This window comes from Maniola jurtina, chromosome 14 (assembly GCF_905333055.1).
Source record: "Maniola jurtina chromosome 14, ilManJurt1.1, whole genome shotgun sequence".
In the NCBI taxonomy this organism is placed as follows: domain Eukaryota; kingdom Metazoa; phylum Arthropoda; class Insecta; order Lepidoptera; family Nymphalidae; genus Maniola; species Maniola jurtina.
Window position 1 is genome coordinate 13,181,213 of NC_060042.1, and position 72,089 is coordinate 13,253,301.

Here is a 72,089-nt window from a genome sequence, read left to right on the forward strand (position 1 = left end):
TATCTGATACCATAGTAGCTGTACGAGTCTCCACAACTCGAAAACTTTGCTGGTTTTTAGGGTACCTATTACTAAGCCGTAATCCGTCCGTCTGTCCGTCTGCCTGTCTACCTGACTGTCTCTCAGCGGCCTGTATACCATGAAGCAGAATATCTAGTGAGTTGAAATTTTCAAAGAGTACTTCTTTTACCGCTATAACAACAAAAAAAAAATCAAAATAGCCACCATGGAAATTAACAAAAAAAAATCAAAAGAAAAATAAAACCGACGTCAAAACCACAAACACTAAAAAGTAAAAAATTATTTTTGTTTCTACACGTGTAATGTATGTATGAATCGAGCGAGCATAATAAAAGAAACTAGAAATCCAAGTATGAAGCTCGCCCGACTTCATTATATATATTCATATTAGCATAGATTTATACAATTTCTTGTATTAGAACTTATTTAAGTTTGTAGGTTGTAAGCAGCGCACAGAAGTGGTACGAAGGCTTCAAAGAGAAATAAACAGAAAGGCTAAATAAACAGACCCTAGTTAAATCCCGCAAACATAATACACAAGGACGAATATTACATGCGAACTTTATTAATATCAGCCTTATGTAAACTCTAGCTTACTCTGTGCATGTGCAGTCCCATGTCATTACGAAGATGGCGGACCAGGGGATAAATTTCAATGCAAATGGCGAATTTAGTTAGCAACCAAGTGCCTCAGGCAGCGTGTTGATAACGCTGCAATGCTTGGACGCATAGCGACTAGACAAGTTTGTGTTACAGTTAGTAATCCGAACTGGGAGGTTTCTTAAATGTTCTGTTTTTATTCGATAAAAAGATAGGCCTTGACTTTGATTGAAGTCAAGGCCTATCTTTTACCATTAGACCATAGATATGGTTAGGTGAATATGTAGGCTAAGTGGAATGGAGTTACTTAAAAAAGGTCTGTTATTGCTCAAACCTATACCTAAACAGTTTCTACGCGACATTGTAACGGAACCTATTTTCACTGAGTACGACTGTGTAGGGCGTTCCGTGTTTACCATAAACATGGCCAAAACATCACAGATCAGAAACAGGTTGGATGATCTTGCCGAGAATCAAATCCAAACCCTTACAACGGATGGACAACAAAGAGATCCGGGTAAAAAATATGTTCAATTTGTTCTATTATACAGTACGGAATCCTGAAAATGTAGAAAAGTCTTGGTGCTATCCTGATTTCTGAAAACAAAAACGTAACATACTGTGTAAGTTAATAAGAACTCTGTAGTCAGAATTCGTAGTCAGAGTTTGACAATCAAAATCCAATTTGCGAAGTTGTCTATTTCAAGTAAATATTATAATAGATGGTATTGCAACCAAAAGCTATTTGTCAGTGAATATATCAGATTCAGATGATATAGAACTACACCACTAACTATAATACCACCACTAACTATAAAATAAAGCAATAAAATTTTCTAGAATAAAAAAAAACTGAATGCGTAAAATGAAACAAAATACGCACTAATCTATCATGGTGCATCGTTATATTTCCACCTGATGTATAAATCTGCTCACGTCACTACGATATAGGACTATTAATATTCACAGGATGGCTTTCATCGCGGGTAAAATATATTATCGAATCGTGTAACCAATAATGATGATGTATGTGCATTTTTATGCCGAAATTACAAAGTAATATAAGATTATATCCATATTTATACGCTCCGCTGGGTTTTTATGATGTTACTGATCGTCGGTGGTCTAGTGGAAATATCTACCAATTATATTTTATTATCTATAGAACATTATGTTGAAAAATAAATGTTTCCTGCTTATAAAATAAAACTCTTACTTTACACCATCTTCAGTTTACGCTACAGATAATTTAATAAATTTAAAATATTAAAATTTTGCAAATCGGACCAGAAATCTCGGATAAATCTGAGTACATCATAGAAAAAAAATCGGGCTGAATTCAAACTTCCTCCTTTTTGGAAGTCAGTTAAATATACACAAAATCAAAGTAATGCTATGCAACAAGTTTCTATAGTTGTGCTGTTTCAGTTTTGAATCTTTAAAAGTTTCTGAATAAAATTATTGCAACTGACGGTTAGAGAAACACACCAAAGCGAAACGTTCTGTTTTTTTTTGTGCATGGAAAATAGAAAATTACTGACACTTTCCTTTACCTCCAACTAAGCTTAAAGCTTGTATTAGGAGCATAGTCTTTATATAAATAGTACTGTTTTGAAGTTTAGCTGCTACATGATATTGGAGTCAACTATGCTAGAACGCGTATGAAACGAGCAACTTTCGAGACTTGCGTGAAGTCCCCTCAAGCATTAGTGATACTTAAAAATTTTCTAGCATAACTTTTTAAAGTTGTTTAATAATAGTAAATATTATTCATAACTTGATGAATGTTATAATTTATAATAATATCAGAAGATATTAACTGGACAAATTATTTTTAACCCCCGATCCAACAAGTGTAAGTTAAAAATTTATAACACCCTCGACAAGCGAAGGTTACAGTAACTAGAAAAGAGCTGATAACTTTCAAACGGCTGAACCGATTTTCTTGGATTATACCTAAGAACACTCTCGATCAAGCCACCTTTCAAACAAAAAAACTAAATTAAAATCGGTTCATCAGTTTAGGAGCTACGATGCCACAGACAGATACACAGATAGATACACACGTCAAACTTATAACACCCCTCTTTTTGGGTCGGGAGTTATAAATATGTGACCCATGTCGTAGATTTAGTCTTCACTTTAGATACGTATGTAATTTATCTACTTCTTCTTTACATAAAATATAACATTGCATCTAATCTTATGTTTATTTTTAAAATATTCTACAAACAAAAACTACTGTGATATCTAAATAATGGCTCATGTTTGAAGTCGGTACTCCAATTAGACGATGCTTTGTTTACCAAGAAGATACCAGCCATGGTGTAATTTCTGTCGTTTACTGACGACATGAGATGCTATTATAGAGAGGGTCTCGTATGACAAAGAGTAATAAAATCTATCAGATACTGCACGTTGATAGCGGCTTTAGAAAGAATCATATTAAGTAATGGCGTTGTTTCTGATGTTTTTCTCTGAACTAAATTTAGTGTATCTATCTGCATCTTTTTAATATTGCTAAAAAAGGACGGAAAATCAATCTATATTTAAGGACACTAAATTTTAGTGCACTCTACAAAACAATAGACTCGTGACTGGCGTCAAAAGTTACAAGGTTGGACAGTTCTAATTTAAATTAGGTTTGTCTGTCGTTTTCTTAAAACATTGGTAAGAAAAAGATGCGAATGCTCTAAAATTGAGTTGCGCTCAGATCCAGTGTCAAAAAACTGATAAAACTTCTTTGCTGTAGCATTTCCTTGAACACGCATACCAAGGAACAGTCGGCTGCAATTGCATGCCGCTGCGTACCAATTGCATGCCGCCGCACGCGGTCGCATGCTTTTGGCTCAAGTTGGCTACTATCATAAGTAATTGTCGTAGGTTAGTTGTCGACGGCATTCCGGTTGTATAGACAAAGGTAGAAAAGTGAAATCTTAAACTTCCCATTCCAGCATTTTAACACGTTTTTATTCTTTAAATTGAAGTCGGTATGTTCATAGAGTAGGAATGGAGACTGACTGAGACATGGTATCGTCTGTTCGCTCAAAAAATGTGGAAGCATGGTATAGCATCTGACGCCATGCGGTCGGCTACTGCGGCATACGAATCCACTCATTTTTATCCGCGTTGGATCTGAATCGTAGGAACTTCAACATACTTTCTTAAAGAAATCCAAGCGATGACATATCTGCGTGTTCAGTTAAATATCAATAATCTTTGACCACCATTCCTCGCAGAAAACAAATAACTCCAGTAATGGGACGCCAAATCGAGGGAATGACAAGCGAATTACGTCAAATGCAACTTGAGCTATCACAGCGAGCACACACAGCTCAATGGGGGTCACACGTAATTGGATGACGACTAAATTTATGTCCCGCTGAGTGCCTGATAAGAATATTGCGGATGTCTCGATGAAAGCACTCGTCTGTCTGTGTCGTTTGATCTATGATAAAATCTTATATAATTGCTCTCACTAGAAATACATTTTGAAATGTAGTTGTTCAGACAGAACTGTGCAAGTTTTTGTCTTTCGAGGGAGGGACTGACGATACAAAAAACCCTGACAAAAACGGGACGATTAGATGATATAAACCCAAAATTAAAAGAACATAATGACATTACAACTTCATTACGAACTTCATCCCTCTAATCGTCATAAAATTCTTTATTTCAACCAATCCAATCCAGCAGCCCGTATGCGGTCACTACTTAGATTGAGATCTATAGATCTATAAATGCAGCCAGTATTCTTGGCACCATTCTACGCGGGCATGATTTGTATAGTAATTAGATAAGGCTAGCTTTAAGTTTTACTATAATATTTTCTTAATAAAATAAAGTCACACTTCACACTAATATTATAAAGGCGAAAGTTTGTATGTGCGTGTGTGTGTGTGTGTGTATGTTTGTTACTCCTTCACGCAAAAACTACTGGACGGATTTGACTGAAATTCGGAATAGAGATAGATAATATCCTGGATTAGCACATAGGCTACTTTTTATCCCGGAAAACCAAAGAGTTCCCACGGGATTTCGAAAAACCTAAATCCACGCGGACGAAGTCGCGGGCGTCAGCTAGTAAAATAATAAAACTTAAGGATGAAGTCAACTGTACACATTCCGTGTATAGTTATAATCTGAGCGCACAGAAAATCTGGATCCAGAAAAGCACGCAGTGATAAAAAGATAAGAGAAGCACGCGCCAAAATTACTGTCCACTTTGTGACCGCACATAGTGCCGCGGTATGGCGACACCTCATTCACACGGACCGACCTCTCGTCTCTACTGTACTTACTTTTACTGCTTACTCCATTTACTTAGACGTCATACATTGCTACTCTTGAAAATGTTATACTTAACTAGCCGATGCCCGCGACTTCGCTCGCGTGGATTTAGGTTTTTCAAAATCTAGTGGGAACTCTTTGATTTTCCGCGATCAAAAGTAGCCTATGTGCTAATCCAGGATATTATCTCTCTCCATTCCAAATAGCCAAATCCGTCCAGTAGTTTTTGCGTGAGGGAGTAACAAACACAATATTAGTGTGATAGTGTGATAGAAATATATCTAACTGAAGAACTATTCAAGACATCATCATGATCAACCCATTGCCGGCCCACTACTGAGAACGGGTCTCATCTCAGAGTGAGAAAGGCTTAGGCCATAGTCTGCCACGCTGCCCCAATGCGGATTAGCAGACTTCACACACCTTTGAGAACATGGAGAACTCTCAAGCATGCTGGTTTCACCGTTAAAGCAAGTGAATAACTGAAAAGTTAGGGTGCGTGCCCGGGATCGAACCCCCGGCTTCTGATTAGGAGGCGGACGTTCTAACCACTAGACTATTACAGCTTTCTTTAACTTCATTCATACAAGACCACAAGACATACCTCTGTGAAATTGTTTTAAAAATAATGTTTCTAACTCTCCTTAATTTATTTAATGTGTGCAATAATTGTTGGTTAGACAAAAATAATACATGAAAAACAAGCAATGTATCTTGTGCCCGCATAAATCCCATTTATAAAATGTTCACCGAAAAATGGCCAGCGTGTGAAATTTCTTTATCAGGGTCTTTTTGTTTCACACATATCACGCTAATCCGGGGTGATAGGGTCCGGGGCCGAAATTGGGATCAGATTGTGGGGGCTACTGTCCCAGGCATTCGCTATGGCATTTATGAATATGCTTCTACAGATTGGGTTCTAGAAATATGTTTATGAAGGCCGGTCTACATCCATACGTAGTCGAAATTCCTCGAACACGTACGAAGCGATTTGCTTCCTCTTTTCTTTTCCGAACCGCTAGGATATGGAACGCCCTTCCGGAATCAGTTTTCCCTTCCACCCATAATATGGGTATCTTCAAGTCAAGAGTGAATAGGCAACTTCTAGGCAAGCGCGCTCCATATCTTAGGCTGCATCATCACTTGCTAGCAGGTCTGATTGCAGCCAATTAAAAAAAAAACACCCGGAAGTGCTTCAGTACAGTAAAGCGATCCAATGCTTTATTGATACTTTGTTGTGAGGAGCGATTTTAGAACAATCTAGTGTACTGAATTAAGTAAACAACTAAATGTTGTCCAGCAACTGAATCCTGAAATAAATTTTAATGCATAGCGAAACTTATTTTTAGCAATATAAGCAGCTGATAGCTGATAGCAGCTGACGGTAAAAATACATATCGAAAATTTCGTCATCGGCAGTGAAGGAACCGTGGGCTAAAAGACCCTCCAAGGTTGCAATAGCCAGAGGTACTTATGCAAGTTTAATCCCTGCCAGTACCACAATTTTTGATATTGTGTACTAAAAAATGATTTCAGAAATAAATCATTTTTGATTTAAGAAATCATTAGTGGGCCGGCGATAGGTTGAGATGATGATGATAATGATGACTGTACGGAACACATTAAGATTCAGCACTTGGAGCTATGTGACTCGGGAACCAAAATATGGTAAACGCTGAAAGGAACGCTAAAAATCTATTTTTATTGTACGGAATGCAATATCTATCCTACGTAGTTACGTATTTTTATGGTTTCATCTCACATAACGATTGGTATGGTATCAAATAAAATATTACGGTATCCTAAATGTGTTTTGTATCATGATCATCATCAACCCATCGCCCGCTCACTATTAAGCACGGATCTCTTCTCAGAAAGGCTTGGCCGAAGTCTTCCACGCTGGCCAAGTGTCGATTGGCAGACTTCACATTCCTACCTTTTGGAATAGTATAGAGAACTCTCAGGCATGCAGGTTTCCTCACAATGTTTTCCTTTATCAATAAAGCAACGCACAAATTATGAATAGTAGATGCGTTTGGTGTGACACCTTATAAAACATACTTACTGTAAATATACTACAAGCTATGGCTTCGAAACGTTGAAGTGAGCGTAAAGTCTAAAAGTATTAATCAACTAACCACGCACTAAATATTTTGTAAAACAAGCTTTTACAAAAAATTGCAAACGTACGAGACATGGAAAGTTGATTGGAAAATATTTACCAACCTACGAAAGTTTAAAAAAAATCTAATCCATGACAATAATTGTAAATGTTCTACTTTGTAATAATTTACGTCTACATTTGCTACACTATATAGTTGTCCGAATAATGACTGAAATGCAATAGAAATGGCAAATACATACTTTACTTGTCTACGTCATAAAATAGTTTTTTTCTTCCCGCGATAAAAGCTTATCCAGGGGTAGAATGTTCTGGAACGCTTCCATACTCCCCTGGGCTGCACTGAACTACGTAAAAGCTTTGTCTTTTATACACTCTCACTCCGCCCATAATATTCTGAAAGCTAACATGCCATGATTAAAAAGTTTTCAGCTTGAATTCCCTCCCGGCCACTAACCGAAAAAAAGTTAGCAAAATTTATGTAAAACCAACTTTTTAGATAAAAAAGAATTTCATTTTCATTTTTTCCTATTTTCAAGAACCTAACAACAACGTAAAGGCAACTTTTGTTTTCCTATACTAAACAAGTTACAGTCAAAATTCTTGCCTGGCTAAAACTTCTATTGACTAAAAAACCAAGCTACCATACATTTAAATAAAAACAATTTAAGTAAAAGATTCAAAAACGTATTCAGGTTATGTGAAATGCTTTTATTACTATTTATTTTATTTTATTTATAGACCGCTTGGCTGCAATCACATCTGCTAGCAAGTGATGATGCAGCCTAAGATGGATTACGTTTGCCTTGAAAATACCTATTCACTCTTCACTTGAAGGTATCTATATTAAATGTGGAGGGGAAACGGATGCCGGAAGGGTGTTCCATATTCTAGCGGTTCGGATTAGAAACGAGGAAGCAACTCTCTTCTTGCGTCTCCGAGGAGTTTCAACTACGTACAGATCCAGACCTTGATCTAATTAACTAATAATAAACATCATATCTAAGAATCGATAAACATTGGAGTTCCAAGGTACTCTAATGATGACCTCGTATCAAAAAGCGTAGCGTTGGTGGGTACCCCAATAGGTGGACAAGTGACATCAAATGAGTCACAGGCAGTCACTGAATCCAAACGCAAAACTATGGTGGCGCATTGAAGTGCCTGAAAGAGACCTACGTCCAGCAGTGGACAACTATCGGTTGTCTAAATCTATTTTACCAGAAATCGAATCTGGGGCCTCCTGTGTCTGAGAGATAATATCAAAATCTTTAAATAACGGTCTTTATAACCTTTGCCCTTAAAACATTGAGTAATCAAATGGATGCCATAGCGGTAACGTCATACTACCATAGTAGTAATAATAAAAGCGTACATTCAGTAACAGAAAGTTCTATAACTCCGTAAGGTGACGTGCGCTGAACTGGGAAAAGCTTTGCCTTCTATACTTTCTCTCCACTCGTAATTTTCTTAAAGCTAAAATATCACGAATAAACAGTTCTTAACTGGATTTCCCTCACAGGCACATTAACCAAAAAAGTTAATGTAAAAGCAAATTTTATTTTGAAAAAGAATATCTAAATGAACTTGTTCCTCTAAATATACTTATGTTACAGTCAAAATTCTTGCCTGGCTTTAACTCTTTAGTAGGTATTTATACCTAAACTCTATTGCTACATCAAAAATTGATTTTCACCGGAGTAGCATCATAAAAACCATAGTAGTAGTAAAAGCGTATCCAGTGGCATAAAGTTCTGGAACCCTGCTCCCTAGGGTGACGTGCCATGAACTCAGTAAAAGCTTTGTCTTTCATACTCTCACTCCGAACATAATATTCTGAAAGCTAATAACATGATTAAAAAGTTTCCGGCTTTCGCAACAATATGTAATACAAAAGTAACTTCGTTATGTTACATACAATATTCTTTCCTTGTCAAAAGTAGTTTTGTCTGTCGAAATTACAAGGTACCTTACCTACCTTACCTTACCTTACTCTACCTTATTACCTTGCTCTATTAGGTAGTATTGACTTAGAAAAATGCCAATACTTTAAATAGAATTAGGTATCTGTGTGGATTTAGGTTTTATTTTTAAAATCCAGTAGCAATCCTTTATTTTCCTGTATTATAAAGTATTTTACGTTTTTTTTTTTTTGGGCTCCGTAATCAAAGGGTAAAAATGGAACCCTATTAACAGGGCTCTCTCCGTCACTCGTTTCCACTCGTTTCATACAATCGTAGTTCCAATTTCATTTGAACTTTGAAACCGAAAATTTTAACAGAAATCTGGAAAACCACAGACATAGATATTAGTTTCTAGAATATGTCTGCAAAATTTCATGGACTTAGGTTGCTCAATATTCAAATGAAATTGGAACTACGATTGTATGAAACGAGTGGAAACGAGTGACGGAGAGAGCCCTCTTAATGTCAGTCTGCTGTCTGTCTTTTCGTCTGTTCGTCCGTCTGTCTGTTCGTCTGTCTGTCCACCTGTCTGGTTGTCCGTGTGTCACAGGCCTCTAGTTTGTAGAGGAAATGATGATTACAAACCTAAAATTTTGGTATTTGGTCTAGAACGTTGACCCAAAACCAAATATTGAATTCAATTAAATTATTTTTCAGGTATTGCTGATAGGTAGAGAGATAGATATAAGCGGTGGTAGTTTAGGGTTACGACTTCATCCAACTATTAAGACGGTGGTTTGATCCCCCAATCTCCCAAGTACGACTAACTTTTGCAGTTATGTGCGTTTTATGCAATTAAATACTTGCTTCAAATGCTTGAAGGAAAACATCGTGAGGAAATCCGCATTCTGGAGAGTTCTCCATATTGTTCTCAAAAGTGTGTGACGTCTACGAATCCGCACTCTGCGTTTGGCCAACGTGGTTGACTACGGCCTAAGCTCTACTTATTCCGAAAGGACACCCGTGCATACTAGTGGTCCGAAGATGTGTTGAGATGAAAATATAAGGTGTGAAGTGATTAATTTGACGGACAGAATAAGACTATTGATTAGAAGAATAAATAATTGCTACGTTCAATTTAAACTTTATCCAAATAACTTTATACCTAGGTTTGTCAAAGAGATTAATAATAACTAACGGAATATAATATTCATAGTTTGAGTAACTAATTTTAATTATTATGCTCTTTGTATAACAAATTGGTTGTGATTGAGTTACGTCTGTGACTTTTCAACAATGTTATTCAGTTAAGCAGTTTAGACTGACCCTTTGTGTTGACTTTGTTTTACTCGGTACTGTTGCGTCCTTATTACGGAATTTCTAAACACGTAAGTACTTAGTTTACATAATATCATGATAAATAATAATTATTATTATTAGAGGTATTGCTTGTGCTAGCAATTATACATTATCACTATTCTATTCATATACAAGTCAAGCCTTGACTGCAATCTCATCTGGAGGTAAGTGCCGATGCAGTCTAAGATGGGAGCGAGTTAACCTTTTTTTATGCAAGCCGAAACGCTCAACCGCTTGGTGGCACGGCTTTGCCGATAGGGTGGTAACTAGCCACGGCCGAAACCTTCCACCTGACCAAACCAGAGATTTAAAAATTATAAAATTCCACACCCCTGCCGGAAATCCAACCCGGGACTCCCCACTAATAAGACCATAGCGCTGACCACTGCGCCAGGGAGCCCGTTAAAATTAACTGCTCCAAAATACTCCAACGTCAAGGTTACCCACAGTAAGGCCGCGCCAACTTAGAGAAGTAATTCGATTCACAGTAGACTGGCTTGTGTTTAATATCTTGGTTTAACTAGGACACGAAAGTTGTAACTTAGTTGATTTAGTATTTTAACTTAATTTACTGGGTTAAAGTAAATTATTGTACGCTAAAGATGGACTTGATGATTTGAAAAGGTCAACTGCGTATTTAAACACGCATAAGGTTGGGTTCCATAACCATTCCAAGACCATCTAACGCTTTTAACTCCTTGCCTAAGAACAGCATAGGAACGGCCTGACTAAAAGCTGTGTTATGTAAACCTTTTACAGAATTAATTCTTTCACCCTAAAAAACTTTTAAGAACGCTTTATTATAATAATTATTACTATAGGTATATCGCTGATCGGGTTTCGATGTTTAAAGTAAAGTTACTATAAAGTTACGGTCTAAGTATATCAAAGCTATTTACAACAACGTTATTGTTTGCTTAGATGCTGCTCGTTATTTTGTCACACTCATATTATATAGGAGAAAGTTTATGTTAGTGTTTGTATGTTTGTTACTCTTTCACGGCGAAACTATTGAACGGATTTGGCTGACATTTGGAATGAAGATAGATTATATCCTAGATTTAACAGGGCCCTCTCCGTCACTCGTTTCATACAATCGTAGTTCCAATTTCATTTGAATACTAAGCAACCAAAGTCCATGAAATTTTGCAGACATATTCTAGAAACTAATATCTGTGTCTGTGGTGTTTTAGATTTTTCTAAAAATATGTAGTTTTAAAATTACAGGGGCTCAAAGATTTGTATGTAAATTTTTAAGACCGCGTAACTTTGAAATTGAATATTTTAACAGAAATCTGGAAAATAACAAACATAGATAGATAGTTTCTAGAATATGTCTGCAAAATTTCATGGAATTTGGTTGCTTAATATTCAAATGAAATTGGAACTACGTTTGTATGAAGCGAGTGACGGAGAGACCTCTCTTAAAACATATGCTATTTTTATTCTAGAAAATCAAAGAGTTCCCACGGGATTTCCCACGGGGAAAAACCTAAATCCACGCGGTTGAAGTCGTGGGCATCTATCTGTTGATAATGATGATGACGATGATGAAATCTGTTTTAAAGTACAAAAAAATATGCACTGTTAAAATCACCATTTTTATTTTTGAAACTGAAGAAATAGACATTTGCTCACAAACAGGTACCAGGTAGATATAAGTCAACTGAAGGTAATAAATAAATCGTTTGACGTTCGCAAAGAAAGAATACGAATAAGAACTATGGCAATAACAATACGATCAGAACAGATCGTTCATAATTTCCAATTTCCAAAAGGTTAAAAAAAGCCAAGGAAACACAGCTCTGAATGACGAACATTTTCCACTTAACTCTACAAAATTATGCTAATAAAGATTCAAGTTCCGACCCACGTTTGAATGTAATCAATTTCAAACTCGATATTATAAGAGTGAATGAAAAATTCTGAAAAATTCCTCCATTACGGTGATTAAAAACTTTTCACCGCATTTTTCGGATTTGAATTTATGTGACTCAAAGTCGGAAATGTAGGGCTATATTATTTTTTCCTTATTTCTTCGTTTCTCTAAGAGAGATGAATAACCTAAATATTTTTTGTCGTACCTAGCTGTAATTTGAGACTCGATCTTTGCCTTTGATCAGACTGTTTTTCTATTAATTATTAAGCAGAAATATTAAAACATTGGCCATATTTTATTTTCTCATTGTTCCCTTTTATTTGACACTGATATCTTAATGGATCATTTGAGTAGGTAGCATGATAAATAAATTTTATTATGAACTGCCTGCCTTATTAATTTCATGCATCATTTTAGAATTTAATTAAATGTAGGTGGAATAATGCACTTTATTTAAGGAGCTGGCGAGCAATACACTTCTGATCATTACAGAACATTCATCTGATCAGAACATTTTTGGCCTACTAAATAGTAAATGGTAAATATGAACTCATTTTTAAGCAAAACGGTAAAAAACGAAACGAAACGATTAGGTATCTTTGATTTCACGATTTCACGTCCTAATATTGGGCAGATCCTCAATCGATCGATTGAGGATCGAAACCGAGAGTTTCCTTACTCCAGTTCACTCTGGCAATACGGATGAGAGGTTTCCCAGGCTACATTCAAAACCTGCTTAGTAGCTACCTGGAGAACCGATACATTGAAGTGAAGGATAGTAAGGGTTTGGAGGAGAGGATCCAAGTTAGTAGCGGAGTCCCACAAGGATCCATACTTGGCCCAACACTGTGGAACATTCTATATGATGGCGTTTTCCAAATAACGCAGGAAGAAGGCACAGAACTGGTGGGGTTCGCGGATGATTTGGCTCTGTTAGTCGTGGCCAAAACTGAAGCTACCCTCATGACACGGGCAAACACAGCACTTGACCGAATAAACACCTGGATGAAAGGAAGGCAGCTCTCCCTAGCGCCGGAAAAAACTGAAGCGATAGTGTTTAGTGGAAGGCGAAGGCTAAATCCCATTAATTTTTTGATCCAAGGTGCTAGAGTGACACCAAAAGAGCACATTAAATATTTGGGAATATGGCTGGATAAGAGTCTTAACTACAAAAAACATATAGAAGAGGTAGCTAATAAAGCCCAGAAGCTGACAGAGGCACTATATAGACTTATGCCTACAAAAGGAGGGCCAAGAGCGAGCAAGAGGAGGGTGTTGGCATCTGTGGCCCACTCCATAATTCTTTACGGGGCACCAATATTCAGGGAAGCTATGAAGGTGGAACTGTACAAGAAGAAATTGGAAGGAGTCCAAAGACGACTGGCTATAGGTATTTGTGGAGCATATCGAACAGTCTCCACTGAAGCCGTGCTGGTGATAGCTGGGCTTATCCCTATAGCGAAACTGGTAAGCGAACGCGCTAAGCTGTTCGATAGCAAGGAGCAAACACTTATAGAAGTGCGAGAGGACACCTTGAAGGAGTGGGCAAACGAATGGTCGGGAGCAGGAAAAGGGAGCTGGACCAGAGAACTCATCACCGACTTGGAAAAATGGCACACTAGGAAGCATGGGGAAGTAGACCGCTGGCTGACACAAGCGCTCAGCGGTCACGGGGTGTTTAACACCTACCTCTTCGCAATTGGGAAAGCACCGAGCGAAGGCTGCTACTTTTGCGGAGAGGAAGACACCCCGAGACACGCAATATTCGAATGCCCAGGTAGTGCCGACCTAAGGGCAAAAGCGCTTCGATCGACCGACGCGGAGGACTTGAATGCCGGAAATCTTATGGCGCGCATGCTGTCGAGCGAAGACGCCTGGCTTAGATATAGCCAAATGCTGAGGGCTACCATGATGCGAAGGGAGGAGAAAGAAAAAGAAGAAAAGAAGAAGATAGAGATTTGGGAGGTCAGCATGATGTAATGCCACGCAGTTCCGTGCTCACCTTGGCAGACATGGGGAGGTTATTTTAGTCCGTGCAAGTCGGACACACCCTGCCAGCAGGCAGATGTCCGTAGGGATTTTTTCCTCCCCCGAAGAAAAAAAAAAAAAAAAAAAAAAAAAAGTTCACTCTGGCATTGTCGCATGTTGGTGCTATGGCGTAGGTACTCATAAAGGTCGTAGCCCATTTACACGACACCGTTCCTACATGCATGGCTCCGCCTCAAATCGGAAGGACCGCTTTTTGGCCACGCGCTGACAGCAGAAAGCTCGCTGTCAACGCTATGACAGCTACCAGCACGGCGGCGGCGTCTCCCTTATAACTTGCTAGAGTACTGCACGCTGTAGACGCATGGGCCGCTCGCTTGAATCGCGTTGTAAACGAGACGTCAACCATCGAGTGGCTAGATTACAGCAAGCTAGCAAGCGAGCTTGTAATCTAGCTACTCCAGTCACTGTAAAATATACACAAAGTACTACTTTAAGAGGGGTCCCTCCGACACTCGCTCCATACAAACGTAGTTCGTCTCTCATTTGAGAATATGTCTGCAAAACATGGACTTTGGTTGCTTAATACTTAGGTAAATGCAATTGGGACTACGATTGTATGGAGTAAGTGACGGAGAGAGCCCTGTTGAGCCCATATTTGAATGTTTCTTTTACCGTGCGGGAGCGGTGTCGTGTAATTGAGCAACAACCTTAAATCAGCTTTAATGCTGCCCGATCCAGTTGCTACTACATCTCGGTGACTACACACATTACGGAGTAAAATGTAACATTTTAAGTAACTCAGGGCCCGCAACTTCGCAATCATTTTATTAGCTTTTAAGGCGGATGAATATTAATCCCTTGGAAAGCATAAAGGACAAAGCTTTTACCGAGTTCGGCGGACGTGGCCCCTGGGAGGAGGGAAATATTCCTCTTGAAGCTTTATATGTCAGAACTCACAACGCGTAAATTGTATGAAGTCACTAGAGGTAAACATATATTTTTTACACACGTTTGTGGAGCCACCAGTTACTCTTTTTAACCCCCGACCCAAAAAACGGGGTGTTATAAGTTTGACATGTGTGTCTGTGTATCTGTCTGTGGCATCGTAGCTCCTAAATGAATGAACCGATTTTAATTTAGTTTTTTTTGGTTGAAAGGTGGCTTGATCGAGAGTGTTCTTAGCCATAATCCAAGAAAATCGGTTCAGCCGTTTGAAAGTTATCAGCTCTTTTCTAGTTACTGTAACCTTCACTTGTCGGGGGTGTTATTTTTTAATTTACACTTGTCAAAATCAATGGTACAGTAGATCCCTCCTACTTCAATGGTTAGGTACAGTTTCAATATTATCTATGTAACACTTATTACACTACTAGAGGATGCCCGTGACTTTCTAAGCTAATCGTTACATTAAAAAAATCATTGAAAAGCTCATTAAATTATTACTGCCATATCATCTGATAGTAATAATTTAATAATTTAATCTTTGAAAAGAGCAACCGCCGAGTTTCTTGCTGGTTCTTCTCGGTAGGAAAGGCATTCCGAACCAGTGGTAGATGCTTTTGACGATTCGAAAGAACTTGTAAAAGTCTAATTGAATAAAAACATTTTGAATTTGAATTTGAATTTGAATCATGAGTGGCAAATAAGCAATCAGCAAACCTTCTTATTTTTGGCTCCAATTTCAGCGCCATTAATAAATTGTGACACGAAATTGTTTGTTCTTACGGCCGAGTTTAAATCAAGTCGTAATTAAATCCACTGATACACCCCGCCTCGGAGTTGCTTTGATGTCGGTTTCCGCGGTCGCTGCCTCCGCATTTATATTGCGAAACAACTGCGTAAACCGTAAAGGATTAGGGACTTTTAGATTCATTGACATTACAAATACTTTAAATGTATATTCAAGCCAAAGATAGACGCATATCCGCAATTCTTTTACTTTTCAGAAGATCATCATAATGATCAACCCATCACTACTGAGCACAGATCTCCTCCCAGAATAAAAAAAGTTTAGGCCACAGTCCACCGCTGGCCAAGTGCAGATTGGCGGCCAAGTAAATAAATTTGAACTGTCTCTTGCAAATACTAGAATCAAATAGCATTCACATTCTTGTTCACCTCATACCTCTATAGTTTGAAGCCTGCGATGTACCCCTTAGGTGAAACTGTTACGGATATATCTCAAACCTCTGGGTCCAGTAACTTTCACACAGATCGCTAAAAAAGGAAGTTTAAATAATTTAAGCGAATTTTTTAAAACTCAAATCAACGTGGTTGTAGTCGCAGGAATAAATTAATCGTTACATTAAAAAAGACCATTGAAAAGACTAACACAATAATAATTATGACCTGACACGAAGATTACCTGTGAAATCAGAAAAAAAAATTCAACAAATAAAATTATTTAAAAGTAGCAATAATACCCATTTCTAGTCCACAATGCTAAGTGAACAAAGTTACGCCGCTGTAAATTTTGATTTCACGCAATAAGGAAACCAACATGTCCATTTAAGTGATTTAAACACCACCTTATACAAAACAAAATGGCCGAGAGCGCTCCGGTTGGAATTTAATGCCAATTTTGTTGCTATAGAACCTAACGGGTGAATGTTTTGAAAGATTTCCAGTTGGTGCCAAGAGGAAATTGGCGAGAGGAGAAACTGTATCTTATTCCTATTAATTTAATGTATATATTATTTATGGAAGCACTATACCCTAAATTGATTAATGGACGGAATGATGCGCAACAATAGTAAACCTTAGATGTTTTTTTTTTTGTTGTTTTGCAAGCAGATTGTAAAACATTCAATATTTGATAATTAATTAAAAAAAAAAATGGGTGAATGAATGATACAACTGCCATTATTGATTTAACATAACTAACTTGCTTATTGAAGATATCTTCTCGCCCAAAATTCCTAAGTGCTTGACGACCAAAGTCTTGGAACAGTGCGTGTTGCCACTGATGACATATGGATCTGAGTAATGGTTGCTAACTATGGAGTATGGACCTCAAAAGAAAGTTCAGAGTCACTCATCGGGAGACGTAGATAGGCTACGATCTACGCTTGGAGTTTCTCTACGTGATCAAATCGAAAATGAGGAGATCCGTAAAAGAACCAGAGTAACCACCACAGCTCAACGGGTTGCTAAGCTGAAATGGCAATGCATCAGAACAGCTCCAGCGCATGATTAATGATAAGATGGATGGTCCCCTGATGGGTAAACTCATGCAGAGGACTAAATCTCTTTTAGTTATTAAGTACTATCATAGTGATTAAGTATTGTTACTAACTACTTAGTGTTTAAGTACTAACATAGTAATTAAGTTTTTATTGTTACTAACACTAAAATGGATCTTGTTGTCCGATAACTAAATGAATTGAAATGATTTGAATGCGCAGGGCATGGCAACTTTGCACTGGAAAGCGCAGCGTTGTAAGAACTAACAATAATTAATTTTTAACGGAAGTGGCAAATATGCTTTCGTTAGCCGGAGTAAACACCCAGAAAGACATCTAATCACCCTTAGTCCAGCAGTCTTCTGCCCTGATTTTCAAAATTAAACGACCGTTTTTGGCTGTCTTGACTTTTCCTAAAAGACATTGGAAATCAGACCCGGGGTTTCGATAAACATAAGATAACATTTTCATAGTCGACATAATACAATAAAAATATCCCTTTCCCTCCGAGAAATTATAACATTTAAATTGTCTCTGCGTAAAAAAATAATATGTTCCGATATGGAAGAAGACGTCATAAAATACACAAACCCCTTTCATATTGCTATTTCGTAGACGAAGGTACTTATTGTACCAATTACATGTAGATATGTATTTCAAAGCACATAATGCAGCGTTCTCATACGATTTTTGAAAAGTACATACTTAGGTAGATATATTAATTTTTTCCTGTACAAATAAGCGTACCTTAAAATCAGTTCAGCGGTTGAGCCGTGAAAACGTAGCAGACAGTCAAACAGACAGGCACACTTTCGCATTTATAATATTCTAGCTGACGCCCGCGACTTCGTCCGCGTGGATTTAGGTTTATCGAAATCCCGTGGGAACTCTTTGGTTTTCCGGGATAAAAAGTAGGCTATGTGCTAGGATATTATCTATCTCCATTCCAAATTTCAGCCAAATCCGTCCAGTAGTTTTTGCGTGAAGGAGTAACAAACATACACACACACACACACACACACACACATACAAACTTTCGCCTTTATAATATTAGTATGGATGCATCTACTTACCTACTCAAATACTCAGAAGTAGGAAGTGGTTATCAATCAAATAAATTCAATATCAAGTTGGAATTTTACTAACGTTAACCTGGATTTCTTATTAAGTTTGAAAACTTATAAGTCACAAGAATCCTAGGAAAAGTATCTTGGAGTGAGTATTAGATTGAGTTTCTTTGAAACAAACTAAAAAAATGCTTCTGCAGACGAAGCCCTATTTAAATCTCATTATAGCTTTCGTTCAAATAAGCTATTTGAGTCAAACGCAATGCATCTTGCTTATTTTTTATTCTGATACGAGTTAGCCTAAAGTTGCCTTCAAACTACGGAAATATAATATAATATATAAATATCACTATTATATAGTGAACGATATTTATATATTATATTATATTTCCAAGTTTGAAGGCAACTTTAGACTGCGATCTCTAAGTAATAATGAATTCTATGATGAAAAGGTATGAAAATATTTTTAAACACACGCAATCAGTTTCTACGTATAATAAAATAAGTAGAGCCAGCTTTATTATTAACGGTAATAAATAATTTTACTGTGCCAGTCTCTGTCAGACCACTCTGAAATAAGTTTCCGCAGCCATGGCTGTGATAGCCTATTGATTAGGAGTATCCGACTCCTAATCAGAAGTCGGGGGTTCGATTCCGGGCACGCACCTCTAACTTTTCAGTTGCGTTTTATAAGCAATCAAATATCCGGAGTGAGGAAACCTGCACGCCTGAGAGTACTCCTTGTTCTCGAAGGTGTGTGAAGTCTATCAATCCGCATTGGGCCAGGCAGCGAGCAGACTATGGCCTATGGCCTAATCTTTCTAACTCTGAGAAGAGACCCGTGCTCAGTAGTGGGGCGGAAATGGGTTGATCGTGTTGATGTTGAGCCATAGCCATGCTAGTAGTTAAATTATTGATGAGTGATTAAATTATAATTATCGGAAACATAGTAGGACGGAGTAAAACAAAATGGTTTACATGAAGTTTCTTGACATCGTTTCCCCTCCAACTAAGCGTAAAGCTTGTACCAGGAGTGGGTACGACAATAGTGCAACGAGTGGGATTTGAACCGCCGACCTTCCGGAATTCAGTCCGCTCCTCAACCGTTGAGCTATCGAGGCTCTCTTGTTATCTCGCACTTGTATAGTTTTTGTGCACATTTCACCCAAAACTTGGTGGAAAATGAAAAGAAAACACAAGTTTATTTATAAAAGAATCTTCTGCGACACATTGTCGAGGGGCGAGTAGAAAAAACATTCTGTTTCATGTCAATTACAGATCCATGTCGATACAATAATAGTCTACATTATAATAGTATTATTTTTTAACCCCCGACCCAAAAAGAGGGGTGTTATAAGTTTGACGTGTGTATCTGTGTATCTGTGTATCTGTGTATCTGTCTGTGGCATCGTAGCGCCTAAACGAATAAACCGATTTTAATTTACTTTTTTTTGTTTGAAAGGTGGCTTGATCGAGAGTGTTCTTAGCTATAATCCAAAAAAATTGGTTCAGCCGTTTAAGAGTTATCAGCTCTTTTCTAGTTTTCTTGTAGAAAAGAAGGTTAGATAACCGTTAGGTTCTTAATATTATGTCAATTGACAAATGTCAAGCTGTCAAGATGGACGTTGCCTAAATACATAATTATTTATTTGAAAATGATGTTTTGGAAAACTCAGATACTTAGGATCGTCGGGGGTGTTATAAATTTTTAATTTACACTTGTAGATAAAGATCTCTATTTCCAACCGAGATAATGTACTGTCTTATTCAATAACTAGCTGATGCCCGCGACTTCACCCGCTTGGACTACCCAAATTTTAAGCCCATATTAACAGGGCTCTCTCCGTCACTCGTTTCATACAACCGTAGTTCCAATTTCATTTGAATATTAAGCAACCAAAGTCCATGAAATTTTGCAGACATATTCTAGAAACTAATATCTGTGTCTGTGGTGTTTTAGATTTTTCTAAAAATATGTAGTTTTAAAATTACAGGGGCTCAAAGATTTGTATGAAAACTTTTAAGACCGCGTAACTTTGAAACCGAATATTTTAACAGAAATCTGGAAAACCACAGACATAGATATTAGTTTCTAGAATATGTCTGCAAAATTTCATGGACTTTGGTTGCTTAATATTCAAATGAAATTGAAACTACGATTGTATGAAACGAGTGACAGAGAGAGCCCTCTTAAAACCCTTTTTAAGGCCGTCTGTGTATTAGTATTCGATTCGTATTCGTTTTCGTAAAAATATGATTTGTAGTGGCCGTAATAGAACATGTAGGTACGCTTGTGCACTAATTTGGTTTGTATTTACTTATCTGTCGAAATACGAATCAAATCAATAAGAAATAAGGTAAGTGCGTAAATTAACAAGTGTAAATTAAAAATTTATAACACCCCCGGCAAGTGAAGGTTACATAACTAGAAAAGAGCTGATAACTTTCAAACGGCTGAACCGATTTTGGATTGGATTATTATAGCTAAGAACACTCCACCACGGTCAAGCCACCTTTCAAACAAAAAAAAGCCAAATTAAAATCGGTTCATTAGTTTAGGAGCTACGATGCCACAGACAGATACACAAATACACACGTCAAACTTATAACACCCCTCTTGACTCGGGGGTTAAAAAATCACAATCCATGAAAAGTCGCCTGTGAAATCACTGTGAAAAAATATATCACGTAAAGCAAATGATTTAAAAATAGCAATAATTCCTATCTCCAACTCAGAGCTTTACAAGGCCTTTTCCCACTGACGGAGCTTGCGAAGGTCGATCGCATATCGAGGCAACATCAAAGCTAGCCCATGAGTTAATTGCTCCGGATAAGTTGGAGTGTGGCAGTGGAATTAATTACGTAGTTTAACACAGGCTGCGAATTAAGAAATTCGTAGTAGTCAATGAGTCAATGGACCACTTTGATCAAGGCTTAAAAATCATCATGTGCATTATGATCCACCCGGGTATTACAATCCAGGTATCTGTAAAACGAGAGTGAGTAGGCATCTTCTAGGTAAACGCGTCCCATCTTAGGCCACATCATCACTTTCCATCAGGTGTGATTGTGGTCAAGCGCTTGCCTATAATGAATAAAAAACCCATAATATGCCAACTTCTATTAAGTAACCTGTACGGGTAGAGTGAACTAGAGTGAGGAAACTCAGTTTTTGTCGTGAATCGACTTCTGTCAAATATTAGGCTAGGTGTGACGTGAAATCCTACGAAGTACTTCCTAATTCCACGTGAAATCAAAGATACCTATATAGTCGTTTTATAGCCTACCTAGCGTCAAATGTGGGTAACATTTGACGCCTGCCCGTGTGGGTGAAGCCTCGACTTTTTAAATAACACGTTTACATAACAAGTTTCATAACATAGTAACAAGTTTCATAACAGGTGTCGTGAACTGTGTGTATTCTAAGTCCATGGTCTAAATAACATTACAGTACTCCTTTGTTCACTTGTTTGTTCAATATGAAAGGAATTACGATTTAGTCTACTTTCTAAGGAATATCAAATTGTACCGATATTTCGTGTTAGAATATATATGTTTAAATTGAAATAGAAATAGAAATTAAGTTATATTGTTATAAAATCCATTCGCAGAGTAAACAAGCTGTATATTAATATTTATTGTTGTAACAAATTCTATCGCCACAATTCACGTTTAATCGATTTCCAGTATTCGATTCGTGATGCGTGTTCCTATATCAATCAATTCCCTATTGGACGAAAGATTTGTTTTATTGCCTGGACGTTGATTCCATGCGATTTATTGTCAACTCTTGATTCGAATGATAAATAACTAGGGAGAGATGTTCCCATTATATGCGTTAAAAAAATTGCGTTCTCCTTTTTCTTTTATATATTTAAACTAACATATTATATGGACCACTTTTTATCCCGGATTTTTTATTTAATTTATAGACTAGCGCTTGGCTACAATCACACCTGCTAGCAAGTGATGATGCAGCCTAAGATGGAGCACGCTTGCCTAGAAGTTGCCTATTCACTCTTGACTTCTTCGACTTCTACGAGGTTTAAAAAAAACTATATCCACGTGGACGAAGTCGCAGTCACCATTAAAGTATTATTTTCACCACACTACAAAAAGTAACGTGATGTTCTGAAACCAAACTTTTTGTTAACAAAAAGGAATATTGCCAGCCGCAAATAGGAAAAAGATAAAAAAGGGAAAAGGGAAGAGCCAAAGGAAAGGAAGGATAAACTTATGTGGCACCCTCATTATCGAGACCATGTTGAAGGGTACGGAACACGGCGCAATTATAACGATGCCATTATACCTACTACGAGGGTAGGAAAAAGTTTATAGATGACTTTTTAAAGATATTTAAAAAAAATCATCAGTTCAGCCTGAAATAATTGAAGCAACGTTGAATTTTTTAAAGTACGCGTTAATTTTTGAGTTGTTAGTAGATAGGTTAGTTATAGACAGAACAGATAGGTACAAATTATGAGGAATTCGTGGCGCCACCCGAATCAGGGTTCCGACTGAAAACCAGAACTGTATGTTTGTGTGTATTTGCAAGACATAGGCATCTTCAATAGTTACAAGTTCACAGCTGGACATAATATTATGTCTCTTGTTGAAATTTCCACACGCCACGGTATTGACTCTTGCGCCGCCTGAATTCAGCAGCTAATCACTATCCATATTATAAATGCGAAATTGTTCGTTTGTCCTTCAGCCACACTTAAATGGATATACAGATTAACGTTTGGCATAGTTATAGTTGAAAACCTGGAGAGTGACATAGGCTACTTTTTATCCCGGAAAGAGTTTTCACGCCATTTTCTAAAACTTAAATTCATGTGAAGTCGCGGGAATCAGCTAGTTATTTTGTACATATAGAACAAGAAACAAGAAAACATAAATACATATAAATCAAGAAATTGTACCTATACATGTGTGCGTAAAATGGAGTCAGGTTTGCTCAAGAGAAATCCCCAATTTAATCGCATAAGACATTTCGGGGAAGCGCCTGAGTCATTCCGATAATAGTGTCACGTGGTTCCTGCGAGCCCTTCAACATTGTGCTGATAATGAGGGTCGGGTCGAATAAAGTAGTTTCTGTACTTTGTGTGACCTTTAACCTCAAGGTCAGTGATCTTTAGGATAGACTTTCGTAGGTCGAAACGATTGACGCCGTGCTACGGACGCGACACTACTTAACATGAGAAGTGAGAACGTATTTTTTTTTAATTTATAGATCAGAGCTCGGCAGCGATCAGACCTACTGGCAAGATCTGGAGAGTGACATAGGCATAGACGTCGGAAAATCATTAAAGAGATCCCTCAATATTTAAAAAAACCAGCCAAGTGCGACTCAGACTCGCGCAAGGAGTATTCCGTACTCGGGTATTTTTTCGACGTTTTGCACGATAAATCAAAAACTATTTATGCATAAAAATAAATAAAAAAATCTGTTTTAGAACGTATAGGTAAAGCCTTTTCTTATGATAGGTCAATGGGTAATTTATGGGTAAGTATGGGTAGTTTTGGTAATTTTAGGTCAAGTACCTAAAGGTTTTTTTTGATAGACACGACAGACGGACAGATGGATAAACGGAAAGACGGCCAGACGGACAGACAGACAGACAACAAAGTGATCCTAAACGGGTTCCGTTTTTCCTTCTGAGCTACGGAACCCAAAAAAGGTCATCAATGCAGAACAGAGGCGAATATAATTTAACAAGAAAATAAATTTTTAATATTTTGCTAAATTCTACGAACCAGCTTCATCTTTTCAAAAAAGATAAAATGTTATAAATAGCCGTGCCATATTTAACCAGCGTTCCCTACAATAGATACGGGGAAAAGAATCGGTATGTGAGATCGGCCCCTCGTCCAGAAACGGTTCTCACATAAAAGATTGTCAAAGAGACCGGATCGTTTCAGTGGAGCGAGATTTTCTACTGGATTGGCATATGTTCCTATGAATATTACGAGGACGGTAATATAAAGGAAGGAAGGTCTCTATTCTTGTCTGCCACATCTCTATTTGAGAGATTATTTCATTTTATCCGATATATTTTTCGTTTGACGGCAAGTTAGCACTTGGAAACCAAAGAGAAATTCAAATACTGCGTTTCAAAAGGAACAATACGCTTTAGTCTTAGACGAGAGTTATGCTAGTTGTTTTACTTACTTATTTTAGTTTTGCTTAGTTTACTTTTAAAAGATAGGTAAGGCGCTCTATATACCTGACTTTTTTTTTGAAATACAAATAGCGAGCAAACGAGCAGGCGAGTCACATGATGTTAAGCGATTATCGCCGCCCGCCCATAAGCTTTTGCAGTACTACAGGAACCACCAATGCGTTGCCGGCCTTTTGGGAATTTGCTGGTCGGGCCCTTGACCTATGTTGTAATCTAATGGGAACACCGCCGATGGGAGTTGATTCCACAGTTTACATGTGGTACTCACACACTTTGACAACATTAATATGGAGAACTCTCAGGCATGCAGGTTGCCTTTACCGCAAAGTAAGTGATATTTAATTGCTTAAAACTTCTATTGCATACTTGATATTGGCTACAATATTTCATACTGAAGTTTATTTTTGATATATTCTAACTTCACATTCGCCACAACCGCAAGGCAACCAATACATAAAGTTCGAAAGTTCTCGAAACTAAACCGCGCTGGAGGGAAGCGTACATCGTCGGTTTATGCAACTCTAATGCAGTTAGCTGAATTTCAAATTTAATATACCTATGCCACTAAAACAAGGCAGTTAAAAAGGCAGAAAATTAATAAGACCAATGACTATTACTTAGTCTATCCACGGAGAAAAGTTAGTAAGTAGTAGAGAAATACTCTCTCTCTGTTACGTAATCCCATACAAATTAACAGAATAAGGTTAAAAAAAATGCCGAGTTAAGCTATACAAAGTCTCCGATAACCATGTCGGAGGGTTGCCAGCAAAACATACATAAAAAAACTTTTTTTTTTCTCTCTCGTCTGGCTTTACAAAGATAAGCCAATGTCAAGTTTGTAGTTATTTGTAACAAGTTAGTTAAACTATACCAAGTGTGGACCCCGTCTGTGCCGACGCTCGTCGACATACGCACAACACCCCCGAGCGCTTTCCAGTCAGTTTTAACAAAAAAAAAAACACTCCAAAAAGGCAGAGCACGCCCGCCAGCTAACACCAACACAGACGAAGTCCCAAAAAAAAAACTAATACAAATGACAAAGTCAAAAATTCAGTGGGCGTTAACCATTTTGAGTCACCAACCAATCACAAACGAAACAATGTGTGTTCGAATTAAAGGAATAGTTTATCTTAAGCTCCGGCTACACACTGCGTCTTACCTGAGAGCTTACCAGCACAAGCCAGTTTGCGCAGTTAAGTGCGTGCGTGTGGACGACAAGGCGGTATCCCGCGCAGTTCTGCTGCTAAACTGCGCAGTTCTCTGAAGGCAAGACGGAGCGTGTAGCCGGCGCGTTATAGAGTAGTATAGCAAACATAGCTTGACTTCATCTGTGTTGGTGTTAGCTGGCGGGCGTGCTCTGCCTTTTTGGAGTGTTACTTTGTTAAAACTGACTGGAAAGCGCTCTAAGGGGTTGCCGTGCGTATGTCGGCGAGCGCCGGCACAGACGGGGTCCATACTTGTATAGTTTAACTAACTTGTAACAAGTATCTTTACAGCCATTTTAACTCCCATTTTAGTTCATAGTAACCTACTAGAGTACAAAAATTACCTATGTAAAGTATTTGCTAAGAGAGGTCAAGTGGATTCGATTTATACAGATTTTAGCAAAGCTTTTGATAAAGTTAGTCATATGATATTATTGAGGAAGTTACGATGTTATGGAGTGCACGGAAATCTTCTGAGATGGTTAGAATCATATCTATTAAATAGGAGTCAACTAGTAAGACTTAAAGGACAAACGTCAGAGCCTATTACAATAACATCCGGTGTGCCTCAAGGCTCCCACTTAGGTCCCCTTCTCTTTGCTGTGTTTATTAATGACCTAATCGAAAGATTGTCTTCACCCTGTCTTCTGTACGCTGATGATCTTAAAATATTTAATCAAATAAATGAACTTAGTGATTGCTTGTATCTCCAGAAGGATTTATTTACATTAGTGGACTGGTGTACACAAAATCAAATGTATCTTAATATAAAAAAATGCTTTGTGATTTCATTTACTAAAAAACGTTCTAAAGTTACCTTTGATTATAAAATTAATGATCAACTTCTTGAGAGAAAATTTGTTATCAAGGATCTCGGTGTACTGTTTGATGACCAGCTGAGTTTTCGGGATCATTACAACAGTATAACAAATAAGGCATACAAAAATCTGGGCTTCATAGCAAGAACCACGAAAATGTTTAAAAATCCACATAGCTTCATCCTACTGTATAGCACTTTTGTACGGACGGTGCTGGAATACTGCTCAATAATTTGGTCCCCTTGCTATGCTGTTCATTCTAATAACATTGAAGGCGTTCAGAAGAAATGCCTGAAAATACTCTCCTACCGGTGTGGAATCTCCAGGCAAATACCATCCTATGCTGGTCGTCTTACTAAATTTAACATGACTCCCCTCCATATTCGCCGTAAACGACAAGATTTGCTAACCCTACATAAAATACTACATTCCAATATAGACTCCCCCACTTTACTTTCTCAGATAAACCTTAATGTTAGGTATGTAAATCGTAAACCAAAAACTTTTATACTGGAAACTTATAAAAATAACACCTCATTTTATAATCCTGTTATAAGAATGTGCCGCTACTATAATAATATAACAGATATAGACTTAGATATTTTTGATCACAGATTTAATATCTTTGCTAGGAAAGTAGTAAAAATAATTAAGTAAAATAATAGTATAACATTGTTATTTCGTCAAATTCTTAGGGTATTATTTATTGTAGTATAAGTGTACTTATTAAGTTATATATAAAATAATAACTAAGCGTGCCTAAAAAACCATAGTCATGTTGTGCGACCATATAGGATTACAATAAGGTCAAGATGTTGCAATTTAAGAATTAAGTTAAAGTAATTATTGTAATCTGTTTTGGTTGACAATAAATAAATAAATAAATAAATAAACTTGTTCCAAATAACTACAAACTTGACATTGGCTAATCTTTGTAAAGCCAGACGAGAGAGAAAAAAAAAACAGTTCTACTTGTATTGTAGCGGTAGAGAATATGGTATTTTTGTAAAAAGAATTTCCCCAAATTTTACACCCCCTTTTGATCAAGTTTTAATGAGCGGAATCTCCCCAACCCGTTTGATTACTGTTTTGTTATAAAATGAGGGATTATAGTCTATTATTATTTGTTTACAAAGACGTTTATTTTGAAACATTGTAACTTAACTAGATGAAAAGATTTCGGGGAACTTTTTAGACTAACTTTTGACCGCAGCGTTTTTGGTCGGGTTAGGGATGATTTATGCTAGACCGTGCCACGTCGATACACACAGATCAGAAAATGTATGAGGGCACATCAGGCCGTGCCATGCCCGAGTCTTCCGAGACTCGTCCGTGTGTCGTGTCGAAAATTGTAATAAGCTACCCGTGCGAAGTTGGGGTGGGTTGCTAGTTGTAGATAAGTAGTGATTGAATCAAACTAACACCAGTCGACATCCAATCTACTCGATGAAATCTTTCTCTATTTATCTCAAAACAAGTGTAAATTAAAAATTTATAACACCCCCGACAAGTGAAGGTTACAGTAACTAGAAAAGAGCTGATAACTTTCAAACGGCTGAACCGATTTTCTTGGATTATAGCTAAGAACACTCTCGATCAAGCCACCTTTCAAACAAAATAAAAACTATATTAAAATCGGTTTAGGAGCTACGATGCCACAGACAGATACACAGATACCAGATACACACGTCAAACTTATAACACCCCTCTTTTTGGGTCGGGGGTTAATAAAAACAAATACAAACTAACCAACATTCAGCAAAACATTTTGTAAACATTTCAGTACCATCAATAGAGCTTTATTAAAATTTGGCCTATTGTTTACAAAAAGGCTCCAAAGCTTATTATATTCAAAGGGAAACAAGATGAAGTCAAGAATTCGTAATTTTCATTCAACAATGAGAAAACCAAAAACATTAACGGTCGAGATAAAATACTTGGGTTGAAATAAAACAATTAGATTTAAGGCTTTACATCCAGTGAGAGCAAGATGAAATAATTTATTTTTGAGATCCAAAAGAGCATAGGTTCTAATGAATTAATTATAAATAATTTTATTATCTAAATAATTTCGTTAATAAATAAGTAATTAATGTAATGACTGATGATAAAATGGTAATAACTGATAGCGTTGTAAAACGGTATAGTCTAGTGATATTTGTTTAAAACGCGCTTAGCTACGAAAAGTTAGACATGCATGCCCGGGATCGAACCCCTGACCTCCCGAATAGACCGACGTTTTAACCACTAAGCTATCACCATAGTTATAATGTCGTTAAAATTAATTAAAAATTTTGACGACCTCCTTGACTTAGTGGTCCCGGGTTCGATTCGTAGCAGGGGTTTGGAATTTTACAATTTCTAAATTTCTGATCTGGTCTGTTGGGAGGCTTCGGCCGTGGCTAGTTACCGCCCTACCAGCGAAGCCGTGCCGCCAAGCGATTTGGCGTTTTGGTAGATGCCGTGTAGAAACCATAGGGGTATGGGCTGAATCATCACTTGCCACCAGGTGAGATTGCAGTCAAGGGCTAACTTGTATCTGAATAGTAATTGTAAAAAAAAAATTGCAGCACTGATTGTGCTTGGGCTGTGAAAAATAAATACCTAAAAGAAAAAGATACAATATAATTATCCAGACAGTCTAGCGGAACACATTGGCCATTATTCGGTGAAGCTTTGTCCCGTTGCTAGGAACTGTCATCTCGTTTTAAAATTCTTCTTCCAAATAATGTTTTCAGTGTAGCGGGGTTAACTCGACTTCTCATTACCGCTATTATAAAGGCCGGTTGCACAATTTTAATGTTTAATCTCAGATTAAACCATATTCATCCGCACTTGAGCAGCGTGGTGGACTTACGCCAAAGTGACCAAAACCCTTCTCCCCCTGAAAGGAGACCCGTGCTCAAATAGTGAGTGAGTGATTGATCATTATCATCATCTCACCTTTTACCGGCCAACTACTGAGCACTTGTCGTCATGTGAGGCACAAAATTGCGCATTTACAATTTCATAAGTTCCTAAGTATCACAATTCTGGAAGACACCACTGTAGTGATAAGGTCGCCCTTTGTTTTTAAGTGTCTTCGGTATTTTTACTATTTTTTGGTTAGCAATAAAGAATATTAGCCATGCTTATCATGACTAATACTCTCCTTTCCCTTCCAATTAGGCGTAAAGCTTGTGCCAGGAGGGGGTACGACAATAGTGCAACGGGTGGGGTTTGAACCGCTGACCTTTCGGAATTCAGGCTGCTCCTCAACCGTTGAGCTATCGAGCCTCAAAGATTTGGAACATTACTTATCTGAGTTTCAAAAACTCTCCAATTTAAAGTAACAGTTAAATACTGAATTAAAAACTAACCATTGTGTAACCGGGCTTTTGCAGATTGCTACAGTATTCAGTATTTTATTGCGTCGCCTAATGAGTAGAGGAGTCCCATTATTTAGTCTGCGGGAGCGGGGATTGTTTTATTACAATAACTCACTCCGCTGCTCTTGGCGAATAAATTACCTTTTCATATTGTTGTGATTGTTTGTGGGCTTCAATGGGCTATTTTGTTATTATTCTGTACTGCCTGGAAATAGGCAGAATGACCCTTAGTGTCATTATGATCTATGGAACCTCTTTTAGCTCCACTTTATTATAATCCTAGAATAGCTTCGGACTTTTACTTACTACGTAAAGAAGCATCACTGAGTCCCTTCGCCCTTCTTCTTAGTAAAATACCTTTCAGTTATTTCACGAAGTATTTTTTTTAAAGAATATTAGCTATGTTAAATGACTAATATTCCCCTTTCCTCTCCAACTAAGCGTCGGCTTGTGCTAGGAGTAAGTACGACAATAGTGAAACAGACGGGGTTTGAACCGTCGACCTTTCGGTTTTCAGACCACTCCTTTACCGGTTGAGCTATTGAGGCTCTAATTTTTATTACAGATATTCAAAGATAAATAAGAAGAAAATTTAGTTATTTTGAAAACAATGCTTTTTATTAAAAATTTAATATTTAAAAGTACCTATTTAACTGAACTGATTGCTTCCACTCAATATTCAGTAGAATTACAAAAGTCGCTGTTATAATTCATCAAACAAACAACAATAACAGTACAGTTTGCCAAAAACAGCATTTTCAGTAAATAAAAGGAATGAATAACGTAGGTACGCGAAGTAAGAAAATTCATAGCTCGTTCCGCTAAGCCATATTTACAGCATCAATAAAGGGAACTTCTAAAAGAATAATAAAACAAGATAAATACAAGAGATAAAAGTAAAACACGGTATATACAGGTATGAAAGAGTAATAAAACGTAGTAGGCATTACGGTCACCTGTCCCGTGTTTATGAAAATAAAATGTCACATTTTGTGCTCGTATAAAATTGCAGTTGTTGTGTAGGTAGGTATATTGGGGGATGTATTACAGGTTTTTCGTTTGCTTTTATCCATGATTAATGACAAGGTTAAAAGCTTAATTTGCTATAATCCGCTGATATAATCTGTATGCTGCATGCGATATTCACTGCCGGCCCTCCCACTGCTAAACATGCAAGAAAAGCCAGCCACAAAGCAAGCAATACAAACCACCACCACGCAATACATCGCAAATGCCCTTGTCTGTCAAGGAAATCTAAAGGGTACTTCCCGTTGACCTAGAATCACGAAAGGTAGATAGGCGAATCTTATAGTGCAAGTAAAGGAATAAATTCGAAAACAGAGAATTAGTAGGTACATCATAAACAAAAATTAAAATGTATTCTCGAAAGAATTAATTTACTAAATCACATATAGATGACGCTGTTGTCATTTACTTGCCGTGTTGCACATAAAAATATTAAAATATCTTGTACGATGGTGTGGAACCCTTCGTGTGCGAGTCCGATTCGCACTTGACCAAAACTTTTTTTATTTGAATAAAAATGTAGATACGATTTGAAACTTCTTAAAAACTACACAAAATAGTGATTTTAAAACATAATAGTTATTCAATCGAGCATGAATAACTATAAATCAAGAATATCCTAACGTAATAAGCAAAGTTGGGAGTTTTCAAGTAACGTAGCGAGATGGGGCAACTTCACGAGGCTTCCATATTGGACTCGCGTTGATGGAATTAATAACTATATGGAAGACCATTGACCTCTTGAAATTATTTGAAAACTAAATGATGCACGGAGCTTCACCCGCGTGGGTTGGTCAGATCCCCTGCAGCATCAGGATTGAGGAGTTGGAATCCAAATTTTTTATAGAGCAATGTCGCAAAGTTCCCTTAACGATTAAAAAAAAATACAAAAACAATACAACTCGGTTCAGAATCTCGGAGATATCAGGTAGAAAAACTCAACTCCTCCATTTTTCAAAGTCGGTTAAAAAAGTAGCCTATGTTACTCCTCTACTTGTCTGTGAAAATCCCGTTAAATAGGTTTAGCCATTCCGAAGATTAGCCCGCTCAAACAGACGCGACACTTCAATTTTATTTATTAGTAAGTATAGATTGTCCGGTTTACTTATATTACAATAGTTTTCAGGCTTTGATGGACGTGCGAGCTTTACTGCAGTTTTGGTGGCTCACTGATAAAGTGCGCTGGTGGTTCATCGCTAGACCGCAGTTTTGTGAGTTTGATTAAAATTCGATTGAACCTAAAACGGGCAGGGTGGCACCTTTGACAATTTGCGTGCTGCGAGGCAGCGTGCCACAAAGGCGACCGTATTTAAGTGAACATACTTTAGCAGATGTATTATGCGTAGGTTAAAAATACATATTATACTACTCTATCCCACACATTTTGTTTCTCAGAAAATAAGTAACTCTGGCGGTTCAAGGATCTTGGACCATTAGTATGTACTTATACTAGGAGAACAGCTACGCTGAAGAGACTCAGGGTAGCTGCATAATGGGAAAATGTTTGAAACCTAATACCTACGAGTACCTACTTTATATTAATAAGGCAACGATATCGGAATTATTTACGTAGAATCTAGACTAGTTATTTAAATTCAAATCAATAATTTTAGAAAGTTTATGATTCTCAATAGATATATTATGGTCTTATTACATTTTGTTCGCATAATGTCTGTAAAATATTGACTTTGCGAGGTAATCTTTTTTTATAAATCCTCACTACCCGCGTTTATCATCTGCGCTTACATTTAAAAGGACGGTCACGTCCTAGCTCGGTCGGGGTTAAAATATAACCTTCTGTTGACTTATATCTACCTGGTACCAGTTTGTGAAAAATTAAACTCTATTATTTCATTTTCTAAAATAAAAATGGCGATTTTTATCTTCCCAAACACAAAAAACCCATCAGAGCAACAAACAAAGCTTTCTTGCAGTTTTTCATTTACAAAATATTGTAAAAGCCGCAAAAAGATTTAATCATCATCAGCATTATTATCAACTGGAAGTCCACTGCTGGACATAGGTCTTGTAGGGGCTTTCACACGCCACGTCTTGCGCCGCCTGAATCCAGCGGCCCCCTGTGACTCGTTTGAGTCTGTCTGCCCACCTTGTTGGGGAGTCTTTCAACGCTGCGCTTTCCGGTGCGAGTTCACCATTCTAGCACCTTGAGACCCACCGTCTATCGGTTTAAGAGATAATAAGTATAGTATCTAGTACATCCTTCATACATCCATGGTCGCAGCATAAGCTCGTGGCCATGAGGCATGTCTGCCTCAACTGCCCTGCCCTGCATAATCTGGACTGTGCTGTGCAATTTCTAGCTGTGTCTCAGCATAACCCCAACCTTAGTGTGAACACTACAGCTTCATTTAAATACACCAGAATAACATAGTGCAATTTCAATGACAGACGAGAAAAATATGAGATGAAAGAAATGGGGAAAATAAAACAAAAGAAACCCTATCCAATTCATTAGAGAGCTAAAACATCTTAAGCGGAGGAAATTGTGTAATTTCTGAGGTTTCTGAGAAAAATAGTTTCATTATACCCTCTGTTTGTTGTATTAACAGATACCCGCAACTTTGTTTGCGAACTAAAGTCTTATCTTGGCTATTATGAAACTCTATTACTGGAAAATGGAGTTAAATTATTATAGAGAACTGTTACGAAGTCTTATAAAGCAACTTTGATGTTTTGTACGGGCGTTACAGATAGGTACATATAAGATTTATTTTTGTGAAAAGCTAAGTATACAAAATAATGATGTCTTCGAGAGACATTATATGCAGATGTGTGTGCGCAAACACCGTTGCACTCTATTCTCTCACTCTCACAGTCCTATAGCACGGAAATTCAACACGATCGGAGGAAGATCAGGCGCAGGACCGACAGCTTTACGTGCTCTCCGAGGCACGGGGATGACACACCGCCAATTTCCTAATTCCGGGCTAGTACTAAAGAGCGGGTTTCCAGAAAAACCAAATACCTACCTTTTTTTTACTGACCCGGGAATCGAACCCAGAGTCTAGTCATCCGCAGTCGAACTTGCTAACCACTAGACCAATCAAACCTGTTTTAATTATGATTTTTTTAACCTGTACCTTAAAAGTTAAGTATCGAGTAAGGTTAGTAAATTAATAAACGTTTTATTGGTAGGTAAAACAAAACCCGTGACAACAAAGCAATTTTTTTAATTAACTAAAATTTTGATTTTATTGTCTTAGGACTTCAAGTAGGCTTCAATCTAATTAGTGTACCTAAGTTTTTTCCTTACAAAAAATTCGCTATTAACTTAGCAAACAATTCGTTATTAATAGGCTCTGTATTACAGTGTCCTTTTTTAATTCTATACATCATTTCTTTTATTAAAGTTTGGTACAATTAAGATTTATTTATATATAATAATATAATATCAGGTAAGGCTTCAGTGACACAAAAGATTCTAGGTACAGCCGTGTGTCTTCCACTTTAGAAAACTTTTTAATTTTCTCATTCTAGAAGCCGGGGTGGGGTAACTTTGTAATGAGGACCGTTCGTGAATTATGATCGTCCATATACGGGGTGACTTGTGAACTATGTGTATAAAATTCTGCACTGCTCCATCCTTTGTTATAAGGTTTGATGAAAATTACTTAATTTACGACTTGGATGTAGTATTTTTTAACCCCCGACCCAAAAAGAGGTGTGTTATAAGTTTGACATGTGTATCTGTGTATCTGTCTGTGGCATCGTAGCTCCTAAACTAATGAACCGATTTCATTTAGTTTTTTTTGTTTGAAAGGTGGCTTGATAGAGAGTGTTCATAATCCAAGAAAATCGGTTCAGCCGTTTGAAAGTTATCAGCTCTTTTCTAGTTATTACTGTAACCTTCACTTGTCGGGGGAGTTACAAATTTTTAATTTACACTTGTATGATATTTCTTTTCAGGACCGCCCAAAACAGGAGTGTGATATTTTCAGGTGTTTGTATATTGGAGTTTATTTATTCCCCCATAACTTTTAAAGGCCTGAATTGATTTGGATATATGGCATGTTTGAATCATCATCCCGAATGGTACTAACTATATTTTAATTATAATATGGCGGCTGTGAGGCACCATTTTCAAATATTACAAAAACTTTACATTTTTTAACAGAGTAGTGCACATGTTTTTATGATGAATTAATTGTTTTGATAATGTATAGTACAATCTTAGGTTAAAAGTATCCACTGGCAAGTAACTTTCCCAATTTCTTGCAGAAATCAGCTTTTTAAGTTAATTTTACCCACCTACAAGTTGAGATGTTTACGATTTATTGAAAGCACAGAAATCCAAATAATACTAATAAATCCATGATTGAAAGTAATGATTTTATCTTTGACGCTCTATCCTGATAAATTAGAGTTTCGTAGATGACTCACTACACCAGCGTAGGAGTTAGCAAAATACTCCATTGGTAGGTAGCTATTACATACTAACTACTTGATAAGTTTTCGTCACGTCTCTTAACAAAATTTCCTCTTTCTAGCAAAAGCTTGGAACAGTTTGCCATATCCACACAATGCGATTCTTATCTCACAGCTCCCAATATTACTCGGAGCAAACTTTGTTATTACTTTACCCGAGTTTATTTGGAAATGAACTGGAAACTGGCGTCCAGCGGCGACGCACACGATTTATAATCCCTGTACACCAGACCACAAACAAATTTACACCTTATTCCTTCACAACAAGATTAAAATTAACGTGGCTAAAACTCCATCGAATTTAAACTTCATAATTGTATTGACTGAGGAAAATGGATTTTAACAAGGTTATTTTAAGATTGGATTTTCAGTGGTTAAGATGTAGCTATAATATGTTTTAAATTATAATTAGATGCATATTAAACTTTTAAGGGTTGTTGTAGGACTGCGATGGTTTCTATAGCGTTAAGAGCAACCGCCGAGTTTCTTGCTGGTTCTTCTCGGTAGGAAAGGCATTCCGAACCAGTGGTAGATGCTTTTGACGATTCGAAAGAACTTGTAAAAGTCTAATTGAATAAAAACATTTTGAATTTGAATTTGAATTTGAATATGATGGTAAATGTGAAGCAAACTATTGTTTTGCCATTAAATTTTGTTTTCGTATATAAGTTTGACTAGCTGTTGCATACGATTTCTATTATATTATTTCCAGAATAGATATTATTTAGGTATCTATTAATATAAGTAGGGTTCCTCTGTCTCATTAGTAGCATCTACATGATTTCAGTAGATTAGTCGTCGTAATTATACGAAATTAAATTTTACTGGAGACCGTCCAAAAAGCTAATCAAACCCGTTAGTTAAATTTTAATTGTATCATTTTGATCGTAATCATGAAGTTTGGACTCAATTTTAGCATAGTTTTTGATTTATCGTGCAAAATGTTGGAAAAAATATCCGAGTACGGAACTCTCAGTGCGTGAGTCTGACTCGCACTTAGCCGGTTTTTTTTTTCGTATAAAATGTAGGTTCATCCGGACCATAACGAATTGGTTGATACCTCATTCAGCATAATCGGTTCAATAGTTTAGGCGCTACGGTGGAACATACATAAATACAAACCTACATACATACATATTACATACCCTTCTTTTTGGTTATGTCGTAGTCGGGTGGATTCGTAGTAGGCCAAAATGTCTTGTGGGCCAGAAGTGTATTTATTACACTATATTTTGTACGCTAGCTTCTTAGGTACTTGTGTTTGTAGTTATTTGTATTCAATCAGATCCTTTCGGATCTCGAGCTCGAGTTACTAGTCGCTTATGCATTAGTAGGTATAATTTCGGAAATTCATCTTTTTAGCTCTCCAAATGCAAATGTAAAGTGCCTTGCTCTAGAGAAAGTTGAAAGGCCCAAGTAAATTCGAATCTACAAGTTTATTTTAATATTTATAGACCAAGATTGAGTGGTGTTATTAGTTAAAATACATACAAACATAAATATTACCTACTTACTTAATATTATAAATGCAAAAGGGTATGTGTCTTTTGTCCGTCTGTCTTGTTGCTAGCTTTTCACGGCCCATCTGTTTAACCGATTTTGACGAAATTTGGTACAGAGCTTATACCTCGGAAACGGACATAATAATATAGACTAATTTTTGTCCGGGAAATTAAAGAGTTCTCACGGGATTTTAAAACACACCCATTTATCTTTATATTTTTTAAAAATCAGTTTTTACAAAATTTGGTATAGACAGTTTGCATCCCGAGAATAGACGAGGCTACTTTTTATCCTGGAAAATCAAATAGCTACCACGGGATTTTTTAGAATTTATCGTCTATTTTCTTAGAATTGCCATGGTTCGATTTCAAATGTCCCCGATCTAAATCCAAACCCTTCGGAATCCGGCTCCAAACAACTATAATACATCAAAATGCGAATATAAAGTGCCCAACTCCGGGCGAAAGTTGGTAGAATAAATTTGAGTTTAAAAGACTATTTATTATTCTAAAGTCATCACAGGGCGGTGCGCCGAAAACATGAGTTATGGTGTACTGTTTAAGAGAATGAAATATTTTTAAAGTTTTCCGCTTTAAGTGAATTCTCCGTGATACCAAGGTGGATTTCTAGAAGTTGTCAGCAGAGAGTTGCCACAATCCATAGTAAAATATTAGGCACTAGCTGATACCCGCGACTTGGACGCGTGGATTTAGGTTTTTAAAAACCCGTAGCGACTCTTTGATTTTTCCGGGGGTAACACAGTACCCTATGTCACTCCCCAGGTCTTTAACTATACCCATGCAAAAAATCACGTCGATCCGTTGCTCCGTTACATTACTCATTATCATCAGCATCATGACCGACCCATCGCCGGCTCACTACAGAGGCGGGTCTCCTTTTTTTTTGTTTTTTTTTTTTCTCTCTTGTCTGGCTTTTCAAAGATTAGCCAATGTCAAGTGTGTAGTTATTTGTAACAAGTTAGTTAAACTATACAAGTATGTACCCCGTCTGTGCCGGCACTCGCCGACACACGCACGGCACCTCCTTAGTCCTTAGAGCGCTTTCCAGTCAGTTTTAACAAAAAAACACTCCAAAAAGGCAGAGCACGCCCGCCAGCTAACACCAACACAGACGAAGTCCCGGGTCTCCTCTCAAAGTGAGAAGAATTTTGGCTGGATGCCTGACTACACCTCTGAGAACATTATGGAGAACTCTCAGGCATGCAGTAATATTTTTACATACCTTTAGAAATTAATATCTTTAAATTGGTCCTCGGCACAAGTTAACAAATATGCGTGCGTTTAAAGTAACTACACAACTAACACACACATTTCGTTTCGAAGAAAATAAGTAACGTCTGGCGACATTGGGATTTTGGACCGTGACGTTTTTGTGGTGGTAGTGGATTTCTATCAACGTTGGCGAGAGCGAAAATCTCATACTAAACCTACAGGATCCACTAACTTTTTTCCCGACCCTTGTAAGCTTATTGTTCCGCTCCTGAACAAGTTAGTTAAAGGACGACAGACATAACAAAGTAGCTACTTGGTAAATTGTACATTATCAAATAACATTTATGCTAGCCCAACTCCTCAAACGAGGAAACTATTCCCGAAACTTAACCAAGTAGCTCGCGTCAAACGTACCTCGTGTGTCACTGAGTTCGCTAGCTTGAGTTCACCGCAACTAGCAACTAGCAAGTTGCAACTAATGTACATTATGAAACTATACTATACAAAGTGTTTATTACTTTGATGTTCACACAGAGAAATGTCTTATTAGATATGACTAAGACTTCATACGCGTGGATTTAGGTTTTTAAAATCTCGTTGGAACTCTTTGATTTTCCGGAATGAAAGAAGCCTATGTCACTCGCCAGGTTTTTAACTGTACCCATGCAAAAAATCACATTGATCTATTGCTCTGTTGGGACGTGATTGATAGACAAACCAACCAACCAACAAACTTTCGCATTATAATAACGGGTAGTGATGTTCCGCCGCCGTAGAAGTTAGTCACAAGATGACAGACATAACAAAGTAGCTAGGGTACTTGGTAAATTGTACATTATCAAATAACATTTATGCTAGCACAGCTGCTCAAACGAGGAAACTATTCCCGAAACTTAACCAAGTAGCTCGCGTCAAACGTACCTCGTGTGTCACTGAGTTCGCTGGCTTGAGTTCACCGCAACTAGCAACTTGCAACTAATGTACGATATGAAACTATACTATACAAAGTGTTTATTACTTTGATGTTCACATAGAGAAATGTCTTATTAGATATGACTAAGACTTCATACGCGTGGATTTAGGTTTTTAAAATCTCGTTGGAACTCTTTGATTTTCCGGAATGAAAGAAGCCTATGTCACTCGCCAGGTTTTTAACTGTACCCATGCAAAAAATCACATTGATCTATTGCTCTGTTGGGACGTGATTGATAGACAAACCAACCAACCAACAAACTTTCGCATTTATAATAACGGGTAGTGATGTTCCGCCGCCGTAGAAGTTAGTCACAAGATGACAGACATAACAAAGTAGCTAGGGTACTTGGTAAATTGTACATTATCAAATAACATTTATGCTAGCACAGCTGCTCAAACGAGGAAACTATTCCCGAAACTTAACCAAGTAGCTCGCGTCAAACGTACCTCGTGTGTCACTGAGTTCGCTGGCTTGAGTTCACCGCAACTAGCAACTTGCAACTAATGTACGATATGAAACTATACTATACAAAGTGTTTATTACTTTGATGTTCACATAGAGAAATGTCTTATTAGATATGACTAAGACTTCATACGCGTGGATTTAGGTTTTTAAAATCTCGTTGGAACTCTTTGATTTTCCGGAATGAAAGAAGCCTATGTCACTCGCCAGGTTTTTAACTGTACCCATGCAAAAAATCACATTGATCTATTGCTCTGTTGGGACGTGATTGATAGACAAACCAACCAACCAACAAACTTTCGCATTTATAATAACGGGTAGTGATGTTCCGCCGCCGTAGAAGTTAGTCACAAGATGACAGACATAACAAAGTAGCTAGGGTACTTGGTAAATTGTACATTATCAAATAACATTTATGCTAGCACAGCTGCTCAAACGAGGAAACTATTCCCGAAACTTAACCAAGTAGCTCGCGTCAAACGTACCTCGTGTGTCACTGAGTTCGCTGGCTTGAGTTCACCGCAACTAGCAACTTGCAACTAATGTACGATATGAAACTATACTATACAAAGTGTTTATAACTTCAGTGTTAACACAGAGAAATGTCCTATTAGATGTGCCTGAGGCTTCATACGTGTGATTTAGGTTTTTAAAAATCCCGTGGTAACTCTTTGTTTTCCGGCGTAAAAACTAGCCTATGTCAATCTCCAGGTCTTAACTATACCCATGAAAAAAATTACGTTGATCTGTTTCACTTGAAAATATTTAAATATTGTTTTTGTTACTTGCGTTTCAGTAGGTAACCATTCATGTTGTAATTGCATCTACATGAACGCTTACTGATGTTTCACTACGTACTTATAACCTCTCCTCTTATTGAGGTTATAAAGAGCTTACAATATACGTGTACCACTTGTTGCTCTACCACTAATGTGCATCGAGAGTCAAGTAGCACGAAATAGAGAGGTGCATTAAAACCAAAATTCGGTAAAGCATAATAAATTTTCTTTGGCGATAGTTTCATAGGAAAAACGATGTAAGTTCTTAGTGCTTACCTGTCCAATTCTTAGCAGTTTTGTTTTTACTAGTAAATTAAAAAAAAACCCATTTAATTCATCTGTACATATAACAAGTGTAAATTAAAAATTTATAACACCCCCGACAAGTGAAGGTTACAGTACCTAGAAAAGAGCTGATAACTTTTAAACGGCTGAACCGATTTTCTTGGATTATAGCTAAGAACACTCTCGATCAAGCCACCTTTCAAACAAAAAAAACTAAATTAAAATCGGTTCAATAGTTTAGGAGCTACGATGCTACAGACAGATAAACAGATACACCGATACACAGATACACACGTCAAACTTATAACACCCCTCTTTTTGGGTCGGGCGTTAAAAAGACAGTTGTAGATACTGACTAACTGACAGCCCAAACCCACCGCTTAGGTTCAAACCTTGAAATTGTAACGGTAGTTTGCGTTTACGTCTTAGGAAGCTTTTATACAAATTCTACCCAGAGGTTAATAATGATGGATGAAAGTTTGTAGTGTTTATTTGTTTTTAGAGTTTGTAATAAAAATGAGCTTTAATTAATTATTCGCTTGTGTGACCAGGTGGATACTGCTTCCATTAAAATAATATACAGCGTCTTCTCTGAACCGTGGATTACCCACGTAAAATTCCAATATCCATTGTGCAAAGTTGGAAACTTGTTGCGACGAATTACGATGTAACTTTTGATAAAGTGCAGTTGAGTTTTTATTCTTTGGCGCTAAATTCAGTGGGCAGCATCTGTTACCGTTATTTATACTTTCGGTTAATGTGTTTTTAAATATATTTGGGACGATTTATTTTGTAGCTGTGGCTTACACGAGTAAGTTATAGCGTTCTTTTGTTTAGCAGATGTATTATATAATTTGTACATAATAGGTTTTTTTAATGGAATTGTATTTGGTAAAGGAAAAATTTGTGATTTTTTTCAACTAGTTATAACAATAATATTAATGTCAGTAAATATCATTAGGTATATGTTATGCCATGCTTAGATGCCATACGTAGGTAAACATAGCGTGGGGCGCTCCCTAGCAGTCTGCCAATCCGCATTTAGCCAGCGTGGTAGATGATGGTCAACACCCCATTCTGAGAAAACACCCATGCTCAGTAGTGCGTCGATGATGAGGCAAAAAATTGCGTCGATTCATTGCTTCTTTGAACGTGGATGTGATTGAAGGACATACCAACAAATAAAGAGACTTTCACATATTTTATGATATAAAAAGTTTTGACAACTTTTTTGGTAAAAATTTCATCACGGCATGATGAAAACAGGTGAAAAACGTATAGGATCTATTGAAATGCTTTTCAGTCGTTAATACCTGCAAAATGTCCGCTTCCGGCTAGAATGCAAAGGGTGATATTGTGAAAATCGGTTAGAAAATTCCACCAGTTTTTCAATTCTTGCCTGTCTATCCTATTTCCGGGTAGTGACGTTGGATTAAATTTGTGGAAAAGAGATTAAAAATACTGACCGAAAATTACATGACCATCGAAAATTGTACTTTTTTGAAAATGGCTGTTATGTGTCAATAATTTTTTAGCTGTCTTAGTATACTAACACAATCCAATGCCAATAACCATTTGCCTTATCTTGTACTTTAGGTGATTTAGTATTTTTCATACCCGCATTGTATAGCGTGCATTGACTTTGAGTGACTTATTTATGGAATATTTGTTGACCTCTAGCGTCGGTCAGATGTTTTATTTGCAATATTTTGTGAACTTTTAAAAAGGTTTTTTTTTAATTGTAGTTTTTTCATAGTATCTTATCAGAAATCGTCAGTAGTATCACCTGACTTCGTTTTTGCTAGCGTTCTGGTTACTTCTGTTTAGAAGAAAGCCTACAAAGTATAAGTGAAAAATAAGCAGAATACTAAAGAAATCATAATTTTCATTTATGTAGAATGTACATACTAGTATTTTAGTAAGTATATTTTTCTAAAGTAGCCGAATCGGAATTCGGGGTCAGTGCCAAATGAAAATGAATAGTATAATAAATCAATTTCCTCAGTGATTGTACTGAGAGGAATATCCTCCTCATATTCACAGTACACCCGAACTCTCGGGAGCCGGGATAATGGAGCAACTCGATAAAAGATTTCCCGGGACACCGATACTTCATAGTCTAGGAGTCAGTGGTCTTTATTACGAGGTAAACTAGCACTTAGCTAATGCATTGTAAGTTGATAAAGTAATACTCGACATAAAATATTGTATACTTAGTAAAATAGACGATGATGTAGCTAACATATTCCTTTAAGGTTAGCCCGCTACCAAGCTTAACGCTCATAGACGGAATGAAAAATTCAACTTAAATAACATTTACTTTGACATACGGTTGAAATTATAATAATGGGAATAAGCACCACTAACCATTACTAAATAGTTTTTTTTAAATTATTTATAAAAAAAATAAGATAAATCTAAGCATGATATACACACACATACTACACTTTCGTGCTTATGCAAATTCAAATTCAAATAGGTACATAATTTATTCAAATTGGGTACCATTGTGGAATTTGTAATATAATGATATAAAGGTGATAATTAATTACGTAAACTTAAAACTAAAGCCACGAGGTGTTCAAACGCGCCCAGGTCTGAGAAGAGCCTACAACAAATTGAACCGCGATACCAAGTAGGCTTCAGGAAATATCTTCGTCTCCTGGCCTATGTTGGCGCTAAGGCAAACAGAAGTAGGAAGTTGGGCTTGCTTCATACTTTCTGATGGTCTTAGTGTTATCATAACTTGAACGAACTTGTTACGTCGTTACGTCTTTTGGGAGTCGAGTGAGGAACACCATCTGAGGAAGAAGAAATCAGGACATTGTAATTAAAAATCGGTAAAGTGCACGCTGGACACTCGGGTTCCGTACCATCGTACAAGTAGTAACACTTCTTAATTTTTTTTAATATTCATGGTGGTAATTTTGAAATTTTTAGTATTTGGTGTTATAGCGGCAGCAGAAATACACATTCTGTCAAAATTTCAGATCTCTACTCTCTGGTTCACGAGTTACAGCCCACTGATAGACAGTCAGAGGGAAGGACGGATGGACGGACGGACTGACAGCGGAGTCTTAGTAATAATTCGAAGGCATTCCAAACCAGTGGCAGATGTATTTGACGATTCAAAAGTACTTTAAAAGTTTAATTTAAGTAGCAAAAAATATTTTTATTCATTTATTTAAATAGGGTGCCGTTGCCGTTGGCACCCTTCGGATACGGAACCCTAAAACACAGACAATGTGCGCGCTGCCTTTATGTCAAAGTAAATAAAGCTGAGTTTGAGTTGTTATTACTAAGAAAATCGCCGCGCCTCTACCAGTATGCTTGGCGGTTTAGCGATGCGGTCCTGCCTGCATGATCTCTTAATTTAATTTTCATCCATGGTTTGACGTGGTTACCCTACTGAATCGTGAAATTAACTACCGTGTGATATCTCTGAAGTACATTGTGTTGTAAAGCCGCGATTGTGTCAAAGTAATGAAAGTTTTGATGGGCTTTTGTACGGCTGACCTGAAAGAGGTTATGAGTTTGCAGGGAGTAGGGATTTGTTGAACATTATCGGCAGTTAGAATTACACCTGGATATTTTATGAAATGTAACGATGGACCGAATTGACTTCTATTGGATAACAATATTATCTTAATATTATCAGGCGTTTCACTAGTCACTAAACTAGATGCATAATATTTTATGATATCACTAGATTTGCTTAGTGAAATGGTCTAATTGAGTTGTGGTTTTACCATCTCGCGGGGACCATATCTCCGAGAGATATGGCGAAATCCCGGTTTATACCTACCATTTTCCTGCGACACTGTCCGTTCGCGTGTCACAGGTCTCTAACTCCAGACGAAATAAGTTACAAAGCAGACATTTTGGTATGTGAATTAGAAATTCAATTAAATATATATAACTAATTTAAATGTCTATGTTATCTTAAGGCCGATTCACACCAATTGCGTATGCAGCACGTACACGTGACACGTGCATAGTGACGCGTGTGAACCCATAGACGTAACTGCACGCATTACGTCTTCGCGAACTTTCACGCCACGCAAGCGGTATGCCATGTTTCATACAGTTCCATACATTACAACCACATTACAACGCAATGATACGCGCTACGTCTACGGTTACGCAACGCTTACGCAGCCTGTGTGAACGAGCTCTTATAAGTATGTTATATTTTTTGAACCCAGTAAAATCTTAATTTATTTTATCGTTATATCCAAACATCAGACTTACAGTTTTCATAAAACTATTACACTAAGCAATATTAATCTAAATTAATGTAAGCCGAACATATTGTTATAATAACTAATGATAATGTAAGCGTGTCGCTGAGCCACTAAAATGATTACCCAATTAACTATGAGATTAGCCAACTAATTACAAAGACAAATGGAAATTAAATGGCCTTACAATTTGGTATAATATTCCAGATAATATTATATCCTCCTAATTAAACATAAAGCAATGCAGTAGCCCAAGTGCAATAAATAATCGATACAAGTATAAAAGGATTTGTCCCGACTGACTGACTGACTGATCTATCAACGCGCATAGGTAATAACAATATAATACTATGTTTACTATGTCTAATCTAAAATAAACATCAAAATCAAAGTATTTTTTACAAATGCATCTAACATTGGTTCGCTTAACCTCTCTGGGATTATTAGAAACTTTAAATGACAGTAGGTTTCTTATAATATAGAAAATTCTGTGCTCCGGAACCTATCATTATCACTTCCAATCGTATGAAATGAAAAAAAAATCATAACTTTTTAATGTACTTGTACTTACCAAAAGTTTTTCATCAATCAACGTCAATGACATCGTACGTACAAGTCTGTTTTTGAAGCCGAAAAGATTTTATCAATAAATAATGTCCAATACAATTTATATTAATACAAAAATATGAAATATGAATCGAATAAAGATAAGGCGAAGGGATTTAATGAAAAAAATAAAACCCGATATTAATAACGTAAGATACGGATTCTATCGAAAGGACGCGGCGCACTGCATACGAATGAAACATTCCTTAGTCTATTACGTGATCGTACGATATTTTATCACATTTCTGCAATAAACAAAATATTTGTTCAAATTATTACTAAGAAATGATGCCTGCAACTTGTGTGCGTGGATTTATGTTACAATTTAACCCCATGGAAAATCTTTGATTCTCAGAATAAAAAGTAGTATGTCACTCCCCAGGGTTTTAAGTACATAATATTGTATATCAAATCTTTGAAAAGAGCAACCGCCGAGTTTCTTGCTGGTTCTTCTCGGTAGGAAAAGCATTCCGAACCAGTGGTAGATGCTTTTGACGATTCAAAAGAACTTGTAAAAGTCTAATTGAATAAAAATATTTTGAATTTTGAATTTTAATATTATATTAATACGAAAAAATCACCGTTGCATTTTTGCAACGTGATTGTAGACAAAACCAAGAAACAAACTAAGTCTAACAAATTGTTGCTAAGTTTCAAAGCAGAAAAAGCCCATTTAAGTTTTCTATCTTTCGTTGAAATCAGTTGAGCTATCGATTACTTATCGATTATCATACAATTCATAAATATACAATCAGATACTTATTCTTTTAGGCTTGTCACATTCTAAGAATATAAATAAAAAAAAATTACGACAGAACATAAAAGTTTTAATTCAAATACACTTATATGCTTAAAGTGTTTTCGAATCATCAAGTGAATATTCTTAACGAATAGCTACAGGATTACCCCACCGAACTAATATTGGATAAGTTAGTTTTTCGGTTGATTGGTGTACAGACGGGCTCCGATATATTGCATTGTTGGCCCGAATACTAATAGTACATTGCGATTAAATATATGTTGCTATGACGGCAATCTTTCCCAATTTCGGGGATGAAGCTCTCCGTGACTTACAACATAATCAGACCGACGGACCTTTTGTTTTGCGATGAATGATAAATGTGTTTCGGGTTATAGTTTCTTTGGAAGTAGTTTTAGTTATAGAAGAGAAGCAAAAGAAGGACGAAAAGTTTTCTCTTAGGCTGCCTTTTCACCAGAGTAGGGTAATATTGTGTGTTCTAGCTCAAGTCTCTAGATGACGCGGCGCGCCAGCGCGCCGGATCTATAAGACTTAAGCTAGAACACACAATATTTTCACAATAGATATCAGTTACAAGAGAATGATCAGGTTATTGTTACTAACTCATGTAGAAAGATGATTCAATGGTTGATTTAGCACATTCTCAAGTGATGCAACTAGTTACGATACTGAGTTGGAATATTTTATAGAAATTCTATTCTTAAGCATCGATTAGATTATTTAGAATAATTTATATTTTGTACTGGAACCCTTAAGAACCTACCTAATGCAATTAATGTAGCACTCATCTTAAATTTATGTTAAGCAGAGGTTCCGTTTAAGATGGGAGCATGTTAAAGCGGAACAGGTATGTCAGTTTATTAATATAAGTAATTAGTAACCACACTCCTTTATCGTAAAGTCAAAATTCAAGTGTTGCGGTATAAAGGTTCAAACACGATCGTTCAATTATTCAATCACTCATTTATTCATTTATTCAAGTATTCAATTCATGGTAAGTGGTGTGTCAGTTTAAGATGGAAGCATACTAAACCGGAACAGGTACGTTTGTCAGTTTATTAATATAAGTATAATTAGTGACCACACTCCCTTACCGAACATTCAAATGTTGCGGTATAAAGGTTCAAAGACAATCGATCAATCATTCAATCATTCATTCATTCATTTATTCAAGTATTCAATTCATGGTAAGTGGTGTGTCAGTTTAAGATGGAAGCATACTAAACCGGAACAGGTACGTTTGTCAGTTTATTAATATAAGTATAATTAGTAACCACACTCCCTTATCGAAAATTCAAGTGTTGCGGTATAAAGGTTCAAAGACGATCGTTCAATCATTCATTCATTCATTTATTCAAGTATTCAAAACATGGTAAGTGGTGTGTCAGTTTAGGATGGAAAGCATGCTATGCCGGAACAGGTAAGTATGTCGGTATATAAGTATCAATAATAATTACTAACCACACTCTTATAATAGAAGGTTAAAATTCAAGTGTTGTAGTATTAATTTTCATCCAATTCATTCATTCATTCATTCTAGTGTTATGGTATCCCACTAAAGCAAGTGTCCGAGTCAGAGGTGCATGCCTGGGATCGAACCCCTGCCCGACTTATAACCGGAGGCAGCGGGCGTCTTAATCACTATGCTATCATGACTCATAGAGTAGATCGAGTTCGGTTGATAGACCTACTATTCCATAAAATACTTACATTAACACTTTTCTACCTAACTATTTTTGTCGATAAAATCATATTTCATATAAGTAAGTATAAGTACTTTTTATTCTCTAAATAGGCGATAATTTTTATAAAATCATTATTATTAATCGATCCGCTTTTGGTAAGTAACTAATTAAATACTATATTGTATTTTGGCATTACACTATTTCAACTGCTGTAAACATTACCTACATAGTGCATAATATGCATATACTTATCTAATGTAGAAATACAGAACAGACGCCATGAGTGTTAAAAAATAATATCAAAGTAGGTATAGTCGGGATACATCATGTGTTAACTAAAAGTGATTCTTTTCGGTGTCTAATGACTCGTATTGCAGGATTGCATATTTGCAGTTTGCTTCCTAATAGGGAATCCTAAACATGCATGCGGCATCTTATGTATGTGTGTAATAATGAGATCTTTGAATGTCATTCTAATTACTTTTATGTTTAAGAGTCATTATTCTATGCAAATACTATGAACTTTTGACTTTATTGATTGACTATTAGAAGAACCTAAATTCTGTAAGCACTGTTTTCACTACGCATTTCTTTTGTGAGCACTTCAACGAGCAAACGTTTACTTAATTCACTTAAAAAATCATTTTTTAAATTTCAAATAAGCAGTTGTTTAGCTTCAGTATGTATGTATTTTTTTATTTTTATTTTTTTACATATTTTAATGAAAGAGTTGTTGCATCTACAGAAAAATAATATATTTTTTAATATTAACTTCTTACCTAATAGTATTTTAAAAAGTTACATTAAGTACATTCATGTTTAAATTTCATTTCACCAAAAAAATCTTTAATTGTTTCAGAACTAGTTAATAGTATGATGTAACAACATTAAAAAAATGTTTTTTCTATAACAGGGCTTCGAGCTTTAGTAATAATCCTTTTGATTCGGATGACGAATTACCTATAGCTTCAAATTCAACTTCAAAGAGTAAATCACTCAATAAAACGAAGAAATCAAAAAGGCGGCAGTCAGATTCAGAATCTGAACCGGAACCACCTGTAAAGCGTAAGAAAGCGCTTCAAAAAAAGCCTGTCAAGGCTGTACGTCCTTCATGGGAGTCTGAGGTGAGTTATTACACTTTATTTTTACGGTAAATATAATATTATTACAATTGTTTTCAAGAAATATTAGAATTCTGACTGAATATAAGCATCAACTAAACTCTTTGAGAAGATATTAATGGTTTTTTACATCATTATATTTAATTATTTAATTATTAGTTAATATTAGTTTCGCACGTTTGAATATGGAGCCTAAGGTCTAAAGTTCGATTCTTGAGCTGGATCAAATAAATTGTTAGCTTTAGGAGAGGTTTCGCAACTCAACTCTGGGTTGTTGAATTTATTGATGGAAACCTATAAACAATTTATTAATAAACATTTTATTAAGTGAGTTAATATTTTTTAATAACTAAAAATATTATTTTTGTCTTTTCAGTACGAAGAAGAAGTGGTGCAAAAGCTTGAACCACTTAAAAATTTTATCACCAAGAAAATAGCATCAGGGTATTCTACCCAGCGAAAACCAGAGAAATTAATAACGGAAGGCGATTATTACTTAGAACTCCGCATCTATAACGCTGCTGAAGCATCAAAGATAAGCCCGGGTAATCGATGGCGTCACGCCCTTTTTACTTATAAGTCATGTATGGATACCAACTCAGAAATTTGGCAGGCAACGAATCGCTTGGTCGCTGCTGCTAAGGAAGATTTTAAAGGGGTTAAACCTACACTATACCCAGCATGAAAATTTTAACTGTATTTTACTAACTTCAAATAATAAGTACTCTTACTTAGTATAATCTCATAATGACTTTTTGTGATATTTGTAATATAACAGTGCCAAAATACTTTTCACACAAAAAAAGTTATATTCATAAGTCTATTTGTTTACTTCGCACAGAATTCGATAATGTTCAAATAATTGGAACTGCTTTTAAGAACAGAATACTAAGCTATCGTGTATGTCCATCAAAAAAATTTTTGTTACCTGAGCAATTTTTATCTGAAGTTGTAAATACGATATGTAATTTAGTAAAAAGAAGTCTTGAGAAACATAATGCTCTTAAAATAAATTTTGAACTATTTGCGACTTTTACTTTGCCAAAAAATAATGAAAAATCTTTGAAGTCGTTTAATACTAAATATGTACAAATTTTTCAATCCACAAACATAAAAAATATATATTTAGAGTGTGTAAAAAGCCTGCTTAACAAATTATCAGAGTTTGAACATTCAGAATCAGGCTGGTCTTTTGACTCTTTGAATAATTTAGAAGTAAACATTAATAAATACAATCCTTTAAGGACAGGCTCCTATATTCCACTACCAATAAAAATTCTGAAAACTAGATCTTGTGTAAATATTAAAAATAGTGATGATAAGTGTTTTCTGTGGAGTATATTAGCACATATGTATCCCACCAATAAAAACTGTAATAGAGTATCTTCATATCCTCATTATTCAAAAGTTTTAAAAATAGATGGTATGTCGTTTCCACCATCTTTTGAGGATATCACATTATTTGAAAAAAATAATTCTGACATAAGTGTTAATATATACAGTTTAGAAAAAAATGGTGATATTAATGGACCTCTGTACAAAACCAGCAAGCGTAAACTTGTTCATGTTAATTTGCTTTACATTACTAAAAACAATAAAAGACATTTTTGTTTGATAAGAAACTTTGAACGGTTGGTTCATAGTCAACTTACTAAAAATAAGTCTAAAATTTTTTTATGTGAGGAGTGCTTCATTTATTTCAATTCAGAAGAAAAATTATGCAAACATAATTGTGCTAGAATTAAAACTGTTCTTCCAGAGAAAAATAGTAAATTATATTTTGATAATTATGAAAGAACTCAAAGAATACCAATTGTGATTTATGGTGATTTTGAAAGTTTATTAAGAGAATATTCTGATAAAAGTAAATCTGGGCATACTGAAACCATACAGGTTCATGAAGCCACATCTTTCGCGTACTATATTTGTTGTGAGTCTAAACCTGAACTTAATGAACTGGTTTCATACATAGGAGCTAACTGTGCTCAAAAATTTGTAGAAACAATTTCAAATGATGTCAAACGATTACATGCAATTTTGTCAGAAAATAATCCCATGAAACTACTTACTGAAACTGAAAAGAAATGTTTTCATAATGCAAAAGTTTGCTGTATATGTAAACAAAAATTTACATCCACAGATAAAATTGTAGCAGATCATGATCATTTTACAGGGGAATATAGAGGCGCGGCTCACAACATTTGCAACTTGAGTGCAAAGAAATGTCCTTTTATACCTATTATATTTCATAATTTAAGTAATTACGATTGCCATCTTTTTATTAAAGAGTTAGCGAGTATTAACGGTCGTATAAATATTATTCCAAAAAATAAAGAAAAATACATATCGTTCACAAAATTTATATCAGTTGATTCAAAAACTGCTGCTCAATTGAAATTCATCGATTCTTTTAATTTTCTCAGTTGTAGCTTAGATAAATTAGCTAGATCTTTACATCAAGACGACTTCGTAAACTTGCGTAGGTATTACAGTGATCAGTATTTATTTGATTTGATTTGCAGAAAGGGTGTCTACTGCTATGATTATATAGACTCTTTAAAACGTTACGATGAAACTGAGTTACCAAAACGAAAACATTTTTTTAATAAACTTACTGCAGAACTTATTTCGGAAGAAGATTATAAACATGCAATGAAAGTTTGGAAAACTTTTAAAATAAAAAATTTAGGCGAATATACAGATTTATATTTAAAATGTGATGTACTATTACTAGCAGATAGTTTTGAAAAATTCAGGAAAATTAGCTTAGAAACCTATTGCTTAGATCCGTGCTATTATGTTTCTTCACCTTCTTTAAGTTGGGATGCAATGCTTTTGCATACCAATGTAAAATTAGACCTTATAACTGATGTGGAGATGTATCAAATGATTGAAAAAGGTATACGAGGTGGTCTAGCTCAGTGTTCTTTAAGATATGCTAAAGCTAACAATAAATATATGTCTGACTATGATATCAACAAATCAAGTAGCTTTTTGGTATATTTAGACTGTGTGAACCTGTATGGTTATGCAATGATGATGAAACTTCCTACAAGTAATTTTAAATTTTTGAACAAAGACCAAATTGAGACATTTGAAATTGATTCTATTACTGTTGATAGTAACATTGGTTATATACTTGAAGTAGATCTTAGTTATCCATCTGAAATACATGACGCTCACTCAGATTTACCATTTGCTGCTGAAAAATTTACACCTTTTGGTCATAGAAATGCCAAGCTTATTGCAAATTTATACGACAAATGTTCCTATGTTATTCACTACATCCATTTAAAAGAATGTCTTAAAAACGGCCTAAAATTGTTAAAAATTCATAGAATTCTATCATTTGAACAAAAAGAATTTTTGAAACCATATATTGAATTGAATACCTCTTTGAGGCAAAAAGCAGAGTCTGAATTTGAAAAAGACTTTTTCAAAAAACAAAATAATGCTATTTTTGGTAAAACCATAGAAAATAAAAGAAAACAAGTAAATGTAAAACTTGTTAATACATGGACAGATAAGAATAATAAGACAAACAGGATTATTGGAGCAGAAAAGTATGTAAGTGCGCCTAACTTTAAATGTTTGTCGATATTTACAGATAATTTGGTGGCAATCCAATTAGAACAAACGAAATTAATTTTGGATAGACCAATTTATGTGGGGTTTACTGTTTTAGAGTTAGCTAAAACACATTTATATAACTTTCACTATTCTATAATGAAACCATTATATAAAGAAAATATTGAACTTTGTTATACTGATACTGATAGCTTACTATATCGCATATATACTGATGATTTTTATTCAGACATGAAAAAGAATATTAAGTTTTTCGATACCAGCAATTTTAGCGATAAAAATGTTTACAATATCCCTCAAGCAAATATGAAAATTCCGGGGTTTTTTAAAGATGAGATGGGTGGAGATGTTATTGTTGAATTTGTTGGCTTACGAGCAAAATTGTATTGTATTGAATCACAAAAAATGTCTATTAAAAAGGCAAAAGGAGTGACAACATCTGTTACCAAAAGTTTGGATATAGATAAATACAAAAATGTGTTATACTACAATCAATCAGTCAGAAAGAATATGTGTGTTATTAGATCTAAAAAGCATAATGTATATACCCAAAAAATTAATAAGTTAGTTTTAAATAGTGAAGATGATAAAAGACAAATTTTAAAGAAGCAATTTAAAACGTTGCCGTGGGGGCACTACAGTACAATTTTTTAGTTGTTAATTTGTACTAGATTTTATGTTATTCATTACTGTGCAATTTTGATTGTTCATGTATGCATGCAAATATTGAAATAAATATTTACTACTCATCATCACTTACATTTTATTATTTTACCTTTTAGTTTTTTATTTTTATATTTATCGAGATCAATAACTTGAGTTATAGTGATATCATAGCAGGTGATAATGTTTGCTTACTGACCTTTACGTTTGTTTATATAGATCTTCAATTTCAACATTATATCCTTATCACCTTGGTCAAGAAATGAAAATGCAGTAAGCAAACATTAAGCAAAATTAAAAACCTTTACATTTAAGGGAATCGAACCCTTGAAATATTTGAAAAAACTTGATTGTACTACCTAATATTTACATGGAATACGTAAATATTATTAGGTACTTAGTACAATCATAATGTTTTCAATTAATAATTTAAAATTAAAAAAAAAATCAATTTTATTCTTTAAACCACGTTTATTTCATAATATAATGAATTCATGCTACAGCTCCTTACTCTAAAAAACACTATTTTTATAAACAAAAAATATGATGATATTTAAAAATAAGCAAATTACATTTCAACAATAGTTCACATTTATATGGAGTGAGTAATTTTTGACATTATTTTACCTATCAAATTTTCTGTAGCATCCATAACTTCATCGTAATTATCCTTGACTACATACTGTGCACTAACACTAGGAGTATCACCATTTATATTTTCATCTTGTTCTCCTCCATTTAGTCCATAAATATTTATTTTTATTAAATGAAGCCGTCTTCCAGTTGCTTTGCGAATAACATAGGATGTTGATGTAGAAGTCGGGGGTGAAACAGGCTTCAATAGTGATAAACTGCATTTTTTCTTTTTTTTCATCTCCTTACTAGATGCTTGAACTGGTTCTGCTGCTTGTTTTTGAGCTAAATCCTCGCAAAGTCTCTGAAATTCAGTTTCCGCGAACCCGTTTACATCTTGTGCGTAGTAAAAAGGATTTGTTAGATTTTCGTTGGGTAAGATAGGAGTCGACATAATTCTGAAACAAAAAGAAAAATAATTAATAAATAACGGTAAAAAAATACATGCTTTACTAAAAGTCAGCACATTGTTATAAAATAATTATAATAACTTACCAAGTAAAATACTCGATATTTATTATGATAAAATTATGAGCGCGGCTACTGTTTTCTTCGGGAGCTGTAGCAGGAATGAAGCTTTAATAAATAATAATTAATCTAATACTGTCTTGCGATCTAAAACGATGTAATTTGAGCAAAACGAAAACATAATGCTTTAGTGACACAGCATCACATTCCAAGTTTTTCCCGAGAGCTGTAACAGGAATGAACATGCATCGATAGTAAAATCTTATATAATCTTGTATTCTCAAATGGGTAATTTGAGCAAAGTGAAAACAAATCTTTAGTGACACAGCAACGCATTCCGAGTTTACACGTGTATGGTGTCATTTCTTTAAATTGGTTATTAACATTATGTTACATTTTAGTTATAAAATTATATAGAATATAATGTGAAGACTTTATAACAGGATTTTATCTTTTTTAACAGAAAACACAATGAAGTTGATCAAACAACCAGTAACATTGGAAATTAACAATTTAAATATAGAAGCGTCATCAATCCAAAAAAGGCATAGTTTGCTGTTGCCCGATACGATTCGCTGTATAATATGTGGACCGTCAAATTGTGGCAAAACAAACACAATGTTAAGCTTATTACTACATCAAAATGGACTCAAGTTTCAAAATGTTTACCTATATTCTAAAACAACATTTCAACCAAAATATTGTTTTTTGAATAAAGTTTTAAGCATGGTTCCAGCTGTTAAGCTCTTTACCTTCAAAGATGATAAAGAGGTTATTCCTCCTACTGAAGCCTTGAAAAATTCTGTATTTATTTTTGATGATGTTACTTGCGAGAACCAAGTAAATATCCGAGATTATTTTTCAATGGGTAGACATAAGAACATCGACTGTTTTTATTTGACTCAAACATATTCTAAGATACCAAAACAATTAATTCGAGATAACGTAAATTTTTTAATAATTTTTAAACAAGATGATATAAATTTGAAACACATCTATAACGAACATGTCAATTCTGACATGACTTGGTCAGACTTCAAAAAATTATGTTCAGATATATGGAAAGATCCATACACATGTTTAATAATTAACAAAGATTGTGAATTAAATAACGGTAGATATAGAAAATCTTTCGACGTTTTTGTAAAATTTTGAATGAAATGATTTAAACAGATTGTAATTTAAAATTAGTTTCATTTTAATTTTTACTACATAGTTCAATGGTTGTGTAAAATAATTAAAAAAAGAAATGGAAACAAGTTTGAAAAAAGAGTTAATTAAATCAGTAAAGGCTATTAAAAGTAAAGTAAAAAGATTACGTGATGAAGATGAAGAGTTAGAACTGAGGCGGAAAAAAATATTTAAACCACTGTCTGATCCTTTGAAAGCAATTGTTACACTAAGTAAATATGCTACAAACAAATCTTATCACGAAACTAATTGTAACAACGCAAGTGTTGGAAATAATCAATCGCCTGAAATTCCAAATATAAACTCAAAACAAGATGGTGATATTGAAATTACTCACAACGATAATAACTTTGAAGAAAATCCGAAAAAACAAGAGGAAATGTCTGAACCTTTGGAATTTCTAAATGATGAAGTCAACATTTCCGAAACACTGGCAGACAATGATCTGTTTGGCGAGCAAAGCAATGTATCTATACCATTTGGTATACGTCGCATTAACAAAAAATTGATGATAGGAAATACCCCCGTCAAATTTTCAACTGTAGATGATATGTCTTCAAACAAATTAACTTTTATTACTATTGATGATAAAAGTTATGAACTAACTGCTGGTTTAATAGAACTTTTATTAAGAAATAAACCAAACTTGAATAAAGTAACCGAAAGTGATAAAATCACATATAAAGATATCTTAATTAGTACTAGTGCTCATAAAAGGGATTACAATCCTGCTAATCAAATTAAAGGTGACAAAGGAAAAAAATATTCTCAAATCATCAAACCATTATTTTATGAAAAGGATATGTGTGAAACAAACAAATTAAAGTACGGTGGTAGGCTACCAGTTTTAAAGAAATACAAAACTGATACTGATCTCATCTATTGGGATGATCCTAATGAGTTAATTGAAAGATTAAGATTGATTATTGCGTCCAGAGACGCTGGCAACACTAATCATGATAATGAAATTCTTTCGATTATTGAAGAGTTAAAAGAAGCGGGTATAATAAAAGAATAAAAGAAAGCACATTTATGGAGCGTGTTCAGTATTGATAAGCAGGTTGAACATGAAAGTTGATAAGTTTGGACATCATGTTAATAAGATGCGAAGAATGAAAGGAGTGTTATTAGAATGCGCTTTGAAGTGTACAAACAATAATTTGGATGCTCAGCATAAAAGAGTAAAAAATCTTGCGCAACCGGTAGATTCTAACGATTGTGTAACAAAAGAATACGTTGATGTTTTGGCAGACAATCTTTCAAAAAAAATATCATCAATTAATCAGTTTATTACAGAAATAAATATTAAAGTAAGTAATTTGATCGAAATCACCGAGGCTAGTAAAGTAAAACATGAGCAAAAACAGCGTCGTAAATGAAATACATAAAAATGCAAGAGTAAACTTTCCTCGTCGACATGTTGTCATGAGAGATATAGACGATTTATGGCAAGCTGACTTGATTGATATGAAATCTCTTTCGAAACAAAATTCAGGTTATAAATATATTTTAGTTATAATTGATACATTCTCAAAATATGCTTGGGCATTTCCACTAAAGTTTAAAAATAAAGATCAGGTCTCTAAAGCGTTTGAATCTATATTAAAGAAAGGACGTATTCCAAAAAACCTTCAAACAGATTTTGGAACTGAGTTTTACAACGAAAATTTTAAAAAGATAGTCAAAAAATTTAACATCAATCATTATTCTACATATTCCACTAAAAAAGCTTCTATAGTTGAAAGACTTATAAGAACTTTAAAAAATAAAATGTATAAACAATTCAGTTTCCAAGGAAACTACACTTGGACTAAAGGTGTGCTAGAAGAAATAGTTGAAAATTATAACACCTCTAAACACAGAACGATCGGTTTATCTCCTAACGAAGTTAATGAAAATAATAAGAAACTTATACTTCAAAGATTTAATGTAGGAAAACAGTTAAAAATCCTGAAGAAGAGAAATTTAAAAGTTGGAGATTTTGTGCGCATTAGTAAGTATAAAGGTGTTTTTGAAAAAGGTTATACTCCTAATTGGTCCACCGAAATATTCCAAATTAAAAAAGTACAGAAAACGAATCCTGTTACTTACCTTATAGAAGATGCTAAACATCAGCCAATTTTGGGCTCATTTTATGCAGAAGAACTTCAAAAAACAGAAAATCCTAATGTCTATCTTATTGAAAAAGTTTTAAAAATAAAAGGAAACAAGATATTTGTAAAGTGGTTAGGATTTCCATCGAGTGAAAATAGTTGGATAGATAGAACGAATATTTTATAACTAACCAGTTCCCAATTTATTTATTGTTATTTAAGTGATAGTATAGTTATTTTTCATTCATTGTAATAAAAGTAATGAAAGAGAGCAGTATTCTGAATTGGTTTATAAATCATTTACCATTTGAACTTCATCTACCTGGATATAATTACTGTGGTGCTGGTACAAAATTGTATAAAAGGCTTGCAGGGGGAGATCAAGGTGTAAATAAATTGGATGAATATTGTAAACAACACGATATTGCATACGACTTGTCAACTTCATTAAGTGATCGTCATAAGGCTGATAAAATATTGATGAAAAGGGCTAAGCAACGTGCTTTAGCATCTGATGCAACTTTGGGAGAAAAGATAGCAGCAAATTTAGTTAATAAAGCTATGATAGCTAAATTGTATACCGGGTCGGGACTGACTAGTAAAGCCAACAATTCTAAAACAGTGTCGCCAAAAAAATCCGCTTCAGGCACTGGTTTGAAAAAACACTTTAAACATGTTGTTGCTCATGCAAAAAAGCATGTGCAAAAAATGAAACCCAAATGTAAGAAAATGGCTATAGAATTAGCCATAGCAGCAGCTAAAGAATTGACTAAAGACTCGTCAATAAAACTTCCTCGAATTATACCAATTCCAAAAACTGGTGGAGTACTTCCTTTGATACCTATTTTTGCCGGATTATCTGCTGCGGGTAGCTTAGCTGGTGGTGCTGCAGGAATCGCTAAAGTTATAAATGATTTGAAAGACGCTAAAAAACGTTTTACAGAATTAAAGAGGCATCATGAAAAAATGGAAACCCTCCATATAGGCAAAGGTTTACATATCAAACCGCATAGAGGTAGTTTAGGAATTTACATTTCAAATGAAAAAAACTAAGAGAAAGGCTACCCAAACGAGCGCTCACCAATATTGACATCATCAACCATTCGCAAGACATTCCTTACTTTCGAGGGGTATTTATGAGAGATGAGATGCCAAAACATCCTTTTCGAAAAGAATGTGGTATATTTAATTTGGATAGCTCCAATAATCCTGGCTCTCATTGGGTAGCCTATGCAAAAGTAAATAATGAAATTCAATACTTTGACAGCTATGGAAATTTAAAACCACCTAAAGAGTTAATTCAATATTTAGGAACTGGTATGAGTTATAATTACAAAAATTTTCAAGGTAGTCATCCTTATAACTGTGGTCATCTATGTATAAAGTTTTTAAGAAGTTTTTGGAATACACAAAATAAAATGTATAAATAGTTCAGTAAAATCAGTAAATATTTAGTTTACGATCATGTCTGTAACAATCACTATTACCGGGCACAAATCTGTGTTGGAATCATTTTTTCAACCTCCTCTTATTCTCGATGGTGAATATGAATGCGGTTTATTATATTTTTCTGCTCTGAACTCAATCCCAAACATAAATCATAGCAATAACATATTTGCATATGGTGATGAATGTAAATATTTAAAAATTCCATATGGTACTTATGATTTATATGACATAAGAGAATATCTTGCGAGTAAGTTAGACAACTGTGAAATTGAAATAAAACCAAATAATAATACTTTAACATGCTCACTTTTTTGTTCCAAAACTGTACATTTTGACGTAGAAAACAGTTTAGGACGCTTACTTGGTTTCCCAAATGTAAAACTTGAAGCAAATAAATGGCATGAGTCTGTTAATCCAGTTAACATTCTTCCCTTGTCTGTCATCAGGATCGAATGTGATCTTATATTCGGATCATTTAATAATGGGTTTGCATCACATATTATTCATGAATTTATTCCTAACGTTCCTCCAGGATATCGATATATAGAAATTCCAAAAAATATTATTTATCTTCCTGTTAATAAGAGTAATATATCATCCATAACTGTTAAAATCATTGACGAAAACGGTAACAATATTGATTTTAGAGAAGAAAATATCCAACTGAGACTTCATTTACGTAGAGCAAAATGATAGTGTTTAATAAAACACTTGGATATGAGGTGAAAAGAATCAATCATTTGCCTGCTACTAAAGCGCGTACACGTATTAAAGCAAATCGTAATATTGTAACAAAAAGAAACAAAGATTTTCTCCGATCACTCGGATTCAAAGTATGAATATTCTAAATATTAATAACACCCCAGTATTCGATAATTCTATCGAAAGTTATGAGATCCACACGTACAATCCATACAATAACAGCTTTAAAGAAAATGATGAAATTCGCATTCCAATACATCAGCAAGACATATACATATTACCATGTAATAGTTCAATTTATGTTGAAGGCTTTGCCACAGTGACTGGAAAAGATCAATCGGGGAAAGAAATAAAGAAACCTGTAAATTTTACTAATAATCCTGTTATGTTTCTATTTCAAGACATTAGGTATGAAATGAACGGTATTGAAATAGATCGCGTAAGAAACCCTGGAATAACCACAACATTAAAATCATACATATCGATGAATGAGGGGGATAGCAAAGTCGCAGCATTGTGGGGTTGGCAAATGGATGGTTTTAAAATGACAGAGGGATATTTTAATGCTGTTATACCATTGAATAAAATAATGGGATTTGCCGAGGATTATAATAAAATTATTATAAACTGTAAACATGAACTTATTCTGAATAGAAGTAATAGTAATTTAAATAGTGTAACAATTCACAAGGATGATAATATACATATAGAAGTACGAACAATTCAGTGGCGTGTGCCGCATATAAAAGTTTCGGATCGTGAAAGACTCTCACTACTTAAGTATTTAGAAAAAGACAAACCTATTCAAATAGCATTCAGAAATTGGGATTTATATGAATATCCTTTACTTCCTAAAACTACAAAACATTCGTGGTCAATTAAAACTACTTCTCAACTTGAAAAGCCTCGATATGTTATTTTTGGTCTACAAACTAATAGGAAAAACAGTAAGACTAATGATAGTTCTATATTTGATCATTGCAAATTAACAAATGTAACACTGTTTTTAAATTCACAATATTACCCATACGATTCACTTAATTTGAAATTTGATGAAAATAAATACAGTATATTATATGAAATGTACACTCAATTTCGTCAGTCTTATTATAATCTTCCTGTTGACCCGTTGTTTGATCTGATCACATTTAAAGAAAAGGCACCACTGTTTGTAATTGACTGTTCAAGACAAAACGAGAATTTAAAGACAGGACCTGTAGACGTACGTTTGGAAATTGAAAGTTCGCAAGATATCCCTGATAAAACATCAGCATATTGTCTTATAATAAACGATCGCCTCTTTGAATATAAACCCTTAAGTAATATTGTTCGCAAGTTGTCATGAATGTCATCATTGATGTACAAGGATTCAAGACGGATTCCAATGAGTTTATAGTAAAAGAAATAGCTATATTATGTAATAACCATATCCAGACTTATTTAATCAAGCCACCATACCCATTTTATAATTTAACGAAAACGGAAAGAAAACAAGTTTGTTGGATAGAAAGAAACAGAGGAATACATTGGAAAGAAGGTTTTATTTCATACTTAAACTACAAAGGATATGTAAACATGAATAATTATTTAAATAATAAACGTGTTTATGCTAAAGGTGTAGAAAAAGTGCAGTGGATATCGAAAATGTTTGGTTGCGATAGTGTTTATAATTTGGAAGATAAATCTTGCCCTAGCTTATTAAGTTTGTATGAACAATACGAAACGAATAGTGATGTGTTTAGTTGTTTATACCATCCTTCAATATGTGCATTAAAAAACGTGCTTGTTTTAAGAAAATGGTGTCTCGATAATAAAATTTTCTAAAAAATATATATCTAGTAGTTTTATTTACTTTCCTTCTGTTAAGGGTTGATTAGTAATATAAGTATGACTAGCAAAGTATAGTCAATATTTTTATTAGCTGTTGATTAATACGACTTTAGTTTATTCATGTACATGGTCTAAGGAAGTCATTCCTTTTCAAAAACTCAAAGTAATCATCATAATTATAAACAAATAAAAATGATATTAAAAGTTAATGATTTAGTTGACGTTGTTATTGTAAAATGGAATTTGTGTGGGCTGCATCATGTACATATATTAAACTATAAGGAATACGATGGTATTCTGATATCAACGATCTCAAAGAAATCCAACATTTATTATAAAGGTCTTAAAGTTTCCGCACGCGTATTAAGAATAAATAATAAGTATGTTGACTTGATACCATCAGCTGATTAATGTGTAACTAAAATCGTCTGATTTTCATAAATAACCTTATAAAGCTGAGTCATTAGGATTTATCTGAAATTGACACATTAAAAGTAATTTGTTGAACGATTTAAAATAAACGATTACTTATATAAATCCAAATAATTCTAAAATGAGATGTCAATAGTGATAAGTAGGCTATCCAAGAATAATATCACCATTGAATCATCTTCGAGGAGTTTCTGACAACCTGATCATTCTCTTGTTACTGATTATATTTAACATCGATCGTGAAATTGGAAGTTGTAGCTCACGTCTATACGATGCGCGGCGCGGCGCAGCTAGACCGCTAGACGCGCCGCGCTTTATCTAGAGACGTGAGCTACAACTCCCAATTTTACCCTACTCACCAGATATGTGCTACGTTGCTAAGTTATGGATGTGTGTCAAACCCATCAATTATCATCATCACCATCATGATCAACCCATCACCGACCTACTACTGAGAATTGGTCTCGTCTCAGAATGAGAAGGGTTTAGGCCAAAGTCCGCCATGCTGGCTCAGTGCGGATTGGCATTACAAGTAGTTTTAATTGCAGAAGACAAGAAAAAGTGGGACGAAAAGTTTTCTTTTAGGCTGCCTTTCCACCAGATATTATTTGCTACATTGCTAAACTACAGATATGTGTGTCAAACAATGCCAATCATCATCACCACGATCAACCCTTGGCCAGCTCACTAATAAGCACGTGTTTCTCATAGAATGAGAGAGGTTTAGGCCATAGTCCTCCATACTGCCTTAGTGCTGGATTGGCAGACTTCACAGAGCTTTGAGAATATTATAGAGAACTCCCAAGCATGCAAGATCTCTCACGAATCACCATGTTTTCCTTCATCGTTAAAGCAAGTGATATTTAGTTGCTTGGTTAAAATAATGAAATTTATAGCTTAGATTTTCTAAGAGATCTGTGCCATCACAAAGCGGCGGCAATGCTTAGTTGCTTGCTTTTCCTGCATGATTAGTAGCAGGAGGTCGAAATCATGTACTTCTACGAAGTACCTGACTCTTCTATCCTACAGCACAATTTTTTTACTTGATCTATTCGACCACCATCCAATAAGATAAATACTATATAAGAGCGATTCCCTCGCACTCAAAAGAAATATTTCCTCCACTTACAAACATCCCGTCAACAGATCCTAAACTAACACTTACTAAATTATAAAATTAAGGGAAAATAGACCTTATCTACTAGAAATAAGGCTTATAGAATACACCGTAATACCTTTTGGAGTGAGTCATATAAAACAAGCTTTTTCTATGTGCTCCGAAGTCAATTTCGATTTGCGCTTCGTTACCCCGACCACCAATTCATAGGATTTTTTTATATTTCTGTAGAAAATCTCGTTTCATTATTACGATATTTTTTTCATTTACAATGTGCGGAAGTACTTACTTTCGTTTATAGTAGGCAAATCAAAAAAATGTGAAAAAAAGTTTTTTTTTAATAAAAAATAGCGAGCCAACGAGCAGACCGGTCACCTGATGTTAAGTGATTACCGCCGCTCATGAACATTTGCTGCACCAGAGGAACCGCCGATGCGTTGCCGGCCTTTCAGGAGTTTGTTGGTCCGCCCTTGAATAACCTCATCTTGTAATCTAGTGGGAACACGCCGATGGGAGTTGATTCCACAGTTTGTGTGGAAAAAAGGATCTGGCACAACAGGCGGTCGAAGTGCACCAGGCACCCAGGTGGTGAGGGGTACCGCTATAACAGGAAAAAAAAATAAGTAAAAAATGTTTTGATGTAAGATGGTAGGTACGGTACCCTTCGCGTGTGATTCCCATTCGCACTTGACTGATTTTTAATTTACAATCTACGAAAGTAAGTTAAAGTAATAGCCTAGTGTCTATTCTTAAAGGGCTTCGGCCTCCGATTTGGATTTATGAATTATGAATCGTAACGCGTACGTGTCGTATTGCTAAAATTTTGAAATCAAATTCGATACCTACTCGTCACGTAGAAAGGCTTATTAAATCTAACAAGGTGTTAACAAACACACGCGGGGGATGTACGCCAATCAGCCTGAAAAATGTCAAGAAGCTGTTATTTCTGTTCGAGGCTGTGCTATGGTTTTACCTTGTTACCCGACTGCGGAAAAGCCAAAAGGAAGGGTAATGATTTTAGCAGTGTATGTATATATGTATGTATCTATGTATGTACGTATGTGTGTATGTATGTTTGTATCCAGATTCTGTGTGTTCCACCGTAGCGCCTAAACTACTGGGCCAATTTTGATGAATGAGGTGTCGTTGTAAAGGCCCGGGTGACCTAGGCTATATATTATACGAAAAAAAAAAATTGACCTAGCGGATGTTACATCAGAAAAGTGGGGGGTTTCCAAAAATATTTTTTGCTATTGTATCGTGGGGTGTCAAATGAAAGAGAAGAAAATTCGGAATTCATGGGTATAAATGTACAACAACATTAAAATACGGCAAACGACAGACAAACAATTTTATTCTCATACGTATATTTCTATGTTATTAAAACGATCGCAGTCGGGTTTTAGTTTTCAACTTTATCTTGTTACACCAATGTATTAAGAGGGGTCTCTCCGTCACTCGCTTCATACAAACGTAGTTCCAATTTCATTTAATTTTTTAATTAATGTATTTTTTCCTTTCTTTTAAGTAACCACTATCCTATCCTAATTTACTTAAATCTCCAATTTTCCTTTTACCGCAATAACTTTTACATTAAATATGTACAATAACCATTTATAAAACGAGAGAGAAAACACTCATAAAATCATTTCTGCGAATGAAACGTTAATTCCGTGAACAATGTCTTAAAGCCATCCACTTAAATACGGGTCAAATAATTTTTACTTCGTCAGCCAAAGTTGAGAGAGCGTTTGAAATATTCTAAGAGTTTTATAAATAATATTTCCCCCTTCCCAATATTTTCTTCAGCTCTTAAACCACAAGCCATGTTTTCAATCTTTCAAACATCAAACAAATTGAAAAGTTCAAGGTCGAGTATGATATAATACAATTAAAACTTTTTCTTTTAAAATCGTACTTACTCTCTACTTACTTAAGAGGGGTCTCTCCGTCACTCGCTTCATACAAACGTAGTTCCAATTTCATTTGAATATGAAGCAACCAAAGTCCATGAAATTTTGCAGACATATTCAAGAAACTAATATCTATGTCTGTGGTTTTCCAGATTTCTGCTAACATATTCGGTTTTCAAGTTACGCGGTCTTAAAAATTTACATAAAAATCTTTGAGCCCCTGTAATTTTAAAACTACATATTTTTAGAAAAATCTAAAACACCACAGACTCAGATATTAGTTTCTCGAATATGTCTGCAAAATTTCATAGACTTTGGTTGCTTAATATTCAAATGAAATTGGAACTACGATTGACTGAAGCGAGTGACGGAGAGAGCCCTGTTAATAGAAGAGTTTAAAAAACTTACACTAGGTTGGAATTTTTTTAGAGTTCGAGAAAAACCCTTATAGGATCACCTCGTTGTCTGTGTGTCTATCAAGATTTTGAAAATGTAATCACACTTTCGCATTTCGCTTCAATTTTAGTATGTATTTTTATAAACCAAAAAAATATCCCCATTCATAAACTCTTCTTAAATTTTTGTATTCTTACAAAATTATTAGATTAATTATATCTGATCATCTCTTTAATGAATAGGGTAGGGTAGGGTAGGCATTAAAAGATTAATTCGAGAAAGAATCCCGAGGGACTTTTGTATAGAAAATCTTATTTACTTCAAGTGAGTGCTTCCGTGTGGTCTAAATATAAGGAGGCAAGCTTTTCGTTACAAAGCAGATAATAATCCTTTCATTTTGAAAACAGTCGATATCACCAACTATGTGTTCCATTTTCAGGAATCTACCAGAATTCTAACTTCTTCTAATTTGTTTTTTTTTTTTTAAGAATATTAGCCATGCTAATCGTGCCTGATACTCCCTTTTCCCCCCCAATCAAGCGTAAAGCTTGTGCCAAAAGTGAGTATGACAATAGTGCAACGGGTGGGGTTTAAACCGCTGACCTTTCGGAATTCAATCCGCTCCTCAACCGTTGAGCTATCGAGGCATTATTTATTTGCTATAAAGCTCAATCAGCACATTTTAAAGTTAAGGTTTTATCTCAAAAATTAAAATCTTTTTATTTATTAAGTTAAATAAAGGACCTGTGTCATGATGAAGTGAATTTTGTATTGAATCTTATTTCAAACATCAAGATGTATTCATGATCAACTCATTTCCGCCCCACTACTGAGTACAGGTCTCCTCTCAGAATGAGAAGGGTTTAGCCCATAGTCTGCCACGCTGGCCCAATGCGGATTGGCAGACTTCACACACCTTTGAGAACGTGGAGAACTCTCAGGCATACAGGTTTCCTCACGATGTTTTCCTTCACCGTTAAAGCAAGTGAAATTTAACTGCTTAAAATGTACATAACTGAAAAGTTAGTGGTGCGTGCCTGGGATCGAACCCCCGATCTCCAATTAGGAGGCGGACGTTCTAACCACTAGGCTATCACAGCTTCATATTCAAGATGTATTCATATAAGAGAAATAAAGCAGCTTTGCTATAAAGATAATGAATCTTGTATAGGATAAAATCGCTTTCGCTTATGTTTTGGTCCACGGTGTTAAGAGCAGCGAATTTGATCGCGCTCGAGTCCAACATTCTGTACTCGATTCCTATTGAAGGCGGGATTGAGATTGCTTGTTTTTATTTCCCTTAAATTCCAAATGGAAATGAAATATCATCCTCTAAAAATCCTATTTCAATTTTGAAATTATCAAATGTTATGTTAATGTTACTGAGTAGAAATTTTCTACGTAGTTCTTTTCGGTAGGAAGGACATTTCGAACCAGTGCGTTAGATTAAATTGACGATTCGGAAAGAATTTTTACAAGTTTATTTTGAATAATAAAATCTTTCATTGCGGAAGTTTAATACTTACTAAAAAATAGGCATCATAACACCACGCCAATTTGCCTTAAAGCCAGCTTTTGCCTACGACTTCTATTAGGTACGTGATATGATTAAAAATAATTATTATTTTTAACCTATTAGTACGTACCTACTCGGGCATAATGTAGATCTATATCTATCAGTGAAACAATTTTCAAAATCCATTTTTTCAGGTTACGGAGCTTTTTTCTTTTTTTATATTAAAAAAACAGAGAGCAAATGAGCAGTCGGGTCACTTGATGTTAAGTGATTACCGCTGCCCAGGAACATTTGCAACACCCGACGTACCGCCGATGCGTTGCCGGCCTTTCAGGAATTTGTTGTACGCCCTTTAGAGGTGGCTCTTCTAAAATCAAGGATCCGCCCCTTAAATAACCCCATGTTGTGATCCAGTAGGAACATCGCAGATAGTTCATTATTTTATTTATTTTAAGCGTAGAAGTATATACGTATTGCTATCAAGTTAAACCAATTTAGAACACATTCCTTAGAGGGACTTAATACGACTGGGGACTAAATATATCTAAACTAATAGTCCTTTAAGTTCAACACGCTACCGCACTTACCTACACTACCATTTCTTTCACTTATCTTAACACAGAGTTGCATTAAATTCTACTTCTAAAACAGGTAGCCAACAAAGTAAAAGTCAACAAGAAAGGTTCTATAATATGCCCCCGTCCAGCTGTTACCGGCTTAAATATCGAGAGTCCAGACCCAGTAAAACCGTGATCATTACCGCATACTTATGTTGTTCCACATACATTTCAATAACATGATCAGTAATCACACACCAAATGTTGTGGTGCTGCTAGCTGCAATCAATCGCACCCTAGATTGTGGATGTGTAGGGTGCTCCAAACACACCCATTTATTTATTTCCACACGCCCCCGCTCAGTTCGGTGTACCGCTAAGTGGTAACTAAGAGACAATAAATTGGAGGAGATAATAAATTATATACTAGGCCTCAACTTAGGCTAGCTCAAAGACTTACAAATCTAACAACAACGTGAAAGTGGTAACGAACGTTAAACAAGTGTAAATTACAAGTGTAAATTAAAAATTTTCAACACCCCCGACAAATCATTTTCAAATAAATAATTATGTATATCTAGGCAACGTCCATCTTAACAGCTTGACATTTGTCAATTGACACTTGAATATTATGAATCTAAGGGTTATCTAACCTTCTTTTCTACAAGAAAACTAGAAAATAGCTGATAACTTTTAAACGGCTGAACCAATTTTTTTGGATTATAGCTAAGAACACTCTCGATCAAGCCACCTTTCAAACAAAAAAAAGTAAATTAAAATCGGTTCATTCGTTTAGGCGCTACGATGCCACAGACAGATACACAGATACACAGATACACAGATACACAGACACACAGATACACAGATACACACGTCAAACTTATAACACCCCTCTTTTTGGGTCGGGGGTTAAAAAATTATAGCACCCCCGACAAGTGAAGGTTACAGTAACTAGAAAAAAGCTGATAACTTTCAAACGGCTGAACCGATTTTCTAGGATTATAGCTAAGAACACTCTCGATTAAGCCACCTTTCAAACGAAAAAAACTAAATTAAAATCGGTTCATTAGTTTAGGAGCTACGATGCCACAGACAGATACACTACACAGATACACAGACACACAGATACACACGTGAAACTTATAACACCCTTTTTTTTGGGTCGGGGGTTAAAAATTGTCAACAAGAAAGGTGGATGCGTCCTTTTCCAGCCGTTACCGGCTTAATGTCGAGAGTTCGGCCGCTCGGGTTTCGCGCCTTTACTGTTACACGATGATCTTTTCGTGAACACTTACACGTACACCCAGTAAACCCGTGTTTTTGACGTGACAACGTCTTATAATTCGATAGAGCCGGCTGCACGCACGAAAAAACATGACTCATGCGGCGTTACCTCGCTCTGAGGCGTTCCATGTAAGGCTTGAAGTGCAAGCGAGAGCGCGGAACGAGCGACAAAGAAGCACAATCGGCCTTTGTTGTCACGTTCAACTATCGTCAGTAAACCGACTTTACAGACAACCAATTTTTTTTACCGTATACTTACGGTCTTCCACGTATTCGTACATTTAAATGATGTAGTCACACATCAATAGCTGTGATAAGTCTCCTCCAATTTATTACCACATAGCGGTTTACCAAACGAAGTGACAATGGAAGTGGAAATAAATATTATATGGGTGTGTTTTGAGCACCATACACACCCACCACTGATGTGGAGTAGAGATTTCGAGCACTGTGATTGGCCAATTCACAGTCCGCTCCGCTCTACTCCGCCCATCTGCGCGTCAGTGGAAACTTACTCTTAAAGCGATAAAAGAGAGTTTCGTGGCCTAACTGAGAAAGTTTACGGATTTGACGGTGGCACGTCACTCAGACATGTTGTTACGGAAACACGCCTGAGGCAGGCGCGTATTTACTTACTTTATTTTACGTGAGACTCTGTATTGTTCTGGAATAATAATATCGCAGTCAGGATAAAGGTTTATTTTAAAGTTTATCATCATCATCATCATCAACCGATAGACGTCCGTCCACTCAACGGACGACATCAGTGTGCCTAGTGGGAGATTTTTAACCTATTCGATCGCGTAAAAGTTAACTGCGTTTTGTATGGAATTGAAACAGCGCCATCTTCTTGTCACTAGATGGCGCTGTTTCAATTCCATACAAAACGCAGTTAACTTTTACGCGATCGAATAGGTTAAAAATCTCCCACTAGGCACCCAGGCGAGTCGCAGAGAGCCGCTGGATTCAGGCGGCGCAAGACCGTGGCATGTCAGATTAATATTTAGAGGAATGTGCAGCGCCCAGACAAGTCGCCAAGACTTAGGGGCGCTAAGAATATAATGTAACTAGTTGTAAGAATTATGTTAATACAATAATATAATAATAATAATAATGTGGAAGTCCATACAAGAGACCAATTTCCAACGGTGAACGATTGTGGTCTATCGGTTGACGGTGATGACGATTTTTTAAATAAAAATAGCGAGCAAACGAGCAGACGGGTCACCTGATGGCAAGTGATTACGGCCGCCCATGAAGATTTGCAGCACCAGAGGAACCGCCGATGCGTTGCCGGCCTTTCAGGTACTTGTTGAATAACACTATGGTGATGATGAGACGTCCACTTCTGGACCTAATAGGGAACTTGTTTCCTAAGTAGGTATCTTTCAATAATAGCTACAAATTATATCACGCGCGAACGAAACCAGGAGAAATAGCTAGTACCTACTAAGTTATTATTTTATTATTTATCTACGTATGTTTAGATGCAAGTTGCGTTTCATTATAGTAATGTAAGTACTCATGTTACTTTAAGCTTGTTCTAGGATCTGGATTATCCCTTTGTGGGAATATTTAAATAGCATTACTAAGCTGGATGGCATTTTAATATAAGGAGAGGTTTCTTTTGGTATTCTTTTATGGTACAGTATAAAATAACTTATTTTAGAATAATCTACATAACTATAGATCGCGACAGGTTGAGATGGCAATTGGGGCATCCCCACCCGATTGCCGCCATGACCTGTCGCACACTATTATTAATAGGCAGCTACTTTGCGCTATCGGCCAAAAATGAAAATTTACGTGTTTCAGGATTTTTGGTAATTCCAAAATCAAAAATTCCACTCGATAAAAAATCGAGGGCGAGTCATCATCATCAACATCATGATCAACACACTGCCGGCCCACTAGTAAATATGGGTTAAGGCCCACTGATTCGGAATGCCTTTTCTACCGAGAAGAACCAGCAAGAAACTCGGCGATTGCTCTTACACTTAATATAAAAGACATTGTTGGGCATGATGGTCGTCAAGCGCAAACCGCAATGCGCAAAGCTCTTTATGTGTGTCTAACTTTAACGTGTGAGCATAGTGGATAACCAGCTTAATGTATAACTCTCATTTAGAACAATGTTCCCCTGAACAGCAACAAGAATATACTGGCGCTGCGTCTTGATAATATATTTAATTTTCAACTGCAAAGTGAAATTTATTGTAGCAATGTAGAGATTGTCCCTCGAGGGAGCCGGTGCGTCCCTTTGTGGAAGCTATTACGTATTTCAGTGAGAATGGCATTGTTAGTTCACGTTTTAAATATAACTTTTGTTATAAAGAATTCTCTTTGTATGGCGTTATATAATTTAAAGCGATATTTTATGAAATTGTGCTGCTATTGACCCAACGTTGATCTATTCTAACTGGTGGGTAGGTATTGAATTTATAGGGAAAAGATCAGTTCAAAAAAAGCTTGAACGTACAGGGCGTTCAAGTTTTTCTTGCCCTTTTTGTTTCGATTAGTGAGTAAGTATGAAAATCATCGAACAACAAAACAAACACACAAGACAATGATGTATTTTTAAGAATAAGAATACCTATGTAAAAAAATAAACAATTTAGTTTACAATTCCAACACAAACTCTATAAAATCCTACACTTATTTGGGTTTGTTTAATATTTTTAACTTATGACCTAAGTGGGTGACTGCGGAAAGATTACCTACCTAACCTACTATACTATGTACTAGGTACCTAGATAAGGTACCTAGTACATTATTAGAAAGTTTGTGTGTATGCGTGTGTGTGTGTATGTTTGTTACTCCTTCACACAAAAACTACTAGATGGATTTGGCTGTTTGGAATGGAGATATATAATATCCTGGATGAGCACATAGGCTACTTTTTATCCCGGAAAATCAAAGAGTTCCCACGGGATTTCGAAAAACCTAAATCCACGCGGGCGAAGTCGCGGGCATCGGCTAGTGTGATTTATGGAAAGCAACGCCTGCTTCTATATAACACTAACATTTTCAAAATATTTTAGCTTTTCCGTAATTCTTAGTTTTTTGTACCCGCCGCTCCGTTAACCGTAAAAAGAGTTTTGACTCAACGAATTTCTCGATATAAAAGCCTTGCGCCAGTCAATATTA

The 72,089-nt window shown here is 35.6% G+C and overlaps 1 long non-coding RNA gene across 1 annotated transcript; it reads right to left on the minus strand.

Annotated features, from left to right (window-relative positions):
- Positions 1-33,794: 33,794 nt before the first annotated feature.
- LOC123871666 lies at positions 33,795-45,785 on the minus strand. Its single transcript, XR_006797317.1, has 3 exons — positions 45,774-45,785; positions 42,485-42,488; positions 33,795-33,969 (listed from the first exon to the last, which is right to left on the minus strand). It is a non-coding gene; the product is annotated as an uncharacterized LOC123871666 (long non-coding RNA).
- Between the last annotated feature and the right edge of the window lie 26,304 nt (positions 45,786-72,089).